Source organism: Triticum dicoccoides, chromosome 6B, assembly GCF_002162155.2.
Source record: "Triticum dicoccoides isolate Atlit2015 ecotype Zavitan chromosome 6B, WEW_v2.0, whole genome shotgun sequence".
In the NCBI taxonomy this organism is placed as follows: domain Eukaryota; kingdom Viridiplantae; phylum Streptophyta; class Magnoliopsida; order Poales; family Poaceae; genus Triticum; species Triticum dicoccoides.
Window position 1 is genome coordinate 199,892,076 of NC_041391.1, and position 72,089 is coordinate 199,964,164.

Sequence of the window (72,089 nt, forward strand, 5' to 3'; positions counted from 1 at the left end):
ATGCAGGAGAAGAACAGGAACGGCCACCCACAGGGCGCTGGACAGCCACCTCGTCATATGACATATACATGGTGGACACACCCAAAGGAAGCAATGGCGATGAGGCAATGGAGGACAACCCCCTTGAGAAACAATCTAAGCGCCAACGTCAGCGGCGCCGCTCTAAGCCCCGCCATAGCAAAAATAGTGATACCAACACAGGATACAATAGTACTCCAGATAATACCGAAGATGAAAGCAATCCCGCCCAGCCAAGCTTCGAGCAAGCCGGACAGGAGGATGGGCAAGTTAGCCCTGATAAACAGGCAATGGATGGAGACTCGGAGGATGATAATTACATGCCCCTCTCCGAAGACGAGGTGAGCCTCGGCGACGAAGAATTCATCGTGCCTGAGGACCCCGTCGAGCAGGAGCGCTTCAAGCGCCGGCTTATAGCCACTACAAAAAGCCTGAGGAAAAAGTAGTAGCAGCTTCAAGCTGATCAAGATCTGCTAACTGATAGATGGACCGAGGTCCTGGCAGTCGAGGAATATGGACTCGAGCACCCAACCAAAAGTTACCCAAATCACAGGTTGTTACCTCGATTCGAGGAGGAGGCCCTAAAGCCTACACTACCAGCAGAGGATGCGGCTGACCGGCCACCTCGTGGACGAGATAAAGTGGCATATCAGCCCGAACACCAGCCCACACCCTGTCGTCAAACAAGCAAAAACACGAAGGCCCAAGACTACATGCATGACCTGCGAGACAAATTGGAAAACAAAGCAGGATAGTCAAGATCGATCTACGGATCACGGGGGTGCGCCCCAACGCATGACGATGACCGTCACGCCGGATATACTAAAAACAAATCCGGTCGGGCCTAATACAACAGACCAGACTCATTTGAACTGCGTCGTGATGTAGCCCGACATAGAGGCGCCGCACACCCCCTATGCTTCACTGACGAAGTAATGGATCATGAATTCCCGGAAGGGTTTAAACCCGTGAATATTGAATCGTACGATGGTACAACAGACCCCGCGGTATGGATTGAAGATTCCCTTCTCCACATTCACATGGCCTGCGGCGATGTTCTACATGCCATCAAATACCTCCCACTAAAACTCAAAGGACCGGCTCGGCATTGGCTGAATAGCCTGCCGGCAAACTCCATTGGCAGTTGGGAGAACCCGGAAGACGCATTCCTTGACAACTTCCAGGGCACTTATGTGCGACCCACGGATGCTGATGACTTAAGTCACATAACCCAACAGCCCGGAGAGTCAGCCAGGAAATTCTAGACTCGGTTCCTAACTAAAAAGAACCAAATTGTCGACTGTCCGGATGCCGAAGCCCTAGCGGCCTTTAAGCATAACATCCGCGACGAGTGGCTCGCCCGACACCTCGGCCAAAAGAAGCCGAAGTCCATGGCAGCCCTCACGACACTCATGACCCGCTTCTGTGCGGGCGAGGACAGCTGGCTGGCTCGTAGCAACAGCACACCAAGAAATCCTGGCACTTCATATGCCAGAGATAACAACGGCAAGCCCCGATGCAACAGACACAAGCGTCGCAACAATGGCGATAACGCCGAAGACACGACAGTCAATGCCGGATTCACTGGCTCTAAGTCCGGTCAGCAGAAAAAGCCATTCAAAAGAAACAATCTGGGCACGTCTAGTCTGGACCGCATACTCGATCGCTCGTGTCAAATTCACGGCACCCCCGATAAACCAGCCAACCACACCAACAGAGATTGCTGGGTGTTCAAACAGGCCGGCAAGTTGAATGCCGAAAATAAGGAAAAGGGGCTGCATAGCGATGACGATGAGGAGCCCCAACCACCGAACACAGGAGGATAGAAAAAATTTCCTCCCCAAGTGAAAACGGTAAACATGATATACGCAACCCATATTCCCAAGCGGGAACGGAAGCGTGCACTAAGGGACGTCTATGCGATGGAGCCAGTCGCCCCAAAGTTCAACCCATGGTCTTCTTGTCCGATCACTTTCGATCGCAGGGACCATCTGACCAATATCCGTCATGGCGGTTCGACCGCGTTGGTCCTCGACCCCATCATTGACGGATTCCACCTCACAAGAGTCCTTATGGACAGTGGCAGCAGCCTGAACCTGCTCTATCAGGATACAGTGCGCAAAATGGGCATTGATCCCTCAAGTATCAAACCCACCAAAACCACCTTTAAAGGTGTCATACCAGGTGTAGAGGCCTGTTGCATAGGCTCAATCACACTGGAAGTGGTCTTCGGATCCCCGGATAACTTCCGAAGCGAGGAGTTAATCTTCGATATCGTCCCCTTCCGTAGTGGTTATCATGCACTACTAGGACGAACCGCATTTGCTCGATTCAATGCGGTGCCACATTATGCCTATCTCAAGCTCAAGATGCCCGGACCTCGCGGGGTTATAACAGTAAATGGAAACATAGAGCGCTCCCTCCGTAGAGAGGAGCACACTGCGGCCCTCGCAGCAGAAGTACAGAGCAGCCTTCTTAGGCAGATCTCTAACTCAACAATAAAGCCCCCGGATACCGCCAAGCGAGTCCGAACTACTCTGCAACAGGACCGTCTGGAGCTTGCCTAGCAATTCGGCCTCCGTCCTAGTCCCAGTCAAGCGGTGAAATTTGTACTGCGCGTACATAATTACGCACTTAAAATACCATGGGCATAGGCGGAGGCACGGCTACAATACGGTCCACAATGCGGCTCAACCGCCCCAAGACACATACACTTTCACCCTTTTCTTTCTTTCAGGTCCCTATTTTCTGGAGGCTCCTCCGGTAACCTGACTATTGGACCCATCACGGGACTGAAACACCAAGGAAGCAAGGAGCTTTGACGTACAAAGGAATCCCCAGGTGGTCTCTGATATCTACCGCTATACCTGTTTTACATACCCACACGCAGCTCGCCTTTGGTCAGGACATGTCAAATAGTCCTATTTTGCTTATCGCACTGCTTGTATACATACGCCTTGACGTATTATTCAAATAACAATGGAAAATAATGTACAGCGTCAGCTTATTATTACATTTCTTTATCTTTTTCCTTGACTGCTTATTTATTACAAATTGCACCCGTACATTCTGGTACGTTCAGTCCGCCAGGGGCTTCAGTGTACCCCATAACATGACAAGAAAAGTCCGAACATTTCGACAGTGCGGCACCCCGAACTTATAGCATTATATGCATCAACTCCGAATCATGTCTTGGGTCAATAGTTGGGTTTGCCCGGCTCCCATGTTTTGCTACCTTACATTCCGCTACATCGGCTAAGGTGGCACTAAGAGAACTACTGCGATTGTGTCCCGGTTCTTCCGGACGGGCACCTCAGTAGAGAAAGCCGAAAGCTGACTGTCATGATGCGGCAAGAGCTGGTCGCTGTTCGAGAGGTCTCAAATCCTTAAAGATTTTTTCCACTTTGGGCGAGGAATCGGCCTTGTCCGATTTAGGCATGTATAGCACCCCAAGTTCGGCCTTCCGAATACCAGGGGCTACGCCAAAATTTAAAATTATAGACTTCTATGGCTAAGTGGGAGTGATAAAGCTATATAGTCTGATTGCCTTGTTCGTTGTGCTAAACACCTCCTTAAAGGACCAAAATTTTTGATAAAGAGTGTTTAGATTTATCCCGAACACCCCGGTACTAGTTACATGGGGGCAGAAGCCGACGACTGGCCAACTCTCAGATTTTATAAACGGCCGCATAGAAGGTAAAATTTTAAATCAACAAGTGTTATATAGCGCAAATGAACTCGTTTTCATATTACATGATCAAATGAGTACTTTCATTCAAATATTACATCCTTAGAACATTCCTCCGCCACAAGGCGGGCGCCCTTCAGGACACTGTCATAATACTTTTCGGGGTGGTGTGCTCCTTGCCCTCCGGCGGCCCCTCCGTCACCAGCTTCTCGGCATCCATCTTCGCCCAGTGCGCTTTCGCGCGGGCGAAGGCCCTGCGCGCACCTTCAATGCAGACAAACCGCTTTATGACTTCAAGTCGTGGGCAGGCATTTACAAGACGCTTCACGAGGCCGAAGTAGCTGCTGGGAAAGGGCTCGCCGGGCAACAGCCGGACTATAAGGTCCTTCATGGCCAGTTCGGCCGCCTTGTGCAATTCGACCAGTTGTTTCAGCTGGTCGCTCAAGGGCATTGGATGTTCGGTCCCAATATATTGAGACCAGAACAACTTCTCCATCAAGCTCCCTTCTTTGGCCAGGTAGAACTCTACGGCATCCGATATGCTACGCGGCAGATCTGCGAACGCTCCTGGAGAGCTCCGAATTCGGGTAAGTAAAAGGGAAGTCTCCTTCACATGCTTGCTTTGCATAATGAATGCCTTACCCGCCGCTATCTTCTTGACCGCCTGAATCTCCTGGAGGGCCCTTCGGGCTTCGGCTTTGGTGTCTCGCACGCTCTGGAGGGCCTCAGCAAGCTCGGACTCTCGCGTCTTAGAGTCGCACTCCAAGGACTCATATTTTTTGACGAAATCCTGGAGCTCTTGCTGGACCTCGTCGACACGGGCCTCTTGCTTCTCACGCTCGGCGTGTTCCTTGGCCGCTTTGTCTTCGGCCTCGGTCAGCGCCTTCTTAAGGGCCGCCACTTCGGTCGTGGCCCCTATTAAAATTCATGATGCTATTATTAGCGTCAACAATTTTTTCTTTATAAATATACAGACAGGGTATTGTGTACCTTTGTTTTTCTCGAGCTGCCTCTTCACGAGGCTGAGCTCTTCCTCGGTCCGCTCCAGGTCCCGCTTCAGTCCGAAGACCTCCGCAGTACGAGCGGCAGCGGCCAGCAGCGACGCCTGCTTATTCACATAGACATATTCTGATTAGACTCCTGCGGATGTTATTTGACCCTCTGTTCGGCCTTTTCCGAACACCAAACAGAGCATCAAGGGCTACTGTCTATACTCTGATACTTTTTTACAATTTTATTACTTACCTCAAAGCCCGTCAGGAGGCTGGCGCAGGCTTCAGTCAATCCACTTTTGGCGGACCGGACTTTCTCAATCACCATACTCATAAGAGTACATTGTTCTTCATCAATGGAAGCGCCTCCAAGTGCTTCCAGCAAGTTGTCCGATGCCTCTGGATGGACAAAGGTCATCGGCATGGGCGGCTCGCCCCCCTTAGGGGAAGGCTGCCTGCCTGTATCCGGAACCACTGGGGGTTCCGGGGCAGTATCCGGCTGGGGGACAAACTTGTTGTGGCCCCCGTCATCAGAATCCATGGGGGTCTTCCCTCCCATGTGCCCGGCGTCTGAGATTTCGCCTTGCGGCGTCTCCAGAATAGTCTCCCCCTAGTCCGGTATCCTCTGAGAAAACACCTCGGTGTCATCCGCGGGCTTGGGGGAGGAGGCAGTCGGGAGTGAATCACTATTCATCGCCGACAGGCCTAGAGACCCATCCGAAGAGGATACGTCGATGTGGGCTTTGGCCGGACTGCACGAGTTTTTTTGACATGATAAGAAGCAATAGAGCAAAACATACCCGAAGTATTATAGTGCCTGGATACTTACGACTTCGCCAGGGGCTTGTCCCTGGGCAACCACTCCTCATCGCTGTAGGCGGCTGCGGTGGAGTGGTCCGGAGGGAGGGTCTTCCCCTTCTTGGACCCTTCGGCCTCCCCAGACGGGGCGGCCTTCCTCCCCCCCCCCCCGGTTGGGGGGAGGGCTTTCCTCTTCCTCCTCTTTGTTTTCATTGGAGGAGCGCGCCTCGGTGTCTTCGGACGATGAGTCTGATACAACCTTGCGCCGGAGACCTTTCCTGGTCCCCACGGCCTTCTTCATGGCCTTCTTCTCCAGCACCTCATAGGGCGCCGGAAACAGCGTCTCCGTTAAGAGAGTCGTTGCTGGATCTTCAGGTAGTGGAGCTGGACAGTCAATCTGCTCCGCTATCACTACCCAGTCCTGTTGAATTGGCGTGGAGGCATAGATTCCTCCCAGGAATATACTGGGAAAGGAACATCTCGCAAAATATAAAGAGCTTACCGGATTGGCGGGGCGCTTTGCGCTGAGTCCGCGATCCTCGGTTATGGGAGGAGGTACCTGTAAGTGCATCTAGTGCCATCCCTAGTTGGTTTTGGAGTATTGACGACAAAGTTGGTTGAGGGACTAATGCGTTTGTGAGAATTGCAGGATAACGCAGGTAGTGTCCCTCATTGATTCGGTTTACCTACCGGAGATGACCCCCAAAAATGTATGAAGACATTGAAGACAATGGTGGTATGAGAAGATATTCATACTGAAGACTATGACATGAGAAGACATTACGTGAAGACAATGGAGCGCGAAGACTGTGTGGTTTCGTCGTTTCCTTTTCTTCTTTGTTGAGTCATAGGAACCACCGTACTGTTAAGTGGGGTCCAAGTGAACTAAGTCAGAGTGACTGGAGTGATGCTCAACCCAAATCCTATGTCTTCGAGCGAAGACAATGAGAGCAAAATGTATCCAGAGCTGGATGAGTCAGCTTTGCTTGTAGCCCAAGTAAAGTTGTAGTGTCTGTTTGAAATCTGACCGTTGGAACTCGTGTCAGTTCCTTAGTGACCCAGGGTCATTTTGGACAAATCAGGTCGGGTTGCCTAGTGGCTATAAATAGCCCACCCCCTACACCATAAATTGGTGGCTGCTCAGAGTTCGTGCACGGCTTTTGTCGTTTGAGAGCAACCCACCTCGAAGCATTTGAGAGAGAGAAATCCTTGCGAGGACAAAGCCCAAACACCCAGAGCCAAAGAGTGTTAGGCATCACTGAAGTCTTTCTGTCTGTGTGACCTGAAGACTTATTACACTTGAGGACTGTGAATCCTCCAGCCGGTTAGGCATCGCGTTCTGAGCATCCAAGAGTCATTGTGGATTGCCGGTGAACGAAGTCTGTGAAGGTTTGGAAGTCTCCCTTGAAGACTTACCAGAGTGATTGGGCGAGGACTTGGTGTCCTTAGCTCAAGGGGAATAAGGTGAAGATGCGGTCTTCTGAGTTAAATCTCAGCCTCCCTAACCAGACGTACAGTTGTCACAGCAACTGGAACTGGTCTAACAAATCATGTGTCTTCAACAAGCAACTGGTTCTATCCCTTCCCAACCTTACTTTAGTTTGTCTTCGTGAAGTCATTGCCTATCTGTTTATCTGTTTGACTTCATTGCTTGACTACTATTGTTGATTGGCTTCATAACATCTTCCATATTGATCCTTACTACCTAACTGCTATTAGTCTTGTACTTTCATATCCTTACATACTTGACTATGGCTTGTTTAGGCTAGTTTATCTTCCGCTGCATATCAACTAGGTTGTTTCTGGTGTTTGTCTTTGAAACTTCCAAGTTTTGAAGACTTTCACAAAAATCGCCTATTCACCCCCCCCCTCTAGTCGATACTAGCACTTTCAATTGGTATCAGAGCAAGGTACTCCCTTGTTCTGTGTGATTCGGTTTAACCACCTGGAGTGTCAGCTATGTCGACTGCAGGGATAATCAAGGTTTCCGCTGCTTGCCCCGTGTTCGATGGAACAGAATATCCCTACTGGAAGAATAAGATGCGCATGCATCTTGAAGCCATTGATGTCGACCTCTGGTATGTCGTCAAGAATGGTGTTCCCAAAACTGGTGAAGGTGTCACCCCCACTGATGTCAAGAAGTTCATTCAACTGAACTCTACTGCAAAGAACATCATCTGTGGTCATCTGACCAAAGGACAGTATGGCCGTGTGAGTGCTCTGGAAACGTCGAAGCTAGTCTGGGACTGGCTATCCAAGGTCAACGAAGGCGTCTCAACCCAGAGAGGTCAAAGAATCAGTGTTCTTCGCAACCTCTTCAACCGCTTCAAGAGAAACGACAATGAGAATGTCCAGCTCACGTTTGATCGCCTCACTGATATTACAAATGAACTTCAAGCTCTTGGCGCAACTGAGATCACCAAGCATGAAATCGTCAAGACACTGCTGAGATCACTTGACAGCTCCTTTGACACCCTTGCTCTCATGATACAAGAACGTCCTGACTTCAAGACACTCGATCCGTCTGATATACTTGAGAGGCTCAACACACATGAGTTCCAGCTATCTGAGAAAAGAGATATCTATGGTCCAAGCTATGGCCGAGCTCGTGCTTTGAAGGCAAAAGTTGTTTCCTCATCTGAAGAAGAATCTGAATGTAGTTCTGAAGATCCTGAAGACCTTAGAAGGGAACTTGCTATGCTTGTGAAGAAGTTCCAGAAATTCACAAAGAAGAAGGGCTTCAGAAAGTCTTCACGATCTAGCTCAAGGAATGATGAAGCTTCCACAAATGATCACAAGAAGAGAACCTGCCCCAAGTGCAAGAAACCTGGTCACTACATATCTGAGTGTCCACAGTGGGACAATGAGAAGAAGAAGAAGAAAAGCAAGGAATATGATTCCGATGACAAGAAGAAGAAGAAATCCTCAAAGTCTTATAAGTCTTCTTCCAAGTCTTCATCATACAAGAAGAGCTCATTTGGCAAGGCTCGTGCTTTTGTTGGCAAGGAAATGGATTCATAGGAGGAGTCTGCTTCAGAGGAAGTGGAGGTGGAGTCTGGAGAGGAGTCTGACCCTGGCGTTGCAAGTCTGGCTCTAGCCACAGCCTATGTTGCCAAGTCCATCTTCAACACTGAAGACAATGAATTCCACACCAGCGCTGAAGCTAATGACGAAGACGATCCTACTCCCACCTACTGCTTCATGGCACGCGGTGCCAAGGTAAAATCACGCGATGCTTACTTTCAAAATTCAAGTGAAGATGACTCTGATTGTGAATCCAAACCCAGCTACAAAACACTTGCTAAAATTGCAACTGAACAACAAAAGGCTATGGAACATACTCAAAAACTGTTAGACAAAAGCGATGACTTGTTGGATGCTGAAATGACACGTTCACAGTCCTTAGTTGATGACATAAAAAATCTTCATGCTAAGTACCAAGAACTTGAAGGTCGTCATGAATCACTCTCAACTACTTATGAAAGGCTCTCCTATGATTATCTTCAAAGGAAACAAGAGCTTGATAAATTGAGAGCGGCTCATGAAGATCTTCAAAAGGTGAATGAATCACTTTGCGCCCAATAGATCAATTCCGCTCAGGAAGGATTTGAACCACCATGTCTAAAATGCATTGAGCGTGATAATGCTACATCTGTTGCTGAATGTTCCACTGCTGCTACTGTTTCATTGTCTTCACATATTGATGTGGTCACTAACCCCTCTGCGGAGGATACCACTGCTGTTGCTGATGAAAGTGCTATGTTGAAGACATTGCTTGAAACAGGGATGTACAAAAGTTTGAAGGGACATCAGACTCTCTGCGATGTCCTCAAAAAGCAAATTCTGAACCGAAACCCTAGGAAGGAGAGTGTTGGGTTCGAAAGGAAAATGAATGTTGATGGCTCGTACTGGAAGCCTGAGCAGTACCCCAAAACCACATGGGTTGCTGCAAAGAAACCTTCAGTAGATTCATCTACCTTATCTGGCTTTACCTGTGCTAATCCTATTATCATTGATGAATCCTTTGATGCAAACTATAAGCTGTTCAAAAATCAGAATGGTGAAGTGTTTGCCAGGTACATTGGTACTAACTGCAGGAATGGACCACCTATGAAGAAGATCTGGGTACCTAAGCGGTACATTGAGAATCTTCCTGTGAATGTCGTCATGACACCACCAAGGAAGAAGACAAACCCCAGACCTATGGCTTCGTATGGCCCAAAGGCTTCATACAAATATAGGACTCACATGAGTCACCCTAACGCCAATGTTTTGCAGGGAAATCATGCTCAGACTTATGAATATGAGCGTGTATCTTCAAACCGCTATGTTCATAGGACTAAGAACTTTTCTGCTTATTCATATGAGTATCATTCATCTCCTGCAAGGCTATTTGCTAGGGCTCCAAAGCCAAAATTCTCAGATGCTGCACTTAGACTCATTGCTTCTAAGCCCCCACTGAAGATGTGGGTGGCAAAGAAGAACTAACTCTCTTTTGCAGAAAATGGTCTCCAGCCAGCAATCAATGGCGTCCGATACTATTGCTGGGGACCTAAAACTCACTAAGGACGCACATTAAAATTTCACTCTATATGCTTCACATCTAAATTTCTTATTAGTCATACTATGTCCAAACCTTGTTATAAGCTGTGACTGTTCCTATGTGTATCAAATGCATATGCTTCACAACACTTGTGTGAAGCCTATCCTCCTAACTGCACTGTAGGGTACATCACCAAAAGCTTCAGAATGGATTATGGACAGTGGATGCACAAATCATATGACTGGTGATCGAAGTCTTCTCATGGACTCAACCTTACATCCATCCGACAAGAGTCACATCACATTTGCTGACACTGGTAAAAGCAAAGTATTGGGTCTAGGTAGAGTTGCAATCTCAAAGGATCAACACATGGATAAAGTGATGCTTGTTGAATCCCTTGGTTTCAACTTAATGTCTGTCTCAATGCTTTGTGACTTGAACATGATTGTGATATTTGGCAAATATCGCTGCCTTGTACTAATGGAATCTGACAAATCTCTAGTCTTTGAAGGGTATCGAAAAGATGATCTGTACATGGTAGATTTCTCAGCAGGTCCACAGCTTGCCGTATGTCTTCTCACAAAAGCTTCAGAATGCTGGCTCTGGCATCGAAGGCTGGGACATGCTGGCATGAGGAACTTACACTCACTCATCAAGAAGAAGCATGTCATAGGCATCGAAGATGTCAAGTTCAAGAAGGATCATCTGTGTGGTGCCTGTGAAGCTGGAAAGATGACAAGGGCAAAGCACAACTCGAAGACAATCATGACAACATCTCAACCCTTCGAGCTGTTACACATGGACTTATTTGGACCTACTCACTACTCCACTCTCACGACAACTGCCTGTCTCTATGGCTTCGTCATTGTTGATGACTACTCAAGATACACATGGGTTCATATAATTCTTTACAAGACTGAAGTGCAAGATGTCTTCAGGCGCTTTGCAAATCGAGCAATGAACAATTATGGTGTGAAGATCAAGCACATCAGAAGTGACAATGGCACTGAATTCAAGAACACTGGACTTGATCTGTATCTGGATACAATGGGAATCACTCATGAGTTCTCTGCTCCATACACACCTCAGCAAAATGGCATCGTTGAGCGCAAGAACAGAACCCTCATTGAGATGGCTCGAACAATGCTAGATGAGTACAAGACACCAAGAAAGTTCTGGCCTAAAGCTATTGATACAGCATGTCACATCATCAATCGTGTGTACATTCATAAGCTTCTGAACAGAACCTCATATGAGCTACTTACTGGCAAGAAGCCAAACGTTAGTTACTTCAGAGTATTTGGAGCAAGATGCTGGATCAAGGATCCCTATCACAAGTCAAAATTTGCACCTAAGGCTCACGAAGGCTTCATGCTTGGCTATGGAAAGGATTCACACTCCTACAGAGTCTTCAACCTTTATCTCTACAAAATCGTTGAAACTGTGGATGTGAAATTTGATGAAACCAATGGTTCACAAAGAGAGATACTGCCAAGCACACTTGATGAAGCTCCTTCAAACGAGGCAATCAAGCTGATGGGAACTGGTGAAATCATGCCCTCTGAAGCACAACCTGAAGAGGAACTTATCATTTCTGCACCAAATCAACCTGAAGACAATGCTCAGTCCGAAGACAATCCTCCCAATGATGACAATGACCAGCCAGAGCAAAATCTTCGTCCTGTTCATCCACGTGTTGCAAATGAAGTTCAAATAGAGAAGATAATTGACAGCATCAATGCACCTGGTCCGCTCACTCGATCAAGAGCAACACAGCTAGCAAACTTCTGTGGGCACTTTTCATTTGTGTCAATATCAGAACCCAAGAAAGTTGCTGAAGCCTTTATGGAACCTGAATGGATTCAAGCCATGCAAGAAGAACTTCAACAGTTCAAACTGAATAATGTTTGGGAACTTGTCAAGCGACCTGATCCACGCAAGCATAACATTATTGGAACAAAATGGATATATCGAAACAAGCAAGATGAGCATGGTCAAGTCATCAGAAACAAAGCTCGTCTTGTGGCTCAAGGTTACACTCAAGTTGAAGGAATTGACTTTGATGAAAAATTTGCTCCTGTGGCTAGGCTTGAAGCTATTCGCATACTGCTAGCCTACGCTAATCATCACAATATCTTGCTATATCAAATGGATGTAAAGAGTGCATTTCTTAATGGCAAGATTGAAGAAGAAGTATATGTCGCACAACCACCTGGCTTTGAAGATCCAAAACATCCTGATATGGTGTACAAGCTAAACAAGGCACTGTATGGCCTCAAACAAGCCCCTCGTGCCTGGTATGATACAATCAAAGACTTCCTGAAGAGCAAAGGCTTCAAACCTGGATCCCTCGATCCCACTCTCTTCACGAAGACATATGATGGTGAACTGTTTGTGTGCCAAATATATGTGGATGACATAATCTTCGGCTGCACCAACCAGAAGTATAGTGATGAGTTTGGGTACATGATGCAAGAGCAATATCAAATGTCCATGATGGGTGAGCTGAAGTTCTTCCTTGGTCTTCAAATTCGTCAGCAGAGGAATGGCATCTTAATATCTCAAGAGAAATACCTCAAAGATTGTCTGAAGAAGTTTGGAATGGAAGACTGCAAAGGCTACACGACGCCAATGCCAGCCAAACACCATCTTGGTCCCGATGACAATGGTAAAGAGTTCGATCAAAAGGTATACCGCTCCATGATTGGATCCTTGCTTTATTTATGTGCATCTAGGCCAGATATTATGCTTAGTGTTTGCATGTGTGCTCGATACCAAGCGGCACCAAAGGAATCACATCACTTAGCTGTGAAGCGAATTCTTCGATATTTGGCTTACACCCCAACACTCGGATTATGGTATCCCAAGGGCTCAAGATTCGATTTGGTTGGATTCTCGGATGCTGATTATGCTGGTGATAAGGTGGATCGCAAGTCTACATCTGGCACATGTCATTTTCTTGGTCGATCACTTGTCTGTTGGTCTTTGAAGAAGCAGAACTGTGTATCACTCTCAACTGCTGAATCTGAATACATTGCTGCTGGATCCTGTTGTGCTCAGCTTCTATGGATGAGGCAAACTCTCAAGGATTATGGCATCAACCTGACACAAGTACCTCTCTTCTGCGACAACGAGAGTGCCATCAAAATAGCCAACAATCCAGTCCAACACTCGAAGACAAAGCACATTGAAATTCGTCATCACTTTCTCAGAGATCATGTTATGAAGAAAGACATCGATATCATTCACGTCAACACTGAAGAGCAACTGGCAGATATCTTCACAAAGCCCTTGGATGAGAAAAGGTTTTGCAAGTTACGGTGTGAGCTAAATATCTTAGAATCCTCTAATGTCCTGTGATTAGGCACACATCCTAACACTTATGCATGTTGATGACTTAGATGTGCAACACACAAAGTAAGGTATATCTTCAATCAATGAAGATTTACACACTAAGTGTGAATACATTAACATGGAATTTGACTTCGGAGCGCCACGATAATTGTGCGCCGTGTCTGGGTCTAATACTTCCTATACGGTGGGTAACACCACCACCAACTTTTCTTGTTTGAAGTGTCTCACTCAAGGCGTTATACTGAAATGACTTCGCATTTGGTTTGTCGTCAGTTTCAATTTGTCTTCATGACTTTCTGCACTATGATGATTTGATTGCTTTCTGATGTATATATAGACTAGTGTTCTGTCCTCTACAGCATTCGCTTATAGCTATGTCTTCAAGATTGAATCTTTTGAACTAAGTGAATGTGATCGGACCCTAACCTCTCTATGCTTCCTATCTCAACTCTATCTATCCAAATCATATGCATTCTATTGAAACAGTCGAATGTCTTCTCTGCATCCTAGTCAGCAGAAGGCAAAGAGACAAACAATAAATCTGTTTTAAATGGCTTATCTTTACTGTTGAAATCCGGAGAAGCCGGAACAACTCTCCGACATGCCTGGAGGGCGTGGGAACGTGGGACAACCCTGAGTGTGTTGCATTCTTGCCACGTGCCCCTCAGATGTGAACCGCCAGGGGCACCGGCGTAATTGCGCTGTGTCTCTCACCTACTTATAAATACTTGTCCCCCCGCGGTAAAGAAATACTTCTTCCACCTCTCCACCTCCGTCAAAACCCTAGCGCCACCGCTAGCTCGCGACGACGCCGGCGACGAAGCGCTTAGCTGCCGCGACTTCTCCGACGCCGTCCTCATGCCGGCCGCGGACATCGTCCTCTCCGCCGTCGCCGTAGGTGTCCTCCGTCACCAAGTTAGGGCACGGTGGGCTGAACTGCTCGGTCTCCTATTCCTCCATCTAGCAGTTCTTCGTGCGGTAATTAAAACTCTATTTTTACCATCTTTTTGATCTTCAAGATTCATACTGTTTACCGAAAGTAGTTTCTGTCTATTCAAAGCTAGATCTATTCCATCTGCATCTCATACTGCTTAGCCGATTCACTTAGATCTCTTCTAGTTTGATTCCTCACTTGTACTTATTCACGGATTGGTACAAATCTGGAACCAACTCACCTATATAAGTGAATGTCTTTGCAACATGAGGTCAATGTCTTCAAACTGATTTATCTTCAAAATCTTCTGAGAATGCATATGACCTCTTCCCCTTCCCTCGCATCTCTAATGCTGTCACAGGTACATGTCCGTGGGAGAATCCCTTGGTTCTCATAGTCTGCATTCGTTTGCAGAATACTTACAGCATCATATAAATTCTCCTGAAGCCAGTTCCTGCTTGACCAGCAAGCGCAAATCTCTGAAGCCTTTGAACGTACTGAAGCCTTTCAGTTTGAAGTTCATGGCAACAGAAAAATCAGCAAGGAAGGGTGGCAGACAGCGCAGAGAAGGGACATCTAAAGATCTGCCTGATGATTTAGCTGAACTGTACAAGACTGATCCTGAAGAGAACTATCATCAGAGAAAGACGCGAATCCAATGGATTCGACGCTATTGGGCTGAGGAGTGGTTCAAGTACAAGTTTGTGACAAAGGAATATGCAGAGAAGAATGCCATCAAGAGATCTTGGAGTGATATCCTCTATCGAGGGCTTCAACCCAAGAGCCGAGCTGAAGCCATTGAACAAGGCTTCTATCCCTGTATGGTCCGTGGGCCACAGCCAGCGAACGCAGATCCCACTTCACTACTATGGTGTCGTGACGATTCGCTCTTCAAGCGCAACTATCAGTTTGCTGTGGCTTCGGCCAAGAAGAACAAGAAGTCCTTGGGTTTGGATTTCAACCCAGGTCCCTCTGCTCCCCGTGCTGATGGCTCTCGTGAAGCCAATCCCAATGTCATCGGCCCCTACGCCAACCTTGACGGCCTCATCACCTACATCATGGTCCAAGGCGCCAGAGTAGATCATTCTGACAATGGTGTTGACTCTGATGAAGCCCCTGCTCCTCCTCCAAAGCCGCAGAAGCAAAAGAAGTCAAAGGCTTCAACCTCAGCTGCACCTCCGAAGACTTTGCATGCAAAGCCACTGGCCACTGCACCTCCTGAAGCCAGTGTGCAATCTGAAGATCTGTCCCGTATCTCCAAGAGAACGGACAAGAAAAAGTAGCTTGTTAGACCATCTGATCAAAGAGTCTTGACTCCTGCCGCAATTCTGCGTGAAGAACCCATTGATCTATCAAGTGATGAAGATCTTGCGGATGATGCCCTTGAGCAGCTGATCAAGAGCAAGGAAGAAGCTGAGATCTTCAGCAACTTGCCTCTATTTGATGTAGCCATCATTCACAACTTCATTGATGAGTGGTTCAACACCCCCAACGTCAGCTTTGAAGACTTACAGCTTCCAGTTGGCCTCAGTGTCGCCTTTAATGGCGCCATTGCTTCTGAGCTAGCTCTCGCTCAGCGCATCGTTGAGCTCAAAAACAAGATTGATTTTGAGAAGGCTCAATTCAAGAAGCATGTGGCCAAGCTAAGTGTTCAAGACATCCGCAACTTCAAGGTCATGCTGAATGAGCTTAAAGAAGCTTTTCTGAAGAAACGCCAAGAAGCTCAGGGCTCTCAAGAACGCATGAAGCTTTTGGCAGATAAGTGTGTGCTTGCCTACAATGAGGCTGAGAAGCGCAAGTCCCTTGGCCGTCCTGGCATTGATCCCAGGATGGCTGCAAAGAAGAAGAACAAGCGCCCTGCTGATCAGCCTGCACCCTCAAGCCAAGAAGCCCCTCGCATTATCTTCCCAAGCAGCATGACTGGCTCGAAGCCAAAGGTCACCACAACAGCTTCTGAACAGAAGAAGACGAGGGCTGTCGAGGCTAAAGCCAGAAAGAGAAAGCATGCTGAAGCTTCTGATGTCGCTCCCTCCAAGAAGAAGCGCAAGACCAAGAAGACTAGGGCTGCTTCCATAGAGCCCTTAGTCGTTGAACCCATTTCCGTGGTTTGCCCTTTGTCTGTTCATCAAGAACGAGGAATGGTTGTCCATGAGCCTGCTACTACAGAGGCTCCTGAAGCTGAAGATATTCCAGAAGCTGAACACACCGTTGCTGAAGACATTGGTCAAGATGACAATGTAAATGATGATGAAGTTCTTCCTCAGATTGAACATCAAGTGGTATCATCGCCTGTTCGTACGAACAACAAACTCATCAGCATTGGTCGTCCATTGACGCCAATTGCTCAGGATGCTTCGTGGGCTGATCACCCACAACAACAACAAGACTCCCCCAGTACTCCCCGACAACAACAACAAGCTACACCCCCAGTGCAAGAAGAGGATGAAGACTTTCAGGCCCGGCCAACTCCATCTCCTAACTTGAAGCCAGCACTTCGCAGGCTTTGCAGAGGACAAAGGCCTGAAGTCCCTCTGTCGAGCGTTCCCGAAGGAGAAGTGCACCGTTCACCTGTTGCACGCCAAGTGTTCTCTGAACCAGCTCCAACAGTGAACGTCTCCGAGTCCGAAGCACATGCTGCTGAAGACATTCCGGCTGCATCAGCCGAAGAAAATGAAGAAGAAGTACGTGTACCAACTCCTCCAGCGATTGAAGAAGAAGCAGTTCATGATCTGAACGTGCCTGTGCCCGACCCTCCTGCTCATCAAGAGGAGGTTGAAAATGTTAAGGCTGCCACCACCAACACCAATGAAGCCAGTGATGTAGTCATGGCTGACGCTAATATGGAGCCTGCACCAACAAGTGTGCCTGAAACCAATGAGGCCACTATGCCTGAAGCAAGTGTGGCCCCTGAACCTGAAACCAATGAGGATGCTGCTCCTGAAGATAATGAGGATGTTGCACCTGAAGCTCATGAGAATGCTGCACCTGACGCCAATGAGGAGGCTGCACCTGAAGCAAATATGACAACTGCTCCCGAAGCACCTGTCGTGCAGCCTAATGCCTCTGATGTTGCCCCTGCTCCTGTTCCGCCACCAAGGCCTCACACTATTGAGCAAGCATACGATCACGGTCAGCTTATCACTGTCCGATGGCCCATTCTGGTGCCTCCGCCTTCTGCTTCAGGACCCCAATTTGATTATCATGTTGAGCATCGGCCTCAGGTTCAGAAGCCAAAGCCCAGGTTGCCATGGTTTCCAGGTACTGCCAACTCCCCCGGGTCCTTCAATGCAAATGGCTTCAAGAGCCACAATACCTTCTTTGACAGCGCCAAGAACCCCTACTCCAAGCCAAGAATATCATCAGACAGGTTCTGGAGCTATCAGCAGAGAAGCTATTACTCTTGCGTGCTATATGATCAAGGGCGCATTTTCCCTCATATGCGTCTTGACACTGAAGCTATTGCTGGATTGCCGTGCTTAGAAGAAGCACTTGACTGCTTTCGCGACGCTGGTCTGCTCCACTTTGTGACAGACAAGGAACATTGGAATGAAGAGCTTTTGCTTCAATTCTATGCCACTCTGCACATTTGTGATTACTACAGAGACATCAAGACTTGGGTTCTCGAGTGGATGACTGGAAACGTTCATCATGAAGCCAAAGCTATGGATATCATTGAGCTCACTGGGCTAGCCACTCCTGGAGAATTGTATGAGCCTAACTGTCAGTTACACCGCAATGCTGTGGAGAGCATCTTCCACAAGCCCGAACCCAACATGAGCCAGATGCTGAGCATGATGAAGCCGTTGCCATCTAACGCTGAGTATCCCACACATTTTTTTGTTGAAGACCTTGAGTATCTGCCTCGCACCATATATCATATCATCCGGCGTACTCTATGGCCAGTCAAGGGACACTCATCAGCGGCCAAGCTTGAAGGAGCTATGAAGACTTTGGTCTTCTACATTCTAAATGGCATCAGCTTCAACACTCAGGAATTCTTCATCCGGCAACTTGCTGCTTTCGGCTCTGACCTATTTGGTCTGAAGTTTTATGCTCCATGGGTCATGCACCTCATCAAGTGACACTCATCTGTCAATTATCAGCCGTCTGCTCGCAATCACATAATATTTCTGCCAGAGGTTGATATGTCAGTTGATGCTGTATACTCTGACCCTGCCAAGACGCCCCTTTGTCTTCAGAACATTGAGCACCAAAGCTTCACTCAGCCTATTGAAGGTGTTCAAGCAGCAACAAGATTATATCCACTGGCTGGTAACACTCGTCTGCCACACAGAGCGCCCACTGAAGCCACTGAAAGCACCATTGCGCAAAGGCCTCGGAAGCGTTCTCATGTTCTCAATGACCGAGAGCTTCTTGTGGCTCTTCATCAGAAGCAAGATAAGCATCATTTCTGGCTCAAGCGCCAAATGCAAAGCCTCTTGGTGGATGTCAATCGCATTCGTAACCTTGCCACCAAGAATGCCTTTGTTGCTCATGAAACTTGCCGAAGATCATGGAAGAGTTTGACCCTGCTCAGTGCTGAAGCTGATCTTCAAGATGATGGCTTCAATGAGAGATTCTAGTTCGACTCCACTCCTCCACAGACTGCTACCCTGCGTCGAACTCCATCTCTTGAAGACTCTGAATATTCCTCTTCCGCGGCAACAGTCAATGCCCGAGTGATCGATGATGAAGATGACGCTACTTCACCACCTCCAACTACAACTGCGCGCATTGACAATGCACCAAGTTCATCTGCACCACCAACCAACGACAACGACCCAGCTGCTTCACCTACTCATGACGAGTAGATGCTCTATGTCTTCAAACCTTTTTGGTCATTACTGACAAAAGGGGGAGAAGCGTATGAGTTGATAGTCTTCAAGCGGGTTCATATGGGCGGTTGCACTATATTTTGCTGCGTGCTTACAACTCTTGCGTTTTGAAACATTTGGTTCTTTGAGTTGTAACACCTAAACTTGATGGTCGTCTGCTACTTCTGCTACGTATTTGCTTTACTCTGATGCGATGATAAATTCCGCATGTGCGATGATAACTTTCGCACTTAGATCATTCTGCAGACGTCCATTTTTCATTATGCATGTCATTCTACTTGTTATATCGGTTCATGCATGATGAATTAGCTTCATAAGTTGAAGTGGATCTCCACAAGTACAACCTGCCATGTGCATTTGCATTTCAAAAGCAAATTACTTATATGCACATCTTCAGGGGGAGCCCTTGCAACTTGTGAAGACAATTCCCTATCCTTACAATTTCACATACTTTATCCCCGTTGAAAACTTCAACCAGTTTGTCATCAATCACCAAAAAGGGGGAGATTGTAAGTGCATCTAGTGCCACCCCTAGTTGGTTTTGGAGTATTGACGACAAAGTTGGTTGAGGGACTAATGCGTTTGTGAGAATTGCAGGATAATGCAGGTAGTGTCCCTCATTGATTCGGTTTACCTACCAGAGATAACCCCCAAAAATGTATGAAGACATTGAAGACAATGGTGGTATGAGAAGATATTCATACTTAAGACTATGACATGAGAAGACATTACGTGAAGACAATGGAGCGCGAAGACTGTGTGGTTTCGCCGTTTCCTTTTCTTCTTTGTTGAGTCATAGGAACCACCGTACTGTTAAGTGGGGTCCAAGTGAACTAAGTCAGAGTGACTGAAGTGATGCTCAACCCAAATCCTATGTCTTCGAGCGAAGACAATGAGAGCAAAACTTATCCAGAGCTGGATGAGTCAGCTTTTCTTGTAGCCCAAGTAAAGTTGCCGTGTGTGTTTGAAATCTGACCGTTGGAACACGTGTCAGTTCCTTAGTGACCCAGGGTCATTTTGGACAAATCAGGTCGGGTTGCCTAGTGGCTATAAATAGCCCACCCCCTACACCATAAATTGGTGGCTGCTCAGAGTTCGTGCACGGCTTTTGTCGTTTGAGAGCAACCCACCTCGAAGCATTTGAGAGAGAGAAATCCTTGCGAGGACAAAGCCCAAACACCCAGAGCCAAAGAGTGTTAGGCATCACTGAAGTCTTTCTGTCTGTGTGACCTGAAGACTTATTACACTTGAGGACTGTGAATCCTCCAGCCAGTTAGGCGTCGCGTTCTGAGCATCCAAGAGTCATTGTGGATTGCCGGTGAACAAAGTCTGTGAAGGTTTGGAAGTCTCCCTTGAAGACTTACCAGAGTGATTGGGCGAGGACTGGGTGTCCTTAGCTCAAGGGGAATAAGGTGAAGACGCGGTCTTCTGAGTTAAATCTCAGCCTCCCTAACCAGACGTACAGTTGTCACAGCAACTGGAACTGGTCCAACAAATCCCGTGTCTTCAACAAGCAACTGGTTCTATCCCTTCCCAACCTTACTTTAGTTTGTCTTCATGTAGTCATTGCCTATCTGTTTATCTGTTTGACTTCATTGCTTGACTACTATTGTTGATTGGCTTCATAACATCTTCCATATTGATCCTTACTACCTAACTGCTATTAGTCCTGTACTTTCATATCCTTACATACTTGACTATGGCTTGTTTAGGCTAGTTTATCTTCCGCTGCATATCAACTAGGTTGTTTCTGGTGTTTGTCTTCGAAACTTCCAAGTTTTGAAGACTTTCACAAAAATCGCCTATTCACCCCCCCTCTAGTCGATACTAGCACTTTCAGTACCTCGGCGGCCTTGAACAACACCTTCCAGATGTCTTTGTGCGTCGTGTCGAAGAGCTCTCGCAGCGTCTAGTGTTCGGCCGGGTCGAACTCCCACATATTGAAAGCCCGTCTCTGACACGGAAGGATCCGGCGGAAGAGCATGACCTGGACCATGTTGACAAGCTTGATTTTCTTGCTTATCATTTTTTTGATGCAGGTCTGGAGTCTGGTCAGCTCCACCGATGAGCCCCAGGCTAAGCCCTTCTCTTTCCAGGAGGTGAGCTGCATGGGGATGCCGGATCAAAACTCGGGGGCCGCCGCCCAGTTGGTGTCACGCGGCTCGGTGATGTAGAAGCACCCTGATTGCCACCCCTTCACGGTCTCCACATAGGAGCCTTCGGGCCAGGTGACATTGGGCATCTTGCCCATCATGGCGCCTCCGCACTCCGCTTGCTGGCCGACCACCACCTTCGGCTTCACGTTGAAGGTCTTCAGCCATAGGCCGAAGTGGGGCGTAATGCGGAGGAAGGCCTCGCACACGACGATAAACGCCGAGATGTTGAGGATGAAATTGGGGGCCAGATCATGGAAGGCCAGCCCATAGTAGAACATGATCCCGCCGACAAATGGGTGGAGTGGGAATCCCAGTCCGCGGACAAAGTGAGAGAGAAACACTACCCTCTCCTGAGGCTTCGGGGTAGGGTCGATCTGCCCTTCGGTAGGGAGCCGGTGCGCGATGTTTGCGGCCAGGTATCTGGCCTCCCGAAGCTTCGTGATGTCCTCCTCCTTAACGGAGGAGGCTATCCACTTGCCTCCCGCTCCGGAAATGGAATAACTTTGCGGAGAAGGAGAAGGCTTGGGCGCTAGAGCTCGAGCGAGGGGGAATGGATGAGCAGAGGAAGAAGAAGGCGTGGGTGGAGAAAGGTGAATCCTTATCTCTTTATAAAGGCGGTAGAAACCATGCACCTCCCCACTTGCCCCGTAAACTCGCTTATTCCCCAAGCGTCGTGTTGATGGCGCGGTTGGGTTACCCAGACCCGTATTGATGAGAATCCCGTGATAAGGGGACACGATCTCTGCTTCGACAAGACGTGCCAAGGAAACCGCCTCGCAATATGTGCAGCAGTTGGTTGAGAAAAATGGTTTGAATAATGACCAGGCCGTGGCGTGATGTCATGCTGTGAAAAGTTGTCAGCAGATTAGATTTGTGGAATATTGTACTCTCTATGGTGGTATGTGGAATTTGTTTTGCAGAGCCGGACACGATCCTCATGTTCAAGATCTTCTATGGAGTATTCGGAGAAGGAACCCGCCTTGCAATGCCGAAGACAATCTGCGCGCCGGACTCATTGTCATTGAAGCCTGCTTCAGGGGCTACTGAGGGAGTCCTGGATTAGGGGGTCCTCGGACAGTCGGACTATGTACTTGTGCCGGACTGTTGGACTATGAAGATACAAGATTGAAGACTTCGTCCCGTGTCCGGGTGGGACTCTCCTTTGCGTGGAAGGCAAGCTTGGCAATTCGGATATGTAGATCTCCTTCTCTGTAACCGACTCTGTGTAACCCTAGCCCCCTCCGGTGTCTATATAAACCGGAGGGTTTAGTCCGTAGGACAACAACAATCATAATCATATGCTAGCTTCTAGGGTTTAGCCTCTACGATCTCGTGGTAGATCAACTCTTGTAATACTCATATCATCAAGATCAATCAAGCAGGAAGTAGGGTATTACCTTCATCGAGAGGGCCCGAACCTGGGTAAACATTGTGTCCCCCGCCTTCTGTTACCATCAGCCTTAGACGCACAGTTCCGGACCCCCTACCCGAGATCCGCCGGTTTTGACACCGACATAATGGCCCTACTGGACCAGCGCACCAGAACAACAACTACTACCGATGAAGAGAAGCGTAGTTCAGAAGCATCCAACCTGTAGACACACAAACATAGATCGGATCTACCGAAGTTAAATGTCGACCGAATCCCATGAGATCTGTCGGAGACAAACCTCCACACGCCCTCCAACAACGCTAGAAGCACCGTTGTGATGGGCGCTAGGCGGCGATAACCTTGTTTCATCTTCAAAGAGCCGCCATCACCTTGTCTCTCTGAACAGGACACAAAACCTAACAAAACTCAAGAAACCATCCAAAAATAAAGCCCTCCCGATCCACCGTGTCTCCATGGCTCTAATACTACAAGAGATGAGGCATACCGGCGGCACAGGAAACCCACGCGGCGGGGTGCCTTTGTGTACAAGCGAAGGGGTACTCCTTAATACTTAGTCAGTGCAAAATACATTAAATCTCTTAATACATGCGGAAAGATAAATCTTCCGTCATGCTAAATTCATCTTTTGTATATCTAAAAGATACCAACAAAATAAATAAACCATTGGTATCTTACATAATTTGAGTATAACGTGGATTGATATCTACTCCATTCGTCCCATAATGTAAGATGTTTTACATTATGAGACGGAGTAGTGATAAATTAAATTCATTCAAGCCGGTTGAGGAAAAGAGCTGAATAAACCGCAGAAACCTATACAAGATCCAATAAACCTCATTTCTTTCTCTCTCCCTCTGTTCTCTCTACACTAGAGAGAGAGAGAGAGGAGTAGTTGGCCAATCCGGACAATACATTATCCTCTGCCCCCTCATCCATCCCTCCGCCCTCTCCAGACCAGCGCAGAATTCTGCTCTGCTCCTCCCTCCCCCTGCATCTCCCGCCCGCCTCGCCCGACCCTCTCTCGCCCCCCTTCCCAGCCGCCGGAGATGGCGACGCTGAGATGCACCAACCACACACTCCTCGGCTCGCCGACCTGCCTCGCGCGCCCGCGCCGGGCCGTGGTGCGCGCCGCCGTCGCCGTCCAGGCCGAGGCGCAGCCCAAGGTCTCCCTCATCCGGATTGGCACGCGCGGGAGGTGATCAAATCGAACCCTTTCGTTTGCTTGGTGTACAAGAATCGCGTCTCTGGGTGTTAACTCGGTTGGATTTGAGGGCGGCAATGTGCCGGAGGCGCCTGCAAGATCCTGTTTTTTGTTTCCCTAGGAGCTCCCGTTTCGAGATGCGGCTCTGACTGACCCGATTGCGTTTCTAGGTGCTAGATATTGCCTGATTCAGACGCGAATTGTTGAGGACGTTTACCAGGATCTGCATTTTAGCTGGGGCTTTGATGGAATGGTGGAACATGGGTAGCACCGCGCCGTTGACCTTAATCGTGCTAAATAATGAGCCTTTTCCAGTCAGCAAAACTGCACCTATACATGTTAGCAGCTCGATTCGGGGTCAAACGTGAGATGTTTCAGAGATTTTTTCTTCGGTGAACTAGCTCTGGGTTTCACGTGGGTGTATACAGAGATTGGTGTAGCTTTTGGCCACTTCTTGCTTGTTTTGTCTTAGTGAATCCCATTCAGAATATGCCTTGGTGGAAATTTGAGTTGCTTCGGCCTTCAGTTTTAGGGTGGGAGAAAAATTCCAAGTAGAAAAGCGTCCTGTCGAATTCTAGCTGTCTTTTTCAATGTTCAGTTCGATGTGTTTTTATTTCTTTCTTCTGTACCAAAGTATCTTGCTTGCACATGCAAGTCTATAATTCAAATTGCTGACTATGTAGGACAGTCCTCTTGCTCTTGCACAAGCCCGTCAAACCCGTGACGAACTGAAAGCTGCACACACGGAGTTAGCCGAGGATGGTGCCATTGAGATTATCATCATAAAGACCACAGGAGACATGATCTTGGACAAACCCCTGGCGGATATAGGAGGCAAGGGTTTATTCACCAAGGAGATAGACGATGCGCTCTTGGAGGGAAGCATTGACATCGCAGTCCACTCGATGAAAGATGTCCCAACATATCTACCAGAAGGCATGATATTGCCCTGTAACCTCCCACGAGAAGATGTGAGAGATGCATTCATATGCCTGACTGCAAAAACTCTTGGGGAGCTTCCTGCTGGTAGTGTTATCGGAAGTGCTTCCCTGCGGAGGCAATCTCAGATTCTCTATAAATATCCTTCACTAAAAGTAAGTCTACTTGTGATGACTGCATTAGTGCAATACATATCTTTCCTTATGTTTTGTTCCTTGTTGTTTTTCATTCTAAAAATAATCTCTGCTAAACCATCATTGTTAAACTCATATTTTTCTTTTCCATACATAAAACTGCCTGAAACTTGTATAAGGACATATATCACAGATTGCTATTTTGAAGGGGTGTTGTTTCATGTCCCTTATGTGCCAAGCAGTATTCTTGCCAAAAAAAAATCTTATTTAAAACCCATCCAATCCCACTATAAATCAGTCTTCTACTTTAGTAATATGTACTGCTTTATTATTTTACAAGCCATTTTTATTAGAGACTCTTCTCGGTTAATTTAGGGCTTAACAATAGTGAATGCTTTTCAGGTTGTTAACTTCAGAGGAAATGTTCAGACACGGTTAAGGAAACTTAAAGAAGGAGATGTACATGCTACATTGTTGGCACTGGCTGGACTAAAACGGTTAGACATGCCAGAAACTGCAACATCTGTATTATCAGTAGACGAAATGCTTCCAGCAGTCGCTCAAGGCGCTATTGGAATAACTTGCAGGAGCAATGATGATAAAATGGTAGGTCGTCTAATGTTTCAATCTGCTAGCAGAGTAAAAATCTTAGATGCTGCATGCATGCATAATGCCATACCCAAATGTGGTACCAGCTGTGTTATGCCACTATGTTTTAATTCTTCAATTTTCCATGTGCCTCTGATAAATTGATAGGTTCAAGTGTCTATTTTGTGGTCTTTATTGGCCATCGTACCACATCATGTTCTTACCAAGATGCAGTTGTGTCCAATTCTGCATTGTCGACCAACTCTTCATATTTCACATCTTTATTAGCCATTTTGCCTAGCTTGCCTCCAATCATTTTTTTGTTGATTTTTTACCACACCATATTGAATATTTTAGTTTTCGAAATTGCTCAGAGAGCATGGAGTTAGAACATTCTGATTTCCTATTGCATACTGTTGTTTCATTCTGTGTTGTGCGTAGGTGCCCTGAGTTTCATTCTGTGTTGTGCGCAGAACACACCAGCCAATTGCCTGAGTTTTTCTTTTGTTTGCACCATCTACTTAAAGATGCTGATCCTCCCTCTTTCCATTTTTTTTGTGTGTAGATGGAGTATCTGTCCTCTTTGAATCATGAAGATACCAGATTAGCTGTTGCATGTGAAAGAGAATTCCTGTCTGTTCTTGATGGTAACTGCCGAACTCCAATTGCGGCATATGCTTATCGTGACAAGGATGGGAACTGTTCATTCCGGGGGCTATTGGCTTCACCAGATGGCTCTATAGGTATCGTTTTATTTTCAATTAAGAACATACGATACGAACTAGCCATATTTTATTAGGCAATAATTTCTGTGCTTGTGCGTGATTTTTCTTACAGTATACGAGACGTCAAGAAGTGGAACATATTCTTTTGATGACATGGTCGCTATAGGGCAAGATGCCGGCCACGAACTGAAATCAAAAGCTGGACCTGGTTTCTTTGATGGCTTGCAATAGAAAATCTGCCACGCCCTAATAGCGTTGATTTTATTTTTCTTACCATCTTCTCGTAGTTATGATAGAAGTTTGTACCACATATTGAGCTGTACCACTCGAATTTGTATCTCTGTTTTTTTAGCGCCGCGGGTTAGAGCTTAGAACACGGTTCAGTGGTTTGTTATCCTTTCTGGAAGAGGCTTCTGCTCGCACTCATGTTGTAACATTGTAATGTGATGTAATTTTGCAGATGTTTTGCTGTTTCAAGAAATAACCGGTTCTGAACTCACTGTTTGCCAATGTTGTTTATTTTTCTTTATATCCTGTGCTAATACCGATCATATCTTGTTTTTTTTTTTTTTGCCAGGATAGTACAATCATATCTATCTTGGAAAAATGACAAAAAGTCATGTTAAATATCTTGGTGTTAGATATGATTTCATTATCAAAGCATCCTTTAAAAAAATAACTAAATGTGGCACTTCTCCAAGGTTGAGAGCAGTGGTAGCACATTGGCAGTTATAATTATGAGAATTTTCTGTGTCATATTAAGACAAATTAATATGTCCACATCGTACAAGACAAATTCACATCATATCAAGACATGAGGACTTAGATTCACAAGATTACATGTATCTGATAGCCTGACAAATGAACTGCTCAGTACAACAGGAAAGAGCCCCCTCCTCAAGAAGAGAACAACAGGTTGACAACAGACTGATAATCTTAACCTGGCCCTCACAGGCTCACAGCTAACGAACATTACAGTTCCAACATTCCAAGTTCATCGGGGTAGTAGATTGCTTGTTAGATTGGTTCTTGCTGGAACTAAATAACAGATTCACTATGTAATAGATCTTGGTCAACTGTTCTGATTCTGCCGAGCTGACATGTTAGCCATATCTTCAGCAGTCACTGGCTTGTGCATCTGCACGAACAGGAAGCTCGAGTTAGGGCAATCTGATAAAATTTCAGAAGTTCTTTCAGTAGACACCACTACATGTTACCATACCTAACAGGCTAACAAAATGAAAGGAACATCGACAAACAAAGAGACATCATGTAGGTCCAGGAACAACACACTACAGAATCAATCAAACGAACAATAATGTTTAGTTAGCAGAGCAGTGTCCATTGAACAGTCATGAAGAGAATGTGGAACTTGGAATGCGGAATTACTAACATCACCAAGCAAGGGTTCAAGTTAATTCACTGTATGGGCATAGATCATATTGACTTCACCAGTGTCTTATGAACCTTACCCTGACTAACATGGTCAATAGTCATCTACCAAATATATGGGGGATGGAAGCTAAACAGTACAGAAGCATAACAGCTCGTCTGCTCAAAAATGGATTAAACAAATTCTGGAAGAAAAATAACACTCACTGCATACACAATGGTTAACATAATCAAACTCGCCAAGCAATTAGTAGAAGTTAATTCATTCTATGGGAATAGCTCATATTGACTTCACCAAAATTTTGTCTTATGTACCTTACCCTGACTAACATGGTCGACAGTCATCAACCAAATATTTTATTATGTACCTTACCCTGACTAACATGGCCAACAGTCATGTACCAAAAACTCTAGGGATGGAAGCCAAACAGTACAGAGGCATAACAACTCATCTGCTAGAAATGGATCAAACAGATTCTGGAAAGAAAGGAAAAAACACTTACTGCATTCGCAATGGCTAACCAATGAAAGCACCGTGGGAGAGGATCCTCTGCTGATGGCATGGTGTCATGATTCCAGTAAGTTATGTTCTGGAATTCTGCACGGGATACAAAATTGCTAGCCTCCTCATCCATGCCCTGAGCATCCTTTTCTTCGTTCTTCTTCTTCTCCAGTACATAACCTACAGGTAAGTTTCAGACCACCAAACTCGATCAACATACAAGAAGATGGTGCCCAAACTCAGACCATGTACTGAAAATATGGAAGAGTAGAGTGTGACCAACATCATATCATACCATCGCTATAGTCCAGAAATACATTGATATATTTATAAACCTAGTATCCCTAGACAATTTTACATTCTGCCAGGAATACGGCATCTAAGATTTTTGCTTCCATGCGGGTTTGATACAAGATAATAAAATAGTAAAAGACCATGTCACAATTCAATGGCCATTTCTGTGGTAAGCTAAACCAAATTTCACGTTCCTTCGCACATTTTAATTTAACACAGGATCAGGCCACAATTCATCTTTAAATATTCAGATCTCAGAGAAAAGCTTTAACATCAAGCAGTAGCGTGCGCATTTCTCATATATGGACAGAAGGTCAGCGTAATTCCAACAGAGAGAAGTATGCTTTGTGCAGTTTTTCGAATCTGTGCCAGAGCTTCCAAATTTAAGTATCGTCACCGTTTCCACCGAACAGAAACAGGTTTAGATGGCACCATCAGATCGCGGGAGCTCACCTCGGTAGCCATCGGGGAGCGCGACGGTGGCGCCCTGCAGGTTCCTCCCGCGGAAGAAGGCCTCCTCCACCTTCACCCCATCCACCTCCACGCCTGCGCGCACGCACGCACGCACCCACCAATTCGTCAACCAAACAGACAGAAGGTAGACAGACGGACAGAGAGAGGAGGGGAAACGAGCGAACGGACCAGTGTCCCTCGGCTTGAAGTAGTCGGAGACGGCGGCGGCGCTGTTGTGCCTGATGCCGCAGGGCAGGAGGTGCACCCGACCGAGGTCGGTCGCCACTGGGGAAAGGTCGATGCCGGCGGCGGCGGGAGGGGTGGCTTGCTCCATGGTCTGGTTTGGGGGTTTCAGAGTAGCCGCGATGTCCCGCGCTGGTGGACTGGTCTCTTCGTTGGTTTGGGCGGCACCCTGGTGGGTGAGCCGAATAAAGATGGGCCCCGGTTCCAGCGGCCCACGCTTCATGCAAGCCTGCGTTTGTCCGCTTTTTATCCGTTTAGGTCGCCTGAACGCTCGTTATACATCTGTGTCCAACCGATGTGCTTAACCGGCCGACCTAATTCTTGTCCACGTAGAAAATAATTTGAACTTAGAAAAAGGTCCGTGGCGAGAGATCATGCCAGCGGTCATTGCCATCGCTCAGAGTTTATGCTAGCGACTGCCATACATGCCAGGCTTCAAAAAATACTACACAGTTCATGCCGACGCACTTGCTAGCGGCCGACACACATGCCAACACACACAAAAAAAGGCGGGAGTTGAACCACACCGTCTCGGTTGTGGTCATGCCGGCATACAAAAAATATGGCGCTCTCCATCATAGATCAATCACCAAGCTTGAGCGTCTCCCTCTGCATCTTCTCGAACCAAGGCCTCTTCGTAGGGGACACCATGCTCAAGTCCACCTTCATTATCTCCACCTCCTTCAACATGCAAGCGAGTGCCACTTCTTTTGTTTTGGTCTTGGCTTTGGTAGCCTCGATCTCGAGCCTCTTCGCTTGCACGTCCGCCTCCACCTCGCTTGTTCGCTTCTGGCATATCTAGACAACTTGTTTTGTTGCTAACCATAATTTGATTAAAAGAGCTAAAAATTCGTAGTTTCCTATTCACCCCACCTCCTCCCTCTAGTCAATCATATCGATCGTTTCATTATGGTTGCCAGGTGTATCGAAAACACCCCTTTTTGGTCGGGCTGATACACTGCATCTAGATTAGCTTTGAGAATTGTTGCACATACGAGTCTCCTGGTTCTTATGGTTAGATGGGCATCAATTGCATGGTGAAGAGGCGTAGATCCATTTTGCATCACCTTGTGATGCAAGGTCTATGTTCCATTCTAGTACAATCTTTGTGAGATATGCACATATAGCAAGCAGAAGGTTGGTTAGCAAATAAGAGAAGCAGATCAATACATACATAACAAACGCAGAAAGTTATTAACAATTAGAATAAACTTTGACTTGCAATGCATAGCCAATACATAAAACCTTGGTAATGACATAATTATAAACAAATATATAAAAAAAGAGTTTGCTAATGAGCGAGCCCCAGATAGCTTTAGAGTACATAGTCTTGCTTACAGACCTTGGTGATGATGACATAACTAAAAGTAAAGTAAATAAACGACATGACTAATGGGCAGGAGTCACTTTAAGAGAACAGCCTCAGCTATACTTCACGCATAGATATGGAGCAGCTAATGAATAGATAGCAAAGGGTAGACCAATTTAAGGGCCAATGGTGGAGGCGGATCCTAAAAGAATAGCTTGAATAGATCTTCGGGCATAAATAGAGAATCGCATCAAGATTGATGATGCCGATGATGATTAGAAACTTTAGTGCCAACATGATGTTCATGACTGAAGGGGCGGGAGATTGAGGCACATAGATGAACAACTTAGGCCACTTTGCACGCAACACATCAACAGAAAGTACAACTATAAACGAGGCATATACTTTACTGTAAATAACTGATACAGATTCATGTACTTGCCATATACAACATCGTTGAGAATCTCAAGGTCGATAAATAACCTGCTATATTTCCGACTATACAGTGGCCATGGTATTAAACATAGTATGAGTCGCAATTGGATATTCTCACCCCCACATGAAAGAAACTCAGAAACAATACAAATGTATCAACACTGTAACCAATAATCACATGGGATAATATGTGGGTTTGAAGGAGGTATACCATTGCTGCGGAGGACAGCTACGTGCAGTGCATTTTGTCCATTTGCCCCAGAGTAGTAGGGGAGCCCAGCACTTAGCTGGTGCATTGTCCGTGCAATAGTTTCATGTCTCGGGATTGCATGATACAGTGGGGAAGCTTGTGTCTTTGGAACACGTAACAACTCAGGGCACTCATTCAGTAACCACCGTGCTATAGCATCATATTAACAGAGGACAGCCACACTCAAGACAGTGTACTTGAGTGCATTTCTCATTTCCATTAGCTCCTTGGCTTTGTTCTGATCATTTTCAAAATTTATGATTGTTGTAACTAGCTGAATCCGTCGAGTCTTTATAGCACCCAGGGTCGGCCCCACAGATATTGGGCCTTAGGTCAAATAAACATCACTATTTATACTAAACTTTAATAGTTGTTTATAATTCATTTTCTCACTTATTGTCATATCTAATTATTATGGTAAATTTTAACAATATTTTGTGATAAAAAATACATTTCTCAACAAAATATGCTTTATAACATATTTCAGCCGGTTGTATAGGATTTTCTTCCATGCCTCCTTTGGTTTGTAGGAATCTTGTAGCTAGGATTTCGTAGGATATTATTTTAAAAGGAAAAAATTTTATGAAGCCCTTTGTTTTGTATGAATAGATTCCTATTTCTATGTAAGATAGAATCCAATCCTTCACATTTCAAAGGAAAAAATTATTAGCCTAGACTTAATGAAAAAATTCTTATTCCTATGGATCAAACGATATCTCTTTCTTTATATGAACTGGGATGCATATCATGTCACTTTTTATGAAGTTTCTATTCCTACAATATTCCTAGCCTATGAATCAAAGGAGGCCTCAGGGTGTCTTCTCTCTATGTAGTACACGCATACTAGTATTTTATTTATTCTTCGTGCCCTCCTGTCCTGACAAGTGACAACGAGCCGTTCCCCACGTTTCATCTCGTTTCTTGCATGGCTGGCAGCTCGACGTCTCCTCCCATGCTCCGTACCCGCTCTACCGCGATCATAGCCTGCATCACGGCAAAACTCTTCATCAGAAACCCAAAAGCTTGATATTAATCAAATTACAAAATCGTAGAGTACTTTCCAATTGTTGCAAGCAGCGTGTCAAATGTGTCTTAATTTATATTCCCTCCGTCCCAAAAGAGGGAGTATACATTACCTCTTTCTTCCATTTGGTTCTCAAGAGGATCACAAATAGGATGACGGTCTGCAGAATCGTGCCGATCAGCATCCCCATCCATATCCCCTGCACGTCAAGCTTGAGCTCGAAGCCGAAAACCGCTGCAAGGGGCAGGCCAACGAGATAGTAGCAGCCGACATTCACCAAGGCACCAAGCTAGGATTGCCACCCATCCCCTATGGCGACTCCTGAAACCACCAACGGTAAACACAAGTCATATCGCTGATTTGCTCTGAACAGATTTACGTACTTAACAAAACACGCGAAGCATTTGAGGACGATGCATGCATGTATTTACCTGACAACACCGGCTGGATGCACGCTGTTGGGGAGTATGGTGGCAACCAGGAGATAGCCCGGTCTCGCGGTCTCCTTGACGAGCAGGTCGTTGTCGGTGAAAAGCCTCGGCAGCTGCTTCCTCGCTGTTGGTGTCAAACCCTAGACCCTAGCTCTACCTCTCTCTCTGCACCTCGCTCATTCTCTGCGCACGAACAGCAGAAGGAGGAAGAAGAAGATCGAATAGACGGTGGACACAGAAGTTTTCCGAAGCACGAGCGCCCCCTTTCCTTTCCCTACTCGATCATGTCAATCCGTTACAACGTCACCACGCGGCTTTATACCCCGAGCCAGCGCACCGGGCACGCACCCACGCCTCCACTCGCCCGCGATCTCTTTCACGTTCTGCATGCTCTGGCGGGGCCCACTGCGCGTGCTTCTCGCGGTGAGCACCAACATAACGTGCCCGATCGCCCTGCATGGCTCGCCAACGATCAACACACACACACACCTACGGTGTACTAGCCCACGGACACGCCCGTGCACTCCACACACACGCACACACTCGACCCGCCGTGGACCCGACGCGCCCAGCACGCCCGACACGCGCTCATACACGCGCCCGACGCGCCTGGCTCGTCGCCACGACTTATTCAGCCCAACGCTCACCCCCATAAGCCGTGGCTCAGAGAAGCCCGTCGTCTTCGACGCCGCCATCCGCCATCAGCGCGCGCTCCACCGCCGGTGCCTTCCTCATCAGCAGGCACTCCCGCTTGAAATGGCCACGCTCACCGCACTTGTAGCAGGCCGCGCCGGTTGCCTCCGTAGCCCGACGCCACGCTACGCACGTCTTCATCGTCCCGCGCACCACCATGTTGCCGCTCCCGCGCTTGCCACTGCACCGCCGTGAACATCAGCGCGCCGTCTGCCCGCTCACCGCCTGCCTGCTGGCGTCGCCGAAGCCGCTCGTCGAAGGCCTTCAGCCGCCCGAGTGCTTCCTCGAACGGCATCGTCGTGACGTCGCAGAACTGCTCGATCCCGGCCACCGCCGCGTACAGGCGGTCCGGCATGGAGTCGAGTAGCTTTTTTCACGAGCGCAGCGTCCTCCAAAGTCGAGCCGAGCTCCGCGAAGCGCGCCGCCATGGCTCCGAGCTTGCCGGCGAATCCATCCAGCGTGTCGCCGTCTGCCATGCGCAGGAGCTCAAACTCATCGCGGAGCGTACCCAGCCGCGCCGCCCGCACACGATCCGCGCCGATGAACCTGGCCTTGAGGCTCGCCCAGACCTCCGCCGCCGTCTTCTTGGACGCCACCTGCAGCAGCAGGTCCTCCGCGAGCGCCCCGAGCAGGTAAGCCCGCGCCGGCTTGTCCTTCTTGGCGATTACCGAAGCTGTCGCGTCCTCCGGCACAACCACCGCTTCCCACGGCCCGGCAGCGTCGAGGTTGGCCTCGAATTTGATCGCCCACGCGGTGTAATTCTCACCGTTGAGCATCGGCACCGGCTGCGGCAGCGATCCGCCCGATCCGCCGCCGTACAGGACGAGAGACATCTCCGGCGAGCTCCGACCTCCACGTGGCTCTGATAACAATTGTTGGTGCCAAACCCTAAACTCTAGCTCTACCTCTCTCTCTGCACCCTGCCCACTCTTCGTGCACGAACAACAGAAGGAGGAAGAAGAAGATCAAAGTAGACAGTGCACACAAGACTTTTCTGGCGCTCGAACGCCCCTTTCCTTTCCCTCGAGCACGAACTCGATCATGTCAATCCGTTACAACGTCACCACGCGGCTTTATACGCCGAGCAAACGCAGCGGGCACGCAACCACGCCTCCACTCGCCAGCGATCTCTTCCACGTTCTGGATGCTCTGGCCGCGCCCGCTGTGCGCGCTTCTCGCGGTGAGCACCAACAGAACCTGCACGATCGCCCCGCATGGCTCGCCAACGATCAACACACACACCTAAGGTGTACTACCCCACGGACACGCCCGTCACTCCACACGCACGCACACAACGACCCGCCGCGGACCCGATGCGTCCAGCACGCCCGGCGCGCGTCGATACACGCGCCGACGCGCCTGGCTCGTCGCCACGGCTTATTCAGCCCAACACTCGCCACGAGGGCGACGAGCGTGAAGATGAGCCCGATGGCGGCCGACGTGGTCACGGCCGCGATGACCGAGTACTTGGCCGCTTTTGGGTGTCTGGCGCCAAGTTCGTTCGCCACGCGAACGCTGGCCAAACCAAACACGAGAGACAGGACAGGTGAGAGTCATTTCTTGTGCTGCTTGAGAGCACAGAAACTCATCAGAGTCAGAGGAGATGCGCGCGTACCTCACTGCGGCATTGAAACCGAATGCTACCGTCAGTGTCCAGATGTTGTAGTTCGTGCTGTTGCAGCAAAATTTGAGCAAGCATCGGTAGAGATTATCTATGTCCATTTCAACTTTGAGAAGCAAAAACAGACACTATTGACAGGTGCACTAACCATATGGTCACGGCCCCAACTTGAATCACTGGGTTGTTCAAGCAACCCACCAGAATGAGTTGTCATTTCTAAGCTGCAGAACAAAAATACGGAGTAGTATATGCCATTCAGTATTAACTGTACCACACTGAAGAATGCATGCATTTCGTCCATAATTGGCCGAGAAAGAAGCTACGAACCACAGCATGACGGCCGACGCGAGGGAGAACGTGACGAAGCCACCGAGGCTAAATTCGCTCATAAAAAAGGGAATAGCCAAGGGATGAGCTCCCGCGATGGCACCCGCGTCGGGTGAGCGCCCCCGGCGGCGGCGCCTCGATCTCCCATCTCCGGCTAGCTGTGCAGCTGCCCAGGCCAGATCCGGAGCCCCCTGCTCGCCCTCTCTCTTGTGCTAGGCTCAGCTCGGCTCGGTGTCATGCGTTGGGAAGGGATGGCGCTCTCGCGTCCGCGCAAGTTGCGGCTGGAAGGGCGCCGCCGTCGCCCGGATCTCCGGCCTCCGGCCTCGGTTGCGGCCGCCGTGACCGGATCCGGGTACCCCGCGAAGACCTCTCCCACGCCAGTCTCGGCGGCGCCCCGTCTCTCGGTTCGCCCGGCAATGCTGCTCGCCGGAGCCTCCGCGGCGGCCACCACTCCATCGGCGTCTCCGGCTGCTGCACCCGTCGTCCTTCCGCGGTCTGCTTTGTGCGCTCAGGCTGCAGACACTACCCCGGTCGCCGGTGTTCTCCCTCGACCGCGGCCGCTGCCCCCAGCTTCCAGGTTCAGGAGGGAGGACGGGGGTCTTAAGGCTGCCTGCACGCCCTGTTCGGAGCCTGTGTCGACAACTGCTTCGGCCCCGACGCCTGGCTCCCTTGTCTTTGCTGATGCCGCCTCGGATGTGTTGCTGCCGGCCCCTGTTGCCTCTGTCAATGGGGACGACGTGGGCTGTGAAGAGGAAATGGCTGTGACGCTGCCACCATGGGCGGTGTTGTGGGCCTCCACTGCTGACGACGATGTCGATGAAGATGACGAAGAGGAGTTGGCTCCCCAGACACCGCCGGCTGCCACCAAGGCCCTCGACTCTGGAGGGATGTGCGTGAGGCATGACGCAGAGACAAATGAGGGTTGGCAGGAGGTGCTATCGCGGCGCGGCCAGCGTCGTCCGACTTCGTCGCCTTTCTCGACAATGGCTCCTCGTTCCATCCCCGCTTGGCTTCGTGGTAGATGTTACAGATGCTTCGCTCATGATCATCGCGCGGCTGTTTGCAAAGAGCCGTTGCGGTGCTCCCGTTGTTTGGAGAATGGTCATCGTGTGCGTGGATGTTGCAACCCATGGCGTCCTCTAAGCTCACTGCCATGCAATGATGTGCCGCTCGTGTCGCAGCTTGACGTCGTGCATCGTCCTGCTCTTGCATCATGTGAGGGTCCGACGAGGTCCGCACTCCCATCCAAGGCGCTTCATCGTGGGTCTTGGGCGTCTGTCGTCTCTGGTATCGTTGGCTCACCAACCTCGTCGGAGCTGGTGTTGCAGTCCGCTTTGGCTGATCAGACTGCGTTGCTGCAAGGTTGTCTGGCGCGTGTTGGGAGCTTTTTAGAGCGAGCGGAGGCTGCTCTGAGTAGACTCTCCCTTGCGCCGGCTATGTTGCAGACCTATCTGACGCCGCACTCTCCTTTGTGCGGCCGGTGTTTGCTCCGTGGAGGATAGGGGGGTGGAGTTATATGGCTCCTTCTCCCCTCGTGTTGGAGACAATTCATCCTCGATGCCTACCTCCGATCCTATGTTGTCTTCCACTAAGGGCGAGTCCATTGCCGTGCTTGTGGCTCCGGTACTACAGGTCATGCCCGAGCTTAGGGAGCTATGTCTGAGTTTGTCAGTGGATCATATGAAGGTGGACACGTCGACGACCTCGAGTGAGGGTCAAGATTCACCTTTGTCAAGTGAGCAGCTGGAGGTTCCTATGGTTGATGATGCGAGAGGGAAGGCGTCCGCGATGTCATGATGGATTGTGCTCGGTTTCTCGTGTTGTCGACGTGGCCTTGGTATTTTGAGTCATCATTGCCGTTTTTCTCACCCCGGGTTCCGTTGCATTGTAGAAGTGTTGAGGGTTGTGCTTGTTGGGTGTTGGGAGCATTTGGCGGGCCATCTATGTGGCCGTGGTGCTTCGTGTTGAGTGAGTTTGTTTGTATCAATTTTCACCCCATTTTCCGTAAATTAATTGGGCAATTCTTTTCTTCTTAATTAATCGATGAGGCAATTTTTTTGCGTCCGTTTCGAAAAAAAAGTCACCGAGGCTGGCGAACGCCTTCCGCAAAAAAACTCTCCACGCCTCCGGGAAGGACCAGCCCACGACGTACGCCAACTGCGCCGAACCGAGGAGCCACCACGACACGTTGCCAACCACGATCGCCCCGACGAGGCCACGGCGGAGTCTGGCCACGGCGACCCAGTTGAGCAGCGCGTGCACGGCGACCGCGGCGCCGGAGATGAGCGTCATGACCCACACCCGGCTCTGCGCCTGGAAGAACTTCTGCATTGGGAAAAGGGACTGACTACTAGTCAGTCGACTGAATCTGTGTATGGGTCAGTCACTTTTTTTACCCCATAGAACGTGTGGTGTGGTGTGTCATGTGCGTGCGTGTGCGAGCTAGCTAGCTTCGGCTAGCCGTGGCGCGTGAGCTAGCTAGCTCCAGCTGCGTCCATGCGTGAGCTAGTTAGCTCCGGCTTTGTCAGTGCGTGAGCTGGCTGGCCATGGTTAGTTGCATGATATTGTATTGCATAAAAGAAGAAACAAAATGTAAAAAATGCATATATTTTTTTGAAAAGGAGGAAAGCCCCCGACCTCTGTATCAGAATAATGCATGCAACCAATTTATTAATCAAAAGTACGTAAACAGAGTCTAAGGTCTAGAAATAGCTCACGAAAGGAGCACAAGAACAGTAAAGATAAAAAGATGTCACTGCCGGCGGAAAATCAGGCTACAGTGACTAAACACCTAGCCTTCGTATTACACTTTCAGAAAAAAACACTAAAACTAAATCAAAATAATTAAATTTTCTAAGACAGAATGAAACCCTTTAAGAAGAAAGATAAAATGAAAATGAAACTTTCAAAACTTGCACATAATTTGCATTAATGTTACACTTTTTGAAATATGCAAAGAAAAAGCATATAATAGTGCATTTTTTGCACTCTACTATAATTTGCATAGTGTAACTGAAATAATGTATTTCCTTTAAGAGGAACACAACAGAAAAAAACTTGCGCATAACTTTGCACCGAAAGTGCACTTTATCGAATTATGCAAAAATAATCATGGAATTTTGGCACATATTATATAGTATTTGTTTGTATAAACTTACACTCAGCCAAAAACCCGCAAAAAACAATAATGACCAATAAAGGAAAGGAAATAGGAAAAATAAAAACCCATAGAAACAGAAAACAGAAATAAAAAGTGAAGGAAAATACCCTTAAATAGAAAGAAAATGATATAAACAACTAAAACAGAATAATGACAAAATTTGCACACAATCCGCACATAAATTGCGCTTTGTTATAATATGCAAGAATAAACACATAATAGTGAAAATTTTCACAAAAACAAAATTATCTAAAGAAAGAATGAATTAGTGGCATTGGTATTTGATCCATGGTATCTCTACTTCTCCGAATCAAAATAATGAATTAGTGGTATCGGTATTACCGTTTAAGAAGAAAGAAAATTAAAAAAAAATGATAACATTTGCACACGGTTTGAATAGAAATTGCGCTTTTTTATAATATGCAAAAATAAGCACAAATAGTGAAATTTCACAAAAGAATCCTTAGTATGAATGAATTAGAGGTATTGGTATCACCCTTGAAGAATAAAGAAAATGAAATAAAAACTTAAACAAAATTAAAATAGTGAAATTTTCTAAGAAACAATGAATTAGTGTCATTGGTTTCCTATTAAAGAAGAAAGGAACTGAAAATAATAAAACAAATAATGAAATATTTTGCAAACTATTTGCACAGAAGTTGCGCATTTTTAGTGTACATATAATCATGAAATTTTGGCACATATTATATAGTATTTTTTTGCATATAATTACACTTAGCCAAAAACCCACAAAAATAAAAAATAACCAATAAAGGAAAGAAAATGGGGAAAAGAAAAACCCATAGAAACAGAAAACAGAAATAAAACAAAAATATCCAGAAAATAGAAATAAAACCAACTTACAAAGAGAATCAGAAAAACAAAAGCAAAAGCACATAAAAACAAAAAGGTATTAAAAAATCAAGGGAGAGTGAGGAGGGCTGGATTGCACAGTTTATGGGCGTCGGCCCAGAAAGAATTCGACTGACCCAAATAAGGGGTCGGTCAAAAGAAGAAAGAAGCCCACACAACACAAGTCAGAAAAAAAAGCAGCACGAATCTTACAGAAAAATCCAATGGCCACAAATTCGACTGGCCCAAAAGTAAAATTTTAGCTGACTGAAAAGTAACTAAGTTGTTGGGAAAATGGGAATTTGACGCGTACGCGCGAAGAGTCACGGCGCGCTCCATCGCGCGTACCGCCCCGCCACCACTGAGATCTCAGGGGACTGCCGGAGCAGCCAGAGGATCGGGGCCGTGAAGACGTAGAGTGGTAGCAAGGCGACCACCGTGGCGAGGCAGATGATCCACGACCGCTGCATGTACACGCCCAGCACGTGGAGCTGCCCGGACCCCGCCGCCTGCCAGCACAGCGTCTCCAGGGCGCTTCCCATGCGAAGCTACTACCGATGAAACAACGGTCGATCAACACTTCAACAGAGGAACCAGATGTTTTTTCTTTTTCTTTTTTCTTTTTGTGAATAATGAACTAGATGATTTTAATAACTAATCTAAACGCTCTTATATTAGTTCACAAAGGGAGTACTAGTTTAATCAGTTCGGCCATAGTACTAGGTACCAACTAGGAGCCCGAAGCTGAGGCCTTCCATGACGTTGATGATGATGGAGACGGTGGCGAGCTCGACCTTGCCGATGTGGCCGGTGAAGGCCATGGTGATGAACTCGATAAGGAACTGGAAGATCCCGGTGAGGATCACCGGCCCCGTGATGTGCCACAGGCTCTTGCACTTGTCCGACAAGGTCTTGCGGCCGGGAAGGCGCTCCATTTCTATAGACTCCTTCCACACGTCTGATGTACAAGAGCTAAAAAAACTGGGTCAAAGTGCGGGGAGATGGCTGACGACACACGTCTCTCGTGCGACTCGCAGTCGCACCTTCCGCGCGTCTTCGCCTCGGACCTCGCGGTGGCGCTGCTGGTCTACGGGCCAGGGTCTCTTCTCCGGTGAGGGGAGAAGCTGGTCCTTGGCAACGCCGAGGGGTGGGTGGCGCGATGATGGTGGCTTCCCGAGGGGCCAATTGGTCTATTTCCCGTGTCACATAGCGATTGTGGATGTAGGATATAGTGTGCCTCGTCATGTTGTGATGCCCGAGGTGAGTAATGGCGACGGACGGGAGAAGGAGAGGTTACTTAAGGCCATCCGCGATTCGGCTCCTCTCTCGCCCGTGCGACTTCCTCTGCCTCCACTCAAACCCTAGATCGAGCTTCCACGAAATCGAGGGGCAGCGGCGAAGATGACGACCAGGGAGCAACAGATGCGCGAGCTGGCTCAAGGAGATGCGGAGCGAATGGGGAGGCTGCAGGAGATCGACAGGTGGTTCCCGACCAAGGAAGAGTTGAACAATGCGGCATCCATGGTGAGGGAGAAGCTCGACGACGAGGAGATGCCCAGGTGCTTCCCCAATTTCGCAGCGCAACCGGCCATGGGGGTTCTCCTGTGGGCGATGCTGGAAGCGGAATCACCATACCAAGAGCAGAGATTCAAGTGGAGGGTGTTCAGATCCCTTCGCTTTGGACGGGAGCTGCCTCCAGCGGTGGCGAGGGAGGTGGTCATGGGGCTAGCGGCGCCCGGATCAAGAGCGGCGCCGGTCGAGATAGTCGACGACGAGCCGGGACCAAGCCGGAGCCGAACAAGGAGAGCGGTGACGGCGCTGCCTCGACACTCACCCCGTTTCCCACGGCGCTCTCCTAGGCTGCGGACTCTCTCCCACACCTAGTAAGGGTCGCTCTGGCTGGGAGTCGATTTTGGCTCCTCGCCGGAGTAGATCCTGAAGGGGAGGGAGGGGATTCGTCCTCAAATTCCTCTGGTGAGTCTTCTTCCCCCTCTAAATATCTGGTCTCTACTTGAAAAATTTGTGGAGATGAATCTAAGGGGAGGTGTGGGAAAAAAAATAAAAGGAGTAAAAAGTACTCCCTCCCTTCCTAAATATAAGTCTTTTTAGACATTTCAAATGGACTACAACATACGGATGAATGTAGACATAGTTTAGAGTGTAGATTCACTCATTTTGCTTCGTATGTGGTCACTTGTTGAAATCTCTAGAAAGACTTACATTTGGGAATGGAGGGAGTAGTATACAACAAAAGTCACGATCTCTATATTCAGAGATGAGTGAGGGGATTAGACAACCGAAAGTGTATTTAGGTAAGAAAATTGGGCCAAATCTTAACCTGCTAAATGAAGAAGAACAAAGCAGAGTTCATGAGGCGACCGAGGTTATGCTAAACATGAATGATGGAAAAATCCCTCGAGTTGGCAATTTTTATGATGAGAACCTGATTGATTTTGGAGGAATTGATATAAGTGAGAATCCAATTAGATTTAATGGATATCACAGTGATGATGGGGACATAGATAAAGCTAAAATTAATATGAATTGGACCATAGGTGGGTCCACCGGGTGTGATTTGGATATCTGATGGATTTTCGGCCCAGATGAAGAGGTGGTGATGGGCCTTGAGCCCGTACCCCTACCCTAGAAGAGGGGAGTATATTAACCCCCCAAGAGGCAGTAGGTGGAGTAGTTTATCCCACCTATCTAGGGTTTACTCCCCGGCCGCCGCCGGGACCTGCTACCATGGCTGAGAATTACAGAGGGGGAATGGGTGGAGGTAGGTTTAGTAGAGGGGGACAAACAGGATTCACTTATCCAAAGAGGTTCTCTAATGGCCCTGATCCCCCCATAGATCGTTTTGGACCCAATTTTCCATGGACAAAATTATGTGAGGAACCTGACTGTAGGCGGAAACAATAGCTTAGTAATGAAAGGGCTAGTTATCGACTAGAGCGGGGGGTGGGGGTGAATAGGCGATTTTTAGGAAAGTATTCAAAACGTGGGAGTTTCGAAGACAAACAATATAAACAACCCTATTCGATTGCAGCGGAAGGTAGACTACACTATACAAGCCATAGTCAAGTATTCAATGAAGTGAAAGCACGAAGACTAATAGCAGCTAGGTAGTAAAGATCGGGATGGAAGATAGTATGAAGCCAATCAGAACAGGTAGTCACATAGTGAAGTCAAACAGATAATGCAAGCAGGCAATGACTTCACGAAGACAAACTGTAAGTAAAGAGAAGTAAGAGATAGAACCAGTGGCTTCAGAAGGACAGGGATTTGTTCGACCAGTTCTAGTTGTCGTGACAACTGTATGTCTGGTTAGGGAGGCCGAGATTCAACTCAGAAGACCGCGTCTTCACCTTATTCCCCTTGAGCTAAGGACACTTAGTCCCCGCCCAGTCACTCTGGTAATTCTTCAAGGTAGACTTCCGAACCTTCACAGACTTCGTTCACCGGCAATCCACAATGGCTCTTGGATGCTCAAAACGCGACGCCTAACCGGCTGGAGGATTCACAGTCCTCCAGTGTAACAAGTCTTCAGATCACGCAGATAGAAAGACTTCAGTGATGCCAAACACTCTTTGGGCTCTGGGTGGTTTGGGCTTTGTCCTCGCAAGGATTCTCTCTCGAAAGCTTTGGCGGTGGGTTGCTCTCAAACGACAAAAGCCGTATACTAACTCTGAGCAGCCACCAATTTATGGTGTAGGGGGTGGGCTATTTATAGCTACTGGGCAACCCGACCTGATTTGTCCGAAATGACCCTGGGTCACTAAGGAACTGACACGTGTCGCAACGGTCAGATTTCAAACATACACAGCAGCTTGACTTGGGATACAAGTCAAGCTGACTCATCTGACTCTAGATAAGATTTGCTCTCATTGTCTTTGTTCGAAGACATAGGATTTGGTTGAGCATCACTTCATTCACTCTAACTTTGTTCACTTGGACCCAACTTATCAGTGCAGTGGTTCCTATGACTCAACAAAGAAGAAAAAGGAAACAAAAAAACAACTAAGTCTTCGTGCTCCATAGTCTTCACTCAATGTCTTCTCATGTCATAGTCTTCAATGTGAATATCTTCACAGACCACCATTGTCTTCATTGTCTTCACACCTTTTTAGGGGTCATCTCCGGTAGGTAAACCGAATCAATAAGGGACTACTACCCATGTGTAGGACCTTGAGAAGAGGTGTCTAGAGGGGGGGGGGGGTGATTAGACACTAAGTACCAAAGTTGCAGTTTTTAACTTCTTTAAGTTTAAGTGGAGTTTAGGCACAAGTTTAACATTCACAATACATAACAAGCAAGCATGCAAAGAGTATATGATCAGCGGAAAGTAAAGCATGCAACTTGCAAGAATGTAAAGGGAAGGGTTTTGGAGGATTCAAATGCAATTGGAGACACGGATGTTTTTGGCGTGGTTCCGATAGGTGGTGCTATCGTACATCCACGTTGATCGAGACTTCAACCCACGAAGGGTAACGGTTGCGCGAGTCCACGGAGGGCTCCACCCACGAACGGTCCATGAAGAAGCAACCTTGTCTATCCCACCATGGCCGTCGCCCACGAAGGACTTGCCTCACTAGCGGTAGATCTTCACGAAGTAGGCGATCTCCTTGCCCTTACAAACTCCTTGGTTCAACTCCACAATCTTGTCGGAGGCTCCCAAGTGACACCTAGCCAATCTAGGAGACACCACTCTCCAAGAAGTAACAAATGGTGCGTTGATGATGAACTCCTTGCTCTTGTGCTTCAAATGATAGTCTCCCCAACACTCAACTCTCTCTCATAGGATTTGGATCTGGTGGAAAGAAGATTTGAGTGGAAAGCAACTTGGGGAAGGCTAGAGATCAAGATTCATATGGTAGGAATGGAATATCTTGGCCTCAACACATGAGTAGGTAGTTCTCTCTCAGAAAATGTATGCTGGAAGTGTAGGTTCAGTCTGATGGCTCTCTCCATGAATGAAGAGGAGGTGGAGGGGTATATATAGCCTCCACACAAAATCAAACCGTTACACACAATTTACCAAACTCGGTGGGACCGATTCAACAGACTCGGTCGGACCGATTTAGTAAATAATGTGACCGTTAGGATTTTCGGTGGGACCGATATGCAACTCGGTAGGACCGATATGGTTAGGGTTAGGGCATAACGTAATCTCGGTGAGACCGATTACACAATCTCGGTGTGACCGATTTTGGTAATAAGCTTTCCAGAGAGTTGGTCAGGCAAACTCGGTTGGACCGATTTCACAAACTCGGTGGGACCGATTTTGGTAATGAGTCAACCAGGAAGTTTGCATTGTAATCTAGGTAGTACAGATTGCTCAAACTCGGTGAGACCGATTTTGCTAATGGACATACACAGAGAGATTACAATCCCATCTCGGTGATACCGAGATCCCTATCGGTGAGACCGATTTGCCTAGGGTTTGTGGCAGTGGCTATGACATTCAAACTCGATGGCGCCAGATAGAAAGAATCAGTGGGGCCGAGTTTGACTTTGGGTTTTAGGTCATATGTGTGGAAGTGGGAAAGTAGTTGAGGATTTTGGAGCATATCACTAAGCACTGTGGAGCAAGAAACTCATTAAGCAACACCTCATCCCTTCTTGATAGTATTGGCTTTTCCTATAGACTCAATGTGATCTTGGATCACTGAAATGTAAAATGAAGAGTCTTGAGCTTGAAGCTTGAGCCAATCCTTTGTCCTCAGCATCTTGAAGGAGTTCCCACATCCTTTAGTCCATGCCACTCCATTGTTGAACTTATCTGAAACATACTAGATAAAAGTGTTAGTCCAACAAGAGATATGTTGACATTAATTACCAAAACCACCTAGGGAGCACTTGTGCTTTCAATCTCCCCCTTTTTGGTAATTGATGACAACATACATCAAAGCCTTAGATAAAGATATAAAGAATAGCAAGTAAAGCTTTGGAAAGACATGTAACAAGCATAGGCTCCCCCTACATGTATGCAATCACGTGAATATGGAATATAGAAGCATGTGAGAGCATAACCATGATAGAGTAGGCAATGTGTTACATGTATCTTGGCCATATGCATCAGAGCAAAGAATATTAAAGAAAATACCTTCATGCTCATGAGTCCTTGCAAACAGTATGTACACCAGCAAGAATTCCTCATACACATGATTGTGATGCATATACTTACCTTGTAGTCTTGAATTGGCTTAGGATGGAATGAACGTGCGTAAACAAGGTTAGATAACACAGATACATCTACTAGCCAGAGCAAATAGAAGAAACCACAAGAATACCAAGACTGGGATGACATGTAGAGAGTGAGTACTAAGTACCACATTGGATTAGGCATGTCCCCAAGAGTAAAGATATGCAATGAATTTGAATGATTTCTTTCCCTTAGATGTCTTGCTCCCCCTGAATCTAACATGGGATACTGGGAGAAGATAGGGAATAGAAAATCAGAGCTGAAAGATATAAATGAACAGGGCTAATGCAAGCTAATGCAAATAAGCACATAAGATCATATGAACATGTCTCTCCCCTCAAGAAGACATGTGGGCATCTCTCCTCTTGAACACCAAGCATCTGGGATCCTTGAGACATACTTTCTACTTAAGTATTCTCTCCCCCCGGAGATCTCTCTCTCTCCCCCTGAGGATCTCTCTCCCCCTGAGGAGGTGATATACTCTTTCTCTGATGTGATCTCTCTCTAAATGATAAGCTTTGATGTGATCTCTCTCTCCCCCTTTGACATCAATTTCCAAGAAGGGTTTTCTGGAATCTGTCGAATGGGTTTGGTCCTTGAGTCACAGCATAAAGCAATGATAAAAATGTGATGCTTGTAGAGGACAAGATTCATTGAGTGGAGCTGGATCAGAAGAAACACAGAATAAGTGGCAAACTGTTTTTCCTGTTGTGAAATCGGTGGCACCGAGTTGTATGTTTCGGTACTACAGAAGGGGTTCGGTTGGACCGAAAACAACAGATCGGTGAAACCAAGTTCATCGCAGAGAAAACACTTGTCACCTCAGCTCACTAGACTAGTAAGATCTCACAAACATTTGCAAGGAATTTACTGAAAGATATGCAAGGAATTTGATGCAGAAAAATGCAGAGCAAACAGAAAGAAATCTAGATGAAGTTTTTTTTGAAATAGGAAACAAATATGTATGAGACAAATGCAAAAAACACAGAAAAGAACACGAGAGAACTTCATCTAGAGATGGTCGGCGACAAAGTCACCTATGTTAGAGTATATTGACTTAGGAGTCAAGTGAGATCACTTGATCATAGGTCATACTCATCGTTTAAGCTCAAAATGGGGTTGCCATTTTTCGTTTAAGCATCTTGATGTATTCACATCTTGTCGAGTTGCTTTAGCTCATAACTTGGAGTAAAGCTTCTCTAAGATGGAATAACATACCTTGGTTTGTGGTGGTGTCCATGTAGTTGAACTTGTGTGGGTTGCTCAAGGTTGATGTAGTTCATCAAGAATTTGGAGCACCACTTGGAATTTGAGTTCATCTACCTACATGGATTAGTTCTTGCAAGGAAGAGCACTTGTGTATCTAAAATTGACAATCATGAAGCTCAACATAGAATTTGTCAAAGGATATGTTTGAGTGGTTCCGTGCTTCCTTGTCTTCAACCACCATAGTGTAGAGACTTGGTGATGTAGAGATTGCTCAAGATATGAGTAGATTACAATCTCATGGAATTTGATTCCACCAAGTACCTACATGGGTTAGATAACATGCAAGTTGCAAAAATATCCAAGACACAAGATTTTCATCATAAGAGAAATATCAAGGATTAGTCATAAGCTCATGTCTTGCATGTATCCAATGGAGTTTCTACTCCAAGTTTGAAGAATCAATGATGTTCAATTATCCTCTCAACCTGCAAAACACTTTCTCATCAAGAGGTTTAGTGAATATATCCGCTAATTGCTTTTCGGTGCGAACATGCTTAAGATCAATGTCACCCTTAGCAACATGATCTCGAATGAAATGATGACGAACTTCAATATGCTTAGTTCGAGAATGTTGTACGGAATTATGACCAATTTTGATAGCACTTTCATTGTCACAAAGTAATGGAACATGTCTCACATATATCCCATAATCTTTAAGAGTTTGGGTCATCCAAAGTAATTGAGCACAACATGAACCAGCGGCTATGTATTCCGCTTCGGCGGTGGATAAGGATACTGAGTTTTGTTTCTTGGAGGACCAAGACACAAGAGATCTACCAAGAAATTGACAAGTACCCGAAGTGGACTTTCTAGCAACCTTGTCTCCGGCATAGTCCGAGTCGAAATAGCCAACAAGATCGAAAGAGGCCCTCTTAGGATACCAAATGCCAAAATTTGGTGTATGGATTAAGTATCTCACTATCCTTTTCACGGCCTTAAGATGACATTCTTTAGGAGCAGCTTGATATCATGCACACATGCACACACTTAGCATTATATCGGGACATGAAGCACATAAATATAACAATGAACCAATCATAGAGCGATAAACCTTTTGATCAACCGGTTCACTATCTTTGGTCAAGTCAAGATGTCCACTAGTAGGCATGGGTGTAGACATACCTTTGCATTCTTGCATATTGAACTTCTTGAATAAGTCCTTGGTGTACTTTGTTTGAGAAACGAAGGTACCTTCCTTAGTTTGCTTGATTTGCAACCCAAGAAAGAATTTGAGTTCACTCATCATAGACATCTCAAACTTCTCCGACATTAGCTTCCCAAACTTTTCACTAAAATGAGGGTTAGTTGAACCAAATATAATATCATCAACATAGATTTGCCACACAAATAGTTCTCCATTAACCCTTTTTGTAAAAAGAGTAGAATCAATTTCCCCAATTTCAAAGCCTTTTTCAATAAGGAACTTGGTCAAGCATTTATACCATGCTCTAGGAGTTTGTTTAAGACCATAAAGAGCTTTGTGAAGTTTGTAAACATGATTGGGTTTCTTAGGATTGACAAAGCCGGGAGGTTGTTTAACATAAACTTCCTCCTCTATTTCACCATTTAGAAAAGCACTTTTAATGTCCATTTGGTACAAGGTGATATCATGATGATTAGCATAGGCAAGTAAGATGCGAATGGACTCAAGTATAGCAACGGGAGCGTAAGTCTCACCATAGTCCATACCTTCAACTTGTGTGTAGCCTTGGGCAACGAGACGTGCTTTGTTGCGAACTACTTGTCCATCTTCATCTTGCTTGTTGCGAAACACCCATTTGGTACCGATGATGTTGTGGTTGTTGTCGGGCTTCTCAACCAATGTCCAAACTTGGTTCCTCTCAAAGTTGTGTAGCTCTTCATGCATAGCATTTATCCAATCCGGATCTTCCAATGCTTCTTCGACCTTCATAGGTTCAATGCTAGAGATGAAAGAATAGTTTTCACAAAAGTTAGCTAAACGAGTTTTAGAGCGAGTGATTCTCCCGGTTTGAATATCATTGTAGATTTTCTCGACGGGATGGTCTTTAGCAATTCTTGCTCGAACTCGTGAAAGCTTTTGCTTGGTTCTTGGTTGAACTTCTTATTCATCTTGTTCTTCTTCTTGGCCTTCTTCATTGTTGGCGTTGTCATTCTCTTGTCGTGGTGGAGAAGGAGGTTGTTGACGTTCGTCTTGATGCACTTCCTCGTTTTCTTCATCTTGGTGTGTCCCACTTGTGGATGCTTCCGTATCAAGTCTTGGTTCACCTTGTCGTGAAGTAGAAGCTTCCACTTGGACGGACGAGGTACTCTCCTTCACCTCCGTTGGACGGACCTTGCCAATAGACAAGTCTTGGATTGCTTCCGAAGGATCTTTTTCTCCTACATCAATTGGCAATTGCTCTACTTGCGAGCCATTAGATTCATCAAACTTCACATCTACCGTCTCTTCAACCTTTCGGGTGAAATTGTTGTAGACACGGTAAGTGAGAGTTTGAGCCATAACCTAGTAGGAAACCTTCATGAGACTTAGGAGCAAATTTAGAACGACGATGCTTATCAAGAATGTAGCACTTTGAGCCAAATACTCGAAAGTATCCAACTTGGGGTTTGTTACCGGTGAGGAGCTCGTATGCCGTCTTGCCGAGTAGCTTGTGAAGATACAAGCGATTTGTTGCATGACAAGCTGTCTCAACCGCTTCTGCCCAAAAGTGCTTCGGTGTCTTGTACTCATGAAGCATCGTTCTCGCCATTTCGATGAGCGTCCGGTTCTTCCTCTCAAAAACTCCGTTTTCTTGAGGTGTGTACGTAGCCGAGAACTCGTGTGAAATCCCTTCTTCGTCAAGAAAGGTGTCCACATTTGCGTTCTTGAACTCCGTTCCATTGTCGCTGCTAACCTTCTTGATCTTCACTTCAAATTGATTTTGGGCCTTCCTAGCGAAGTTTTTGAAAATCTTTTGGACCTGCGATTTATCATCGAGAAAGAATACCCACGTAAATCTTGAAAAATCATCAACTATAACTAGACCAAAAGAATTTCCACCGAGACTCTTGTAGGAGTTGGGACCAAAGAGATCCATGTGAAGTAGCTCGAGTGGACTCCTTGTGGTCATGATGTTCTTCACGGGATGCCTTCCTCCAACCTGTTTACCTGCTTGACAAGCACTGCAAAGTCTATCCTTACCAAATATGACATCGTTAACTCCAAGGATATGATTTCCTTTAATAAGCTTGTCAAGGTTTCGCATACCAACATGACCTAGTCGTCTATGCCATAACCAACCTTTTGAGGATTTAGCAATGAAGAAGTTTTAGGTTGGGCCTTTTTAGTGAAATCAACAATGTATAGATCACCTCTACGCACACCGGTAAGACCATTTTATGATTGTCTCGACGAAACACTTGGCAATCTACTTTAGTAAACAGGACATTGAAACTGAAATCAGCAAGTCTAGATACTGAAAGTAAGTTGTATCCAAGAGATTCAACGAGCATGATATTTTGTATGGAGCTATCATGTGATATGGCTACCTTACTGAGCCCAACCACCTTACCCTTTGAGTTGTCACCGAAAGTGACATACTTTTGAGGACTATCATTTTCAGCAAGCTCACGAAACATGTCTTTATCTCCGGTCATGTGATCGGTACATCCACTATCAAGAACCTATTCCTTTCCTCCTGACATATATCCCCGAAGATTTGCCATAAGACCAAAGTGTCTCATTGCATCATCAAGGTCGAAGTCACTATCATCATCCTCATCATAGTATCCATGTTCAACATCGTCATGTGGTGGATCAAATCCTAGAGAGGGTAATTCATTAGAGTGAGTTTGACAATGATCTTGCTTATGAATATTTATAGCTTCGGAAATAATATCACTAATAACTCCAACATCTCCTTTGGCACGCATAAGGTTTGTAAGCTCAAATAGACGATCACCAAACATAGGATCACTAGTATTCATCTTACTCAAAGCAATAGACTTATGGAGAATTTCATCTAGATTTTTCAAGGAATAATTTGGAAAGTGTTCCTCAAGAAATTTCCATATAGTGTAGGCACACTCAAAAGTAGGCAAGTTTCTAATTAAGTTTCTAGGCAAGCCTCTAGTGATAAGACTAACAGTTCTAAGATTCCTAATCATGTTTATTGACTCATCTAGAGTAGGATGCATAGGATCATCATGAGGTGCACAAGGGCTAGCAATGTATTTGTTCAAATGATATTGATTGAAAATTACAAGCATCTCATTTTTCCACTCATGAAAGTACTCTCCATCAAGAATAGGCACTCTATGTGTAAGACTCCCCAAAGTAGACTCATCCATCTTCCTCCAATGGTGATTAAACCAAGGCAATAGAGACCAATGCTCTGATACCACTTGTAGGACCTTGAGAAGAGGTGTCTAGAGGGGGGGGTGATTAGACACTAAGTACCAAAGTTGCAGTTTTTAACTTCTTTAAGTTTAAGTGGAGTTTAGGCACAAGTTTAACATTCACGATACATAACAAGCAAGCATGCAAAGAGTATATGAGCAGCGGAAAGTAAAGCATGCAACTTGCAAGAATGTAAAGGGAAGGGTTTTGGAGTATTCAAACGCAATTGGAGACACGGATGTTTTTGGCGTGGTTCCGATAGGTGGTGCTATCGTACATCCACGTTGATGGAGACTTCAACCCACGAAGGTTAATGGTTGCGCGAGTCCACGGAGGGCTCCACCACGAAGGGTCCACGAAGAAGCAACCTTGTCTATCCCACCATGGCCGTCGCCCACGAAGGACTTGCCTCACTAGCGGTAGATCTTCACGAAGTAGGCGATATCCTTGCCCTTACAAACTCCTTGGTTCAACTCCACAATCTTGTTGGAGGCTCCCAAGTGACACCTAGACAATCTAGGAGACACCACTCTCCAAGAAGTAACAAATGGTGCATTGATGATGAACTCCTTGCTCTTGTGCTTCAAATGATAGTCTCCCCAACACTCAACTCTCTCTCATAGAATTTGGATCTGGTGGAAAGAAGATTTGAGTGGAAAGCAACTTGGGGAAGGCTAGAGATCAAGATTCATATGGTAGGAATGGAATATCTTGGCCTCAACACATGAGTAGGTAGTTCTCTCTTAGAAAATGTATGCTGGAAGTGTAGGTTCGGTCTGATGGCTCTCTCCACGAATGAAGAGGAGGTGGAGGGGTATATATAGCCTCCACACAAAATCAAACCGTTACACACAATTTACCAAACTCGGTGGGACCGATTCAATAGACTCGGTCAGACCGATTTAGTAAATAATGTGACCGTTAGGATTTTCGGTGGGACCGATATGCAACTTGGTAGGACTGATATGGTTAGGGTTAGGGCATAACGTAATCTCGGTGAGACCGATTTACACAATCTCGGTGTGACCGATTGTGGTAATAAGCTTTCCAGAGAGTTGGTCAGGCAAACTCGGTTGGACCGATTTCACAAACTCGGTGGGACCGATTTTGGTAATGAGTCAACCAGGAAGTTTGCATTGTAATCTCGGTAGTACTGATTGCTCAAACTTGGTGAGACCGATTTTGCTAATGGACATACACAGAGAGATTACAATCCCATCTCGGTGAGACCGATTTGCCTAGGGTTTGTGGCAGTGGCTATGACATTCAAACTCGATGGCGCCGGATAGAAAGAATCAGTGGGGCCGAGTTTGACTTTGGGTTTTAGGTCATATGTGTGGAAGTGGGAAAGTAGTTGATGGTTTTGGAGCATATCACTAAGCACTGTGGAGCAAGAAACTCATTAAGCAACACCTCATCCATTCTTGATAGTATTGGCTTTTCCTATAGACTCAATGTGATCTTGGATCACTCAAATGTAAAATGAAGAGTCTTGAGCTTGAAGCTTGAGCCAATCCTTTGTCCTCAGCATCTTGAAGGAGTTCCCACATCCTTTAGTCCATGCCACTCCATTGTTGAACTTATCTGAAACATACTAGATAAAAGTGTTAGTCCAACAAGAGATATGTTGACATTAATTACCAAAACCACCTAGGGAGCACTTGTGCTTTCACTATGTTATCCTGCAATTCTCACAAACACATTAGTCCCTCAACCAGGTTTGTCGTCAATACTCCAAAACCAACTAGGGGTTGCACTAGATGCACTTACAATCTCCCCCTTTTTGGTGATAGATGACAAACTGGTTGACGTTTTCAATGGGGATAAAAGTATGTGAAATTGTAAAGGACCAAGATATTGTCTTCATAGATGGCAAAAAGGCTCCCCCTGAAGATGTGCATATAAATGTTTTGCGTTGGAATGCAAATGCACATGGCAGGTTGTACTTGTGGAGATCCTCTTCACCATACGAAGACAATACATCATGCATGAACAGATATACAGGAATAATGACATTCATAATGAAAAATGGACGTCTGCGAAATGACTTCATGCGGGATTTATCATCGCATATGTGAAATTTATCATCGCATCACAAATAGCAGAAAAAGTAGCAGACGACCATCACGTTTAAGTGTTACAACTCAAAGACCCAAATGTATCAAAAGCGAGAGTTGTAAGCACTAGGCAAGAAGTATATCAACCACCCATCTGGACCCGCTTGAAGACTATCAACATATGCATGTCCCCCTTTTGTCAGTAAGTACCAAAAAGGTTTGAAGACATAGTCTCTACTCGTTCCCATGAGGAGTAGGTGAAGCAGGAGGGTCGTTGTTGAGGTTTGGTGGTGCAGAAGAACTCGGTGTAGTGTCGACTTGCGCTGAGGTTGGAGGTGGTGAGGTAGCACATCATCCGCGTCATCCAAGACTCTGGCATTCACAGTTGCTGTGGAGGAGGAGTATTCTGAATCTTCAAGAGATGGGGTTCGACATAAGACAACATTCCTGGGAGGAGTGGAGTCGAACTTGAATCTCTCAGTGAAGCCATCATCTTGAAGATCAGCTTCAGCACTTAGCAATGTAAGACTCTTCCAGGACCTCCGACATGTTTCATGAGTGACAAAGGCATTCTTGGTGGCAAGATTGCGAATGCGATTGACATCCACCAAGAGGCTTTGCATTTGATGCTTCATCCAGTAGTGATGCTTGTCATGTTTTTGATGCAAGGCCACGAGAAGCTCTCGGTCATTGAGCAAACGAGATCGCTTTCGAGGCCTTGGAGCAATGGTGCTTTCTGTGGCTTCAGTGTGTGCACAACGAGTGTTGTCGGCCAGAGGATAAACACGAGAAGCAACCTGAACACCTTCAACATGCTGGGAAAAGCTCTGACGATCTGCATTGTGAAGATATAGTGCTTCCTTGGCAGGCTCTGGGTAAATGGCTTCAATGGACATATCAACCTCTGGTAGAAATATGAGATGGTTACGAGCAGAGGGCTGATAGTCAATGGCAGGGTGAAGCTTGATCAGACGCATAATCCAAGGAGCATAGAATTTCACACCAAAGATGTCAAATCCAGATGCAGCAAATTGGCGAATGAAGAAATCCTGAGTATTGAAGCTTTTGCCATTGAGAATATAGAAGACCAATGTCTTCATTGCACCTTCAAGCTTTGCTGAGGAGGAATGCCCTTTGATGGGCCATAGAGTTCGCCTAATGATATGATAGATGGTGCAGGGCAGATATTCTAGGTCATCAACAAGGAATTCCTTGGGATATTCAGCATCCTGAGGCAGTGGCTTCATCATACTTAGCATATGGCTCATTGATGACCCGCAAGTATACGGGATAGTTGTAGCCTCTTTCGATAAGGAAGAGTGTCGAACCCAATGAGGAGCTAAAGGTAGAACAAATACTCTCTCAAGTCCTATCGCCCACTGATATGACTCAACGTACGCTTGACGTTCGCTTTACCTAGAACAAGTATGAAACTAGAAGTACTTTGTACGTGTTATTGGATAGGTTTGCAAGATAATAAAGAACGCGTAAATAAAAGGTAGGGGCTGTTTAGATAAAGAAGTAATAAAGTAAATATAGCGAGTGTGGAAAAGTGGTGGTAGGAGTTGTGAAATTGTCCCTAAGCAATTGACTATGTTACTAGACCGGTAATCACTATTGCAATTCTATTTGAGGGAGAGGCATAAGCTAACATACTTTATCTACTTGGATCATATGCACTTATGATTGGAACTCTAGCAAGCATCCGCAAATACTAAAGATTCATTAAGGTAAAACCCAACCATAGCATTAAAGTATCAAGTCCCCTTTTATCCCATACGCAAACAACCTACTTACTCGGGTTTGTGTTTCAGTCACTCACGCAACCCACCATAAGCAAATCATAAACATATTGCAAACCCTACAACGGGAATCCCTCATGCTTGTGCGACATGGAGGGCACCATAGGATAACACCAATAATAAAACATGCAACTCAAACCAATCATAGCAATTCATCAATCACCGATAGGACAATGGAAATCTACTCAGACATCATAGGATGGCAACACATCATTGGATAATAATATGAAGCATAAATCATCATGTTCAAGTAGAGGGTACAACGGGTTGCGGGAGAGTGGACCGCTGGATATAGATGGGGGAAGGTGATGGAGATGTTGGTGAAGATGACTGCAGTGTTGGTGAAGATCGCGGTGATGGTGATGGCCCCCGGCGGCATTCTGGCGCCACCGGAAGCAAGGGGGAGAGAGCCCCCCTTCTTCTTCTTCCTCCTTGACCTTCTCCCTAGATGGGAGAAGGGTGTCCCCTCTGGTCCTTGGCTCCCATGGCATGGGAGGGGCGAGAGCCCCTCCGAGATTGGATCTATCTCTCTGTTTCTGCGTTCTCACATTCTACCCTTCACCGTTTCTTAAATATCTGGAGATCCTTAACTCCGATTGGGGTGAATCTTTCGCCCAGATCTTTCTCATAAAATTAGCTTTCTTGCATGAAAAGAAGAGCGTCAACTGCCTTACGGATGGCCCACGAGAGCCCAGGCCACGCCCGGGGGGGAGGGCACGCCCCCCAGTCTTGTGGCCACCCCGGACACCATTTTGTGTTGATTTTACTTCCCAAAAATCATAAATATTCCAAAAAAAATCTCCGTCCGTTTTTATCCCGTTTGCACTCCGTTTGATATTGGGTTTCTGCGAAACAAAAAACATGCAACAGATAAGAACTGGCACTGGGCACTGGATCAATATGTTAGTCCCAAAAAATAGTATAAAAAGTTGCCAAAAGTATATAAAAGTTGAATAATATTGGCATGGAACAATAAAAAATTATAGATACGACGAAGACGTATCAGCATCCCCAAGCTTAATTCCTGCTCGTCCTCGAGTAGGTAAATGATAAAAAAAGATAATTTTTGATGTGGAATGCTACCTAGCATAATCTTGATCATATGTCTAATCATGGCATGAATATTAAGACACAAGTGATTCAAAGCAATAGTCTATCATTTGACATAAAAATAGTAATATTTCGAGTGTACCAATAAAGCAATCATGTATTTTCAAAACAACAAGGCCAAAGCAAGCTTATCCCTACAAAATCATACAGTTTGGCCATGCTTCATTTTCGTCACACAAAATGCCCCCATCATGCACAACCCCGATAACAAGCCGAGCAATTGGTTCATACTTTTTAACGCGCTTCAGCTTTTTCAACCCTCACGCAATACATGAGCGCAAGCCATGGATATAGCACTATAGGTGGAATAGAATATAATGATGGAGGTTATGTGGAGAAGACAAAAAAGGAGAAAGTCTCACATCGACATGGCTAATCAATGGGCTATGGAGATGCCCATCAATTGATGTCAATGCGAGGAGTAGGGATTTCCATGCAACAGATGCACTACGAGCTATAAGTGTATGAAAGCTCAACAAAAGAAACTAAATGGGTGTGCATCCAACTTGCTTGCTCATGAAGACCTAGGGCATTTGAGGAAGGGAAAATTTTGTTTTTGCCACTCTAGATTTTGACATTTCACTTTTGCCACTCTTAGTTTTTGACAATTATCACAATTGACATTCCCATGGCAAAAGCAAAATTTTCAGAGTGGCAATTGCAATAATTGTCAAAAGCTAAGAGTGGCAAAAATGAAATAAAATTATTTTGCTTTTGCCACAAAATGGCAATTGTGATAATTGTCAAAAACTGAGAGTGGCAAAAGTGAAATGTCAAAATCTAGAGTGGCATATGGAAAATTGGCAAAATCTAGAGTGGCAAAAACAAAATTTTCCCTTTGAGGAAGCCCATCGTTGGAATATATAAGCCAAGTTCTATAATGAAAATTCCCACTAGTATATGAAAGTGACAACATAGGAGACAATCTATATGAAGAACATGGTGCTACTTTGAAGCACAAGATATGAGACTCACTACATGAAGAACATGGTGCTACTTTGAAGCACAAGTGTGGAAAAAGAGACAATAACATTACCCCTTTTTATTTATTTTCTTTTATTTTCTTTGGTCTTTTTTTTCTTTTTTTCTTTGACCTTTTTTTTCTTTTTGGCCTTTTTTTTGGGGGGGGGGACAATGCTCTAATAATGATGATCATCACACTTTTATTTACTTACAACTCGATACTGGAACAAAGATATGACTCTATATGAATGCTTCCGGCGGTGTACCGGGATGTGCAATGATCTAGCGTAGCAATGACATCAAAAAACGGACAAGCCATGAAAACATCATGCTAGCTATCTTACGATCATGCAAAGCAATATGACAATGAATGCTCAAGTCATGAATATGATGATGATGGAAGTTGCATGGCAATATATCTCGGAATGGCTATGGAAATGCCATGATAGGTAGGTATGGTGGCTGTTTTGAGGAAGATATAATGAGGCTTATGTGTGATAGAGCGTATCATATCACGGGTTTGGATGCACCGGTGAAGTTTGCACCAACTCTCAAGGTGAGAAAGGGCAATGCACGGTACCAAAGAGGCTAGCAATGATGGAAAGGTAAAAGTGCGTATAATCCATGGACTCACATTAGTCATAAAGAACTCATATACTTATTGCAAAAGTTAATTAGCCCTCAAAGCAAAGTAATACTACGCATGCCCCTAGGGGGATAGATTGGTAGGAAAAGACCATCGCTCGTCCCCGACCGCCACTCATAAGGAAGACAATCAAAGAAACACCCCATGCTTCAAATTTGTCACACAACGGTTACCATACGTGCATGCTACGGGACTTGCAAACCTCAACACAAGTGTCTCTACAATCCACAACCACCCACTAGCATGACTCTAATATCACCATCTTTACATCGCAAAACTATTGCAAGGAATCAAACATATCATATTCAGCGATCTACAAGTTTATGTAGGATTTTATGACTAACCATGTGAATGACCAATTCCTGTCATCTCTCTAAATTGATATGAGTGAAGCAAGAGAGTTTAATTCTTTCTACAAAAGATATGCCCACGCTCTAACAAGTATAAGTGAAGCAAAAGAGCATTCTACAAATGGCGGTTTTCTATGTGAAGAGAAACAGGCAATCCAGACTTCAAATGATATAAGTGAAGCACATGAAGCATTCTACAAAGCCATACTCAAAAGATTTAAGTGAAGTGCAATGAGCATTCTATAAATCAACCAAGGACTATCTCATACCAGCATGGTTCATAAAATAAAAATGAAAACCAAATGCAAAAGACGCTTCAAGATTTGCACATATTGCACGAACGAAACAAATTCGAAAACATACCGATACTTGTTGAAGAAAGAGGGGATGCCTTCCGGGGCATCCCCAAGCTTAGACGCTTGAGTCTCCTTGAATATTTACTTGGGGTGACTCGGGCTCCCCAAGCTTGAGCTCTTGCCTCTCTTCCTTTTCCTCATATCGAGACATCCTCGATTAGACACTACATCCACACAAAACTTCAACAGAAAACTCGGTAAGATCCGTTAGTATAATAAAGCAAATCACCACTCTAAGTACTGTTGCAAACCAATTCATATTTTGTTTTTGCATTGTGTCTACTGTAATATAGCTTTTCCATGGCTTAATCCACTAGTATAAATTGATAAATTCATCAAAACAAGCAAACTATGCATCAAAAACAGAATCTGTCAAAAACAGAACAGTCTGTAGCAATCTGAACATTCACCATACTTATGGTACCCCAACAATTATACCAAAATTAGGAAAAATAAAACAATTTGTATAGAAGGACAGTGCAAAAATAATCAGAACCAAATGACGTTCCAGTTAAAAATGTAAAATCTCCACTACAGCCAAAGTTTCTGTCCTGCACCGTACAAACCAACAAGCATTGTAAACATCCTAAAGGCAAACCTTAGCTCATTATTTTTATAATACAACGAAATTGTACAAGGGGATAATTATTTTTGTTGAAAAGTTTCTGTAATCAAGATTCACAAAGTTTCCGTGAGCATGAACAAAGTTCAAGGCTAGCTCCCACTTTAATGCTTGTCTTTCTCACTTTCACTTTCCTTTTTGAAAAGTTTTTAGGTTCCCCTCTTTATTTTTTTGTTTTTAAACTATATGAAATCACTCAACAGAAATAAATGACTCTCCAAAACTTCCGGGTTGTCTCCCTGGCAGCACTTTCTTTAAAGCCATTAAGCTAGGCATTTAGTGCTCAAGTAATGAATCCACCCGGATCCCAAGGTATATCAAAGCCAATTTTAATTAACAATGATTTGTAATTTAGTAGTGAGCACAAAGTAACATATATCATGAAACAACGAAGTCTAACTCTCTTCCTATGCATCGGCATGTCATAAAAGAACAATTCATGCACATATAGTAAAGGCCAATGCATAGTATAAGCAGTTTCTTGCAATTCTATCGTGTTGGAAACGTAAAGAGGCGGAGATATAGTTCCTCTCTCATAATAATTGCAAGTAGGAGCAGCAAGCACATGCATATTACATTCATCAAAATCATCATGTGCAATGGTAAAAGGCAACCCATCAATATAATCCTTAATAAGCACAAACTTCTCCGATATAGTGTAGTTTGGAGAATTCAAAAAGATAATAGGACTATCATACATGGGTGCAATAGAAACAATCTCATGTTTAACATAAGGAACTATAGCAAGTTCATCTCCATAAGCATAATTCATATTGACATCTTGGCCACAAGAATAGCAAGCATCATCAAAAAGGGATATTTCAAACAAATTCAAGGGATCATAGCAATCATCCTTCGGTAAGCACGAAGGGGAATTAAATAATGTATGAGTTGGAGGGTTACTCTCATTAGAAGCTGGGCACGGGTAGCTAATCCGCTTTTCCTCCTTTTGTTCTTCGCTCTCCTCATCATCTTTTTCATCCAATGAGCTCCATGTTTCATAATTTCTTCTTCCATAGCTTCCTGCAAAATATTAGTCTCTTCTTGGACAGTGGAGACTTTCTCAATAAATGCATTAATATAGTAACTGTATTCATAATTTTCATAGAAATATCTAAGTATGGCAAGATTTTCAGGCCTATAAGCATCATCATCTAAAGCTTCATACTTTTCAAACAAAGATTCAATTTCATAAGCAGCCTTAGAAGCAACAAATTCTTCTATTTGTTCCACATCATAGTAATCATATATACAATTAGCATAAGAAGCTAAGGTTTCATTATCATTAAATTTGCATGAAAAGGGAAGGTGTGGAGCCTTCATCCTAGAGCAACAAGTAATATCATATCTCAAGCATAGATTCCAGGCATACCAACGCAACATAATAAATTGATCCCATAATAGTTTCCCTTTTTGTGTCGAGCGATAATCCCTAAAGTATTCACGTTGATCCAACGTGTCTCCCATTATAAAGTTGAATGGGGTTTTCTCAGGATTATCAAATTAGTACTTAATATCTTTCACATAATGAGAATCGAGGGTTTTAGGAGTTACCCCATCTTCATGAGTAGCAAGTACAACTAATTTTTTTGGTATTTTGTGTTCCATATCCATAACTGAAGATAGAGAACAACTAAGAACAGCAAATAAAAATTACATAGTGATAAAGCAAACAAGCGCACACGAGAATATTCACCCCATGCTATGACTCCCCGGCAACGGCGCCAGAAAAGGTCTTGATGACCCGCAAGTATATGGGATAGTTGTAGCCTCTTTCGATAAGTAAGAGTGTCGAACCCAACGAGGAGATAAAGGTAGAACAAATACTCTCTCAAGTCCTATCGGCCACAGATACGACTCCACGCACGCTTGATGTTCGCTTTACCTAGAACAAATATGAAACTAGAAGTACTTTGTAGGTGTTGTTGGATAGGTTTGCAAGATAATAAAGAACGCGTAAATAAAAGGTAGGGGCTGTTTAGATAAAGAAGCAATAAAGTAAATATAGCGAGTGTGGAAAAGTGGTGGTAGGAGTTGTGAAATTGTCCCTAAGCAATTGACTATGTTACTAGACCGGTAATCACTACTGCAATTCTATTTGAGGGAGAGGCATAAGCTAACATACTTTCTCTACTTGGATCATATGCACTTATGATTGGAACTCTAGCAAGCATCCGCAAATACTAAAGATTCATTAGGGTAAAACCCAACCATAGCATTAAAGTATCAAGTCCCCTTTTATCCCATACGCAAACAACCTACTTACTCGGGTTTGTGTTTCAGTCACTCACGCAACCCACCATAAGCAAATCATAAACATATTGCAAACCCTACAGCGGGAATCCCTCACGCTTGCGCGACACGGAGGGCACCATAGGACAACACCAATAATAAAACATGCAACTCAAACCAATCATAGCAATTCATCAATCACCGATTGGACAATGGAAATCTACTCAGACATCATAGGATGGCAACGCATCATTGGATAATAATATGAAGCATAAAGCGCCATGTTCAAGTAGAGGGTACAGCGGGTTGAGGGAGAGTGGACCGCTGGATATAGATGGGGGAAGGTGATGGAGATGTTGGTGAAGATGACTGCGGTGTTGGTGAAGATCGCGGTGATGATGATGGCCCCCGACGGTGTTCCGGCGCCACCGGAAGCAAGGGGGAGAGAGCCCCCCTTCTTCTTCTTCTTCTTCCTTGACCTTCTCCCTAAGTGGGAGAAGGGTTTCCCCTCTGGTCCTTGGCTCCCATGGCATGGGAGGGGCGAGAGGCCCTCCGAGATTGGATCTATCTCTCTGTTTCTGCGTTCTCAGATTCTACCCCTTCACCGTTGCTTAAATATCCGGAGATCCGTAACTCCGATTGGGGTGAATCTTTCGCCCAGATCTTTCTCATAAAATTAGCTTTCTTGCGCCAAAAGAAGAGCGTCAACCACCTTACAGGTGGCCCACGAGAGCCCAGGTCGCGCCCAGGGGGGAGGGTGCGCCCCCTTTCTCGTGGCCACCCCGGACACCGTTTCACGTTGATTTTACTTCCCAAAAATCATAAATATTCCAAATAAAATCTTCGTCCATTTTTATCCCATTTGGACTCTGTTTGATATTGAGTTTCTACGAAACAAAAAACATGCAGCAGACAGGAACTGGCACTGGGAACTGGATCAATATGTTAGTCCCAAAAAATAGTATAAAAAGTTGCCAAAAGTATATAAAAGTTGAATAATATTGGCATGGAACAATCAAAAATTATAGATACGACGGAGACGTATCACTCATGTCGGGCTCTGGCTTCTGAAAGATGCTCTCCAATGCAGCGCGGTGAAGCTGACAACCAGGTTCGTATAGTTCGCCCGGAGTGGAAAGGCTGGTAAGCTCAATGAGATCAAAGGCTTTGGCTTCATGATGGACATTGCCTATCATCCACTCAAGGACCCATGTTGTTGTATCCCTGTTGTAGCCGCGAATGTGGAGGGTTGCATAGAATTGCAGTAGAAGCTCTTCATTCCAATGTTCCTTGTCGGTGACAAACTGTAGAAGGCCAGCATTGCGAAAGCAGTCAAGGGCTTCTTTTAGACAGGCAGACCAGCAATGGCTTCAGTGTCCAGACGCATATGAGGAAATATGCTCTCCTGATTGTATAGAATACAGGAGTAGTAGCTGCGTTGCTGATAGCTCTAGAACCGATCTGATGATATTCTTGGCTTGGAATATGGGTTCTTGGCAGTATCGAAGAAGGTGTTGTGTGCAATGAAGCTGTTGACATTGAATGAGCCTGGTGCTGATGCAGTACCTGGGAACCTTGGCAGCCTTGGTTTTGGCTTCTGAACCTGAGGCCTGTGCTCCACATGATAGTCAAACTGAGGTCCAGGAGCAGGCGGAAGAACCAGAATTGGCCATCTGACAGGAACAAGCTCGCCTTGGTAGAATGCATGCTCAATGGTGTGGGGCCTTGGAGGTGGAACAGGAGCAGTGGCATCAGCAGAGGCGTCAGGCTACACATTCGTTGCAGGAGCATCAGTGGCTTCAAGCACAATGTTCATCGCAGGCGCCACAATGTCTTCAGCCATGACAATGTCATTGGATTTAGTAGTGTTGTTGGTGGCCGCCTCAGGATTCTCAACCTCCACTTGAGTAGCTGGAGGGTCGGGCACAACACGTTCTCCTCGAGAACAACTTCTTGGGTGGTAGGGGGAGTAGCAACATGCTCTTCTTCTTGTCTTTCTTCGGCTGATGCAGTCGGATTGTCTTCAGCAACATTGGCTTCGGACAAGGGAACCGCCACAGAAGGATTATCTTCAGGGAACACTTGACGTGCCACTGAGCTGGACTAGTTTGAGTCTTCTTCTATGATGGTAGTCATGGAGACAGATGGCCTGAGACCTTTGTGAAGCCTTTGAAACACGGGCGACGCCTTTGGCGAGGGTGTGGTCTCCATGGAATTATCATCATTCACCAACGGACTGGTGACTTGCGCTGGTGGAGGACGGGGTGTACTTGGTGAATCTTGACTTGGAGTTGCTGGTTGGGGGAGATCAGCCCACGAGGCATCTTGAGAGATTAGCGTCAAAGGACGACCAATACTAATGAGCTCGCAGTTCGTGAGAACATGCAATGATACCGTTGGGCGCTCAATCTAAGGAAGGGCTTCATCATCTTCTACATTGTTTTGGGGACCAATGTCTTTAGTCGCGATGGGGTCAACGACTGGAACTTCTTGAGCTTCAGGAGCCTTTGTGGAAGCAGACTCATGAACGATCAACTGACGCTCTTGATTTTCAGGGTCAGGATGAGCAAAGGCAATGGGTTCAACAACAAGGGGCTCTGTGGGAGCAGCCTGATCTCTCTTCTTGGTTTTTCTCTTCTTGGGGGGTGGTGCATCATCAGTGGTGCTCTTGATTTTCCGCTTCCTAGCTTCGGCTTCGGCTGCCTTGGTTTTCTTATGTTCTGAAGCCACTATGGGGACCTTAGGCTTCGAGCCTGTCATGTTGGCAGGGAAGACAGTGTGAGGTTCTTCCCGCCGTGGAGCTTCAGTTTGGGCCACAATATGCTTTTTCTTCTTCTTGGCAACCATCTTGGGGTCAATGCCAGGACGCCCAAGAGCCTTGCGCTTTTCAGCTTCGTTGTAAGCCTGAACACACTTGGCAGCAAGATTTTTCATGTGCTCTCTTGAGCCTTTGGCTTCCTCGCGTTTCTTACGAAACGCCTCCTTGAGGTCATTCAGCATCAGCTTGAATTTCTGAACATCCGCCATACCGAGCTTGGTCACATGCTTCTTGAACTGCTCTTTCTCAAAGTCTATCTTGTTCTTCAATTCAACAATTCGCTGGGCCAGAGCCAGCTCAGGAGCAATTGCGCCTTGGAAGGCAACGCTGATGCCTATGGGGAGTTGAAGATCATCAAAACTGAGATCTTGATTGTCGAACCACTCATCAATGAAATTATCCAAAATGTTCACATCGAAGAGGGGTAGATCATTGAAGATCTCTGCCTCTTGCTTGCTCTTGATCAGCTGCTCAAGAGCATCATTGCCAAATTCTTCATCTGAAGACAGATCAATGGCTTCAGTTCCGTTCCTCAGAACGGCAGCTGGTGTCAGTGCTTGACTGGATCTCTGAACAGTTTTCTTCTGTGGCTTCTCGCGCTTCTTAGAGATGCCAGAGAGATCTTTAGAGGTGTTACTGGGAGCAGGAGGGGCAGTTGCCAATGGCTTCACTCGAGAAGCTTTTGGAGCAGCAGATGATTTTGAAGCCTTAGATTTCTTTTGCTTCAGCGGCTTCGGAGTGGGAGCTGGAGCCTCATCAGTGTCAGCACCATCATCAGAATGATCCACTTTTGCACCTTGGACAGCAATGTGTGTGATGAGGCCTGCAAGGTTGTAGAAGGGGCCGATCCTGTTCTCATTGGCTTCATGAGTGCCATCTTCTCGCGGTGAAGAAGGACCAGGGTTGAAGTCAAGTCCTAGAGCCTTCTTGTTCTTCGCAGCTGAGTCTTTGGCGAACTGGTAGTTGCGCTTGAACAGATGGTCTTCACGGCACCACAGCAGAGAAGAAGGGTCAGCATTCTCTGGCTGCGGTCCGCGAATCATGCACGGATATAATTCTCGTTGAATGGCTTCAGGAAGGGACTAGGGTTGAAGATTTTTGTACACAATATCTCCTCGGGGTCCTTTGATGGCATTCTTCTCTGCATACTCTTCTGTGACGAAGCGGTACATGAACCATTCCTCCGCCCAATATCTTCGAATCCACTGGATTCGATTCTTGCGACCTGTATAGGTTTCCTCAGGGTCTGATTTGTACAGCTCATGAAAATCTAGAGGCAAATCCTTGGAAGTGTTCCCACAACACTGTCTGCCTCCCTTTCATGCTGACTTCTCAGTGGCCATGAAGCTTAATCTGAAAGGCTTTAGTACTTGCAAGGGCTTCAGACGACTGGTCAGACAAGAACTGGCTTCATGTGAATTGATGTGACTCTGTAAGAATTCTGCAAACGAATGCAGACTATGAGAACCAAGGGATTCTCCCACGGACATGTACCTGTGACAGCATTAGAGGTGCGAGGGAAGGGGAAGAGGTCATATGCATTCTTAGAAGATTTTGATGATAAATCAGTTTGAAGACATTGACCTCATAACACGAAGACATTCACTTATTTGATGAGAGTTGGTTCCAGAGTTGTACAAATCCAAGAATAAGTACAAGTGAGGAATCTAACTTGTAATGAAACATAAGTGAATAGACTAGGCAGAGTATGAGATGCAGAAAGAGATAGATTCAACTTGGAGATCTAGAAACCACTTTTGGTAAAGAAGGATGAATCTATCAGATCGAAAAGACGGTAAAAAGTGAAATTTAATTACCACACGAAGAACTGCTAGACAGGGCGAAGTTGGAGGCCGAGCAGTTCGATCTTCCGTGCCCTAACTTGGCGACGGAAGACACCTACGGCAACAGCGGAGAGGACGTGGTCCGCGGCCGGTGTGAGAACAACGTCGAAGAAGTCACGACAGCTAAGCGCTTCATCATCAGCGTCGTCGAGAGCTAGCGGAGGCGCTAGGGTTTGCGAGAGGTGGCGAGGAGGAAGAAGAATTTTTGACCGAGACGTGACTGGTATTTATAAGGAAAGAGACGGCACATCGCAATTACGCAGGAGCCCCTGGTGGTTCACATCTGACGGACATGTGGCAAGCATGCAACACCTTGGAAGTTGTTCCATGTTCCCACACACGCCTGGATTGTCGGGGTGGTCGTTCTGAATTCTCCGGGTTTCAGGCAAAAAGGATATATCATTAAAAACAGATATAAATGTTTGTCAGATTGACTTCAGCTGGCAAGGTCTCAGTGAAGACAATCGACAGTTTTCAATAGAATGCATATGATTTGGACAGATAGAGTTGAGGTAGAAGCATAGATAGGTTAGGGTCCGATCACATTCACTTAGTTCAAAAGATTCAACATGAAGCCATAGCTATAAGTGAATGCTGTAGAGGACAGAACACAAATAAATATATATAGCTAGTATAAGGCCAAATCAACCAATTGAAGATAAACTTGAATATAAGCCAAGGATAAATATGAATCCAATATGAAGACTATGCAAACATAACGCCAAGAGAAACACTTCAAGCAAAAGTTTAGTGGTGGATGGGCAGGACGAGGATGTCAATTATCTTCAAGAGAAACACGCCAAGATAATTCAAGCTGTCAATTATCTTCTCAATCTGAACTTCATTTGCAACACGAGGATGGGCAGGACAAAGATTTTGCTCTTGCTGATCAATGTCATTATTTGGGGGGTTGTCTTCGGGCTGAGCATTGTCTTCAGGTTGATTAGGTGCAGAAATGACAAGTTCCTCTTCAGATTGATTCTCAGAGGGCATGATATCTCCAAATTCCCATCTGCTTGATAGATTCACTTGGAGGTACTTCATCTAGCACATTTGGCAGGTGCTCTCTTTGCGAGCCGTTAGTCTCATCGAACCGCACATACACAGTTTCAACCACTTTGTAGTGAAAGAGGTTGAAGATTCTGTAGGAGTGCGAATCCTTTCCATAACCAAGCATAAAACCTTCATGTGCTTTCGGTGCAAATTTTGAAGTGTGATGTGGATCCTTGATCCAGCACCTAGCACCAAATACTCTGAAGTAGCTTACATTTGGCTTCTTACTAGTTAGGAGCTCATAGGATGTTTTCTTCAGAAGCTTGTGAAGATAAACACGGTTGATGATGTGGCAAGCAGTGTCAATAGCTTCAGGCCAGAACTTCCGCGAAGTCTTGTACTCATCAAGCATCGTTTGGGCCATCTCAATGAGAGTTCTGTTCTTGCGCTCGGCGATGCCATTCTGCTGAGGTGTATAAGGAGCAGAGAACTCATGAGTGATACCAAGTGTATCCAGATAGAGGTTGAGGCCAGTGTTCTTGAACTCAGTGCCGTTGTCGCTTCTGATGTGCTTGATCTTGATGCCATAGTTCGTCATGGCACGATTGGCAAAGCGTCTGAAGACATCCTACACTTCAGCCTTGTAGAGGATTATATGCACCCAAGTATATCTAGAGTAATCATCAACAATGATGAAGCCATAGAGGCAAGCAGTAGCAGTGAGAGTAGAGTAGTGAGTAGGGCCGAATAAGTCCATGTGGAGCAACTCGAAGGGTTGAGATGTAGTCATGATTGTCTTTGAGGGATGCTTGGCCCTAGTCATCTTTCCAGCTTTGCAGGCGCCACACAGATGGTCCTTCTTGAACTTGATGCCTTCGATGCCCACGACATGCTTCTTCTTCATGAGAGTGTGTAAGTTCTTCATGCCAGCATGTCCTAGCCTTCGATGCCAGAGCCAGCATTCTGAAGCCTTTGCTAGAAGACATACGACCATCTGTGGTCCTGCTGAGAAATCTACCATATATAGATCATCTTTCCGATACCCTTCAAAGACTAGAGACTTTTCAGATTCCATTAGTACAAGGCATCGATATTTTCCAAATAGCACAATCATGTTTAAGTCACAAAGCATTGAGACAGACATTAAGTTGAAACCAAGGGATTCAACAAGCATCACTTTATCCATGTGCTAATCCCTTGATATTGCAACTCTGCCTAGACCCAATACCTTGCTTTTACCAGTGTCAGTAAATGTGATGTGACTTTTGTCTGATGGACGCAACATTGAATCCATCAGAAGACTTCGATCGCCCGTCATGTGGTTAGTGCATCCACTGTCCATAATCCATTCTGAAGTACGAGGTGTCGTAGCCTACAGTGCAGTTTGGGGGATAGGCTTTACTAAGCGAGTTGTGAAGCATAAAAATTTGACGAACAAGTGGAACATGAAAATTCAGATCTTGGTTAGGATAGATAGGGTGAGTATCAAGGAATGCTGGAACGAAGTACATAGTAAGACCATTTGGGCATTTTATCTTGCACCCCACAAGATGTTTAAGGTCCCCGACATTAGTTTTGGACGCCTTTGATTTCCGTCCGGAGACCATTCCCTGCAAAAGAGAGTTAAGTTTTCTTAACCACCCACATTTTCAGGGGTGGCTTAGAAGCAATGAGTCTAAGTGCAGCATCTAAGAACTTCGGCTTTGGGACCCTAGTAAATAGCCTTGCAGGAGGTGAATAATACTCATAGGAATAAGCAGAAAAATTCTTTATTTTATGAACATAGCGGTTTGAGGAGACACGCTCATATTCATGGGTCTGAGTATGATTTTCCTACAAAACATTGACGTTAGGGTGACTCAGATGAGTCCTCGGTCTATATGAAGCTTTTGGACCATATGAAGCCTTTGGTATGGGATTTGTCTTCTTCACAGGTGGTGTCATGATGACATTCACTGGAAGATTCTCAAGACAACTTTTGGGAACCCATATCTTCTTCATAGGTGGCCCATTCCTGCAGTTAGTACCAATATACCTGGCAAACACTTCACCATTCTGATTCTTAAATAGTTTATAGTTTGCATCAAAGGATTCAACAATGATAATGGGGTTAGCACAAGTGAAACCAGATAAGGTGGATGGATCAACTGAAGGTTCCTTTGCAGCAACCCATGTGGTTTTGGGGTACTGCTCAGGCTTCCAGTACTACCCATCAACATTCATTTTCCTCTCGAACCCAACACCCTCTTTCCTAGGGTTTCGGTTCAAAATATGCTTTTTGAGGACATTGATACATCTCCAACGTATCTATAATTTTTGATTGTTCCATGCTATTATATTACCCCTTTTGGATGTTTATGGGCTTTATTTTACACATTTATATCATTTTTGGGACTAACCCCAACCGGAGGCCCAGCCCATATTGCTATTTTTTTGCCTATTTTAGTATTTCGAAGAAAAGGAATATCAAACGGAGTCCAAACGGAATGAAACCTTCGGGAGCGTGATTTTTGGAACGAATGTGATCCAGAGGACTTGGAGTGCAAGTCAAGAAGCAGCCGAGGACTCCACGAGATAGGAGGGCATGCCCCCCCTATAGGGCGCACCCCCTGTCTCATGGGCCCCTCGGGCGTCCACCGACGTACTTCTTCCTCCTATATAAGCCTATGTACCCCGTAAACATCGAGGGAGCCAACGAAACACAATTTCCACTGCCGTAACCTTCTGTATCCGCGAGATCCCATCTTGGAGCCTTCGCCGATGTTCTGCCGGAGGGGGAATCGACCATGGAGGGCTTCTACATCAACATCCTTGCCCCTCTGATGAGTTGTGAGTATTTTACCACAGACCTACGGGTCCATAGTTATTAGCTAGATGGCTTCTTCTCTCTTTTTGGATCTCAATACAATGTTCCCCCCCTCTCTTGTGGAGATCTATTCGATGTAAACTCTTTTTGCGGTGTGTTTGTCGATATCCGATGAATTGTGGGTTTATGATCAAGTTTATCTATGAATAATATTTGAATCTTCTCTGAATTCTTTTATGTATGATTGAGTTATCTTTGCAAGTCTCTTCAAATTATCAGTTTGGTTTGGCCTACTAGATTGATCTTTCTTGCCATGGAAGAAGTGCTTAGCTTTGGGTTCAATCTTGCGGTGTCCTTACCCAGTGACAGAAAGGGTTGCAAGGCATGTATTGTATTGTTCCCATCGAGGATAACAAGATGGGGTTTATATCATATTGCTTGAGTTTATCCCTCTACATCATGTCATTTTGCTTAATGCGTTACTCTGTTCTTATGAACTTAATACTCTAGATGCAGGCATGAGTCGGTCGATGTGTGGAGTAATAGTAGTAGATGTAGGCAGGAGTCGGTCCACTTGTCACGGACGTGATGCCTATATACATGATCATGCCTAGATAATCTCATAATTATTCGCTTTTCTATCAATTGCTCGACAGTAATTTGTTCACCCACCATAATACTTATGCTATCTTGAGAGAAGCCACTAGTGAAACCTATGGCCCCCGGGTCTATCTCTTATCATATTTGCTTCCAATCTACTTTTATTTGCATCTTTACTTTTTGCATCTATATTATAAAATACCAAAAATATATTTATCTTTTCATACTATCTTTATTAGATCTCACTTTCGCAAGTGGCCGTGAAGGGATTGACAACCCCTTTATTGCGTTGGTTGCGAGTTCTTTGTTTGTTTGTGTAGGTGCGTGGGACTTTTGAGGAGCCTCCTACTGGATTGATAGCTTGGTTCTCAAAAACTGAGGGAAATACTTATGCTACTGTTGCCGCATCACCCTTTCCTCTTCAAGGAAAACCAACGCAAACTCAAGACGTAGCAGGAAGGATTTATGGCGCCGTTGCCGAGGAGGTCTTCGCTCAAGTCAAGACATACCAAGTACCCATCACAAACTCATCTCTCTCGCATTTACATTATTTGCCATTTGCCTCTCGTTTTCCTCTCCCCCACTTCACCCTTGCCGTTTTATTTGCCCTCTCTTTCCCAATCTTCTCTTCTCTCTTTTGCTTGCCCTTCCGTTTGCTTGTTTGGTTGGATTAGATGCTTATTTATTATAAACAGAGAACCTAAGATCTATGGATCCTCATCCACTTGCTAAACTTTTTAAGAGATCCAATTATGATGAACCAATTGCTAGTGAGCTTTGTGCACTAGATTATCTTTATGAAGCTTTGTTCAAAATTTGTGAATCTGAAAATTATGATGAAGAAATTTATGAAGAGATTCACGATAACTCCTTGAATTAAAAGCATGCTTGCAATGATTTTCCTATAAATTCTCTTGATGTCAATTGTGCTAATAATATGCAAAACCCTAAGCTTGGGGATTCTAGTTTTCCTATGTCTACTACTTGTTTCAATGATCATGATTGGGGTGATTCTTCTTATAACCTTGAAAATTTATTTAAGCCCCATGATGAACATGAGATTGATAATAATGTTTGCAATAATATTGAAAGTGGGTTTGGAAGAGTGTCAACTTTAGATCCCACATATTTGAAGTATGTTCAATCTTATGATATTTTTGATAAAAGTGGGTTCGGAAAGGTCATGACTTTAGCTAATGTTAATACCACTATCTTGGAAGAGTGTCAACTTTGCATGCATGTGGATCATGTTGAGAATATATTTTGTGATAGCCATTTTGTTGAATTTTCCTATGATCCTACATGTAATTATTATGAGAGAGGAAAATATGGTTGTAGAAATTTTTATTTTATTAAATTACCTCTCGTCATGTTGAGATTGCTATCGTCTCTTTCTTCTTCCTTGCATATGCTAGTTTTTGCTTGCCATGAAAATTTGTTTGCTTATAATATGCCTATGCATAGGAAGTATGTTAGACTTAGATGTGTTTGTCACATGTTTCATGATGCTCCCTTTGCGCTTCAATTCTTATCTTTCATGTGAGCATCATTAAAATTATCAATGCCTAGCTAAAAAGGCTTTAAAGAAAAGCGCTTGTTGGGAGACAACCCAATATTTTTACTTCCTGTTATTTATAAATCTTGCATCTACCTTCTGTTTAGATGTGTTTTTATCTTTTAATTAGTGTTTGTGCCAAGTAGAACCTATAGGATAACCTATGATGATAGTTGATTTGATTCTGCTGAAAAACAGAAACTTTGCACGCACGAAT

At 45.5% G+C, this 72,089-nt stretch overlaps 2 protein-coding genes and 1 pseudogene across 2 annotated transcripts; 1 reads left to right on the forward strand and 2 right to left on the reverse strand.

Annotated features, from left to right (window-relative positions):
* The first annotated feature begins 23,626 nt into the window (after positions 1-23,626).
* LOC119322531 (porphobilinogen deaminase, chloroplastic-like) lies at positions 23,627-26,797 on the forward strand. The gene is made up of 5 exons (XM_037596012.1): positions 23,627-23,906; positions 24,601-25,006; positions 25,388-25,591; positions 26,139-26,316; positions 26,411-26,797. Exons 1-5 carry the CDS (start codon positions 23,758-23,760, stop codon positions 26,527-26,529), a joined length of 1,056 nt encoding a protein of 351 aa, XP_037451909.1. The 5' UTR covers positions 23,627-23,757; the 3' UTR covers positions 26,530-26,797.
* A 283-nt stretch (positions 26,798-27,080) lies between these two features.
* LOC119323378 (ribonuclease H2 subunit C-like) lies at positions 27,081-29,325 on the reverse strand. The gene is made up of 4 exons (XM_037597018.1): positions 29,129-29,325; positions 28,940-29,032; positions 28,194-28,372; positions 27,081-27,436 (listed from the first exon to the last, which is right to left on the reverse strand). The coding sequence occupies exons 1-4, from the start codon at positions 29,271-29,273 to the stop codon at positions 27,371-27,373; spliced, it is 483 nt and encodes a 160-aa protein (XP_037452915.1). The 5' UTR covers positions 29,274-29,325; the 3' UTR covers positions 27,081-27,370.
* A 2,760-nt stretch (positions 29,326-32,085) lies between these two features.
* Positions 32,086-40,219, reverse strand: LOC119321044 (annotated as a pseudogene).
* Positions 40,220-72,089: the final 31,870 nt, after the last annotated feature.

What these genes read in the sequence shown, in the direction of transcription:
- LOC119322531 (XM_037596012.1), top strand. Translation starts at nt 23,758, where the DNA reads ATGGCGACGCTGAGATGCACCAACCACACACTCCTCGGCTCGCCGACC. An exon ending in CGGATTGGCACGCGCGGGAG is followed by an intron (nt 23,907 to 24,600) that starts GTGATCAAATCG and finishes TATGTAGGACAG; the next exon opens with TCCTCTTGCTCTTGCACAAG. An exon ending in ATAAATATCCTTCACTAAAA is followed by an intron (nt 25,007 to 25,387) that starts GTAAGTCTACTT and finishes AATGCTTTTCAG; the next exon opens with GTTGTTAACTTCAGAGGAAA.
- LOC119323378 (XM_037597018.1), bottom strand. Translation starts at nt 29,273, where the DNA reads ATGGAGCAAGCCACCCCTCCCGCCGCCGCCGGCATCGACCTTTCCCCA. An exon ending in CTTCAAGCCGAGGGACACTG is followed by an intron (nt 29,033 to 29,128) that starts GTCCGTTCGCTC and finishes GCGTGCGCGCAG; the next exon opens with GCGTGGAGGTGGATGGGGTG. An exon ending in GCTCCCCGATGGCTACCGAG is followed by an intron (nt 28,373 to 28,939) that starts GTGAGCTCCCGC and finishes ACTTACCTGTAG; the next exon opens with GTTATGTACTGGAGAAGAAG.